Raw genomic sequence first — 72,089 nt, forward strand, 5'->3', positions numbered from 1 at the left:
GTAGCACACTCAAACAAATGTAGTAAAGATGTTTTAACAAACTTAGTAAAGTGCCCATATATTTGGCATGGAACGGTTGTGTGAGTTCCTTTGAATCGGTATTATCAAGCATAATTAATTAACATTCAAATCAGTGAATTTAATTGATGGGTAAAAGTACTAACATGTTGTTGTTGTTGTTGTTGTTGTTGTTGTTTTTCAAATGGCAAAATCAATGCAACTTGTCTACATGTAAATATCATTATCTTATACGAAATATATGTAGCCCTAACAACACAATGCCATGTTTTTGGCAATAAAAAACAACTGAAAGTCCCAGATAAACACTAGCAATTTTGATTACATGTATACCGGAACGTGCATTTCTTTTAAAAATAAAATAAAAAAAAGAAGATATTTTTATACCTGATTTTGAAACGAAAAATAAACCAAAATAAAATCGAAACGTTAATCATTCTGGTACATTGAGCTCGTTAACATCCCTATCCTTTTATAGGGTCAACATGATAGATATATTATTACACAACAGCACTATCTTATTTTCAGTCAAATGAAAACCGTTTCTAATTCTGGACGTTTTGACTTGATTCGAGATTTTCGTTCAGCAAAATCGTCCAAGCTGCAGTCGTCAATAAAAACAAAAAGAATCTGATGTGACCTTAATGATTTCCAATTAAATCGAGAAATCACTTACAAGGGTCACTATAAAAAATAATTAAACTGTCTTAAAATATTATTGAAACATGGCGGAAGCGAGGAGCGCCGTGTCTCAACCCAGGGTCGGTAGAATAGAAGAAGGTCGGAGCCCCAAAGTGGATTTTCTCTTGGGATTGCGAGGTTACGTTATACGAAGATATTTCAGGATTAGGTGAGTTGCATCCATGAATAAACGATCTGTTGTGTGTGTGCAAGAATTAGCTATAGCGACCCGTTTTGTTTTTTACTAGAGTCAGGAGGTAAAGGCAAGAATGCCTGGATCGGCCTGAAAGGAGTGTTATGTGAGTGGGTAAGAACCAGCCACCTGGTCAGCTAAGTTGGTAAGAGTGCCATGTTTATTGTGTCCCCTTTGACACATATATTGCCATGGTAGGGATTGCTTTGTCCAGTGTCATTGTCTGTGTTGTAGTCACACTTTGGTTTCCTTTTAATATCTTTTGCACAACTTGAGGTAGAGTCTTCAATTTTGGTATGCATATTGGTCATGGTCAGTAGATGACCTTAATTTATGCGTAAATTACAATGATGACTATGACTAGATAAATTACCTGGGTTCTCTGGACAGTAACTTTTAAACAACTTTGTGTAAGAGTCTTCATGTAATGTATGCACATAAGTCATAGTCACATCAGTAGATGACGCCTATTAACTTTGGGGTCAATAGGTCAAATGCTGAGGTCATGGTGGCTTTAACTAGAAAAATCGGATTCGCAGAATTCAAGTTAAACTTTAGAAGGAAAACCCTTGGCACAATGAGAGGATGTAAGTGGGGTTTTTTTGCTAAAAAATACCAAAATTGAAAAATATATATTAAATATTCGTATATATCAAATTCAAGTATCATTGCTCTACAGTTGTACACTACTGCAATTCATTAAACTGTTTTGCTTCGAAATGAAAGAAGAAGGGCATTAAAAGTGGATACAGCCAGCTGTATGCATATATATATATATTGGGATCAATGTATCATATGGTTTTTTTATTACAGTCATTGAAATTAGACTTTTAGATGAACACTAAGCCCGAATTCTTATACTATTTCTTGGCATCAAAGTTTTAACAAGCCTTGCTATATAAAATTCAGAATTTAAGCAAGCCCTGAAGACATTTTACCAATGCAGGGCTAGCTGGCTTGTGTTAATTTCGACCATTGGTATTAAGGACCTTTGAAACCCAGTTTTGTAAGAACTCTGCACAAAATTTACAAGTACAGTGCTCTTTTTTTCAACTAAAGATGAGTGTTGGTTGCTTAATTCTGTTCTTTTTAAAAGGCCCAGTTTTTATACAAGTCATGTTGTTTTTCAAATCAGCATTTATTAATTATATTATACTAAAAACTTACCAGTCAGTATAAAACACAGATAAAACAGGTATTCAGATGTGTCCCTTTTAAGGACAGTTTTGTATGATGTTAGAGTGACATTTAGGTCGATTGATAACATATGACAAAGGAAGTATAGATTCTCATGGTAATCATTTTTTTACCAATACCGTAATTACACTTTTGCTTTTTTTTGGCGAAAACAAATAGAGAGTCCAAAAAATGATAATAATTACATCAAAAAATTGAATCCTGCAAAAACTATGTGGACAATTCAGTTTTTCCTTTTAAGACAGCCGAGTTTATTAAAAAAAAAATCCTATGCAATGGGAATGTATATAATATCACAATAATGTAAGTTGATATTGGCCGAGTTCCATCCATACAACAAGTTTAGGAATGGGGATTTTCAATTTCTGACCTTATTTAACTCATCTGTTTTTGATATATTTGATATAAGTTATGTTTCCATGCTGAAAGTAGAACTGTATATTTTTCCATGAAAAAACTGAACAAGTTATCAAATGTACAAAGCAAGCGGTGTACCACTTATTTGTATTTTATTTGGTTTATAAAAGCATTATCGCTTGGTTGTCTTAATGTAATCTTATCAAACATCTTGAGACATTTGAAATTGATTGTTTCCTCTTTCTTATAACTTTCATTTATTTTCATCCTGATTATTTTATAGATTTTTCATTTCTGTAAACCTATTGATAAATTTAAATCAAACTGAATTTGATTCAGCAATAATTTATTCCAATGATTTAATGTAGTCTTTTACTTTTCTTGAGGTTGTCAGCAAAAATGTGTTATGCACATGTGGAGGAAAAAATGACATGTTCTGTTTTTGCTGGGTTATATTTTGGCCTCAAACAGAGTAAATCATAGCTTTTTGTGTGTGTGTGTGTGTTTTCTTTCAAAAGAGTCTCTCATTCAATTTTACACATCGTTTTAAGTTCATTTTAAAATCATATGACTTCAGGTTTGTCAAATTTCATTTTTGTTTTATAAAACATGAATACCTCTACAGGTTTGAACTATTAAGACTTGATGGGACAATAACATTGTATAGCATTTGGGCTTGTTCAATCAAATCTTTATTTCAAAAACTGGAAGCAGTCATTGCAATTAGACTTTTGAATGAACAAGCCCAAATTAATATACTAGCTTGGTATAAAAATTTTGAACAAGCCCTGCTATACAAAATTCAGAATTTGACATTTTCACCAGTGCCAGGCTTGCGGGCTTGTGTTAATTTCGAACACTGTGGAAATGCATTCAGTTTATAGACATTGATAACTGAATTCTTTATTTCTTTTCTCACCATTTTTATATTCATGTGTAAAATAATGGAAAGCGGTGTTTTGTAAAAATGTAATGTACTTTAAAATTCATGTGACTGTACTGATCACATGTCTAGTTGAAATCCAGGTCTTGTTAAGTTCTTTATCATTTAAATTATTTAAGCTACTATTTAAACCTGTTACTGAATTGATAATTTTGTTGTAATAGTGGGTTATTATTTACTTAAGTATCAGTTCATTCACACAAAATCTTTAAGGCCAGACAGTGCACATTTTAAGAGCTTGTCATCTCAACATAAATTTATCATACTGATACTGTATCTCTCTTGCATCATACACTCCACTAAATGATTTATTCTGATATTTCTCACAGTAAAACCCCTCTATTGAGACCACCTATGGGACTTTGAGAAATTGGTCTCAATAGCGGGATGGTCTCATTACTGAGTTCGTGCCGATTTTGGTTAGTTAATTGGCAAGTGGTGGAATTCATTAGATTTCTACATGAACATGTACAGATATAATAGGGCTGCGTTTTGATCCGGGGGGGTAATATTCGACTCAAGTGGATTTTTGCAGATTCAGATTGAGATGTGCAAGCCGAGTGAAATCAAAATCTGCAAAAATCCACTAATACGACATTCCGGATCAAAACACAGTACTAATAACCCTTTTATTATATATATTGCTGGTTAGATCACTTAAAAGCCACATGTTTTCATTTTAACGACGCATTATTTTGTTTTATGACATCATTTTAACATCCCGCAACGATTTTTGTTATGACGTGACGTCACAAGATTGGAATACAGCCGTATTGCACTGGAGTGGAATACGGACTACCGTATTTTGTGATATGTATTGCGTGTGGATTTATGATGGGTATATAATAGAACTGGGTATTGGTAATATGGGGCTATGGTGAATACTATTCAACAGAGAAAATAAATAAAAAGTTTTGTCATTTATTAATTTACATCATATATTTTTCAAAGTATAACGTGTATTAAAACAACACAGTTTCAATGTCCTGTAATTATGTTTTCACAGTAAGTCACCCCAAGAATCCAATCAAAAACCCATCACACTTCTGTGTTTTTCACACTAATCTTGAACTTTATTGCAGTCATCGAAATTACACTTTTGGATCAACAAGCCCAAATTATTATACTATTGCTTGGCATCAAATTTTTTAACAAGCCCTGCTATATAAAGTTTGGAATTTGAGCAAGCCCGAACGACATTTAACCAGTGCAGGGCTTGCGGGCTTGTGCTAATTTCGACCTCTGCTATTGTAAAGCGGCTACTTGTTACAAGTCGTAAAGTGGTCGGTGATTATCCTTAAATGAGGACATTTGCAAACTTCTTTGTATTGCATGTCAATCAAGGTGTGAACACAAACATGTGTAGTACCTATCAACAAACTGCCTGCGGTCGCATAAACAGATCAGTTTAACATGTGATTAATTAAAAGGGACTGGATTAAGTAGTCGTATTACCAAATAACGGGGTGTCCTTTTTTCGTGGTTTACGACGATTGAATTATAAAGGAAAAAGATCGGGTCTGATAAAAATCGATCTTATTAGTGGGTTGGTCGTGAAAACGGAGTGGTCGCATATAGGGTTTTTACTGTACCAATTACTTCCATGACAGTGGCTTGCTACCTTATTTTCGTCACAATCCTTAACTTAAAACATTTAAGGAAACATTTATTTGCAACCATGGATCTGCTAGGCAACCTCTTACTTCCTTAGCAGCCACCTTTTGTCATTGCAACCTTGACAACCAATGACTTCATTGGCAGTAGCTTATTTCCAAGAACTGAGCTGAGCAAATCAGGGCCAGACGGGCCGGGCCTTCTTGTTTCACAATTTTATTATATTAAAACATCAACCAATGTTCATTCTTGTACTCTAATGACAATTTTAATTTTTGATATCCATCCTAGCAACCTTCACTAAAGTTTTTTTCCAGAATTCAAAATAATGTTTTACTTCAATAGTTTAACAATGGTATAGGTAACCCTAAATTAATTTTGTTAGGGTGTTCTAATAAACTTTTGAAGGAAGTCTTGTCGCTGGTCTGTTTGATATGGTCAAATTTGGGTTGATTATAGCATTTTGATTAGTAGTTTGATTTACCAAAGCGTTAATTTGGTATAAGCTGAGGATAGTCCTGTTGGCCAGGACATAAGCATAAACACTAATTGATTATAACATTTGTACTATAATTTACGTCCACTTATTCAGAAAAGCAAAATTAGACCGTTGAAACTATGGAATTTGGAAGTCCCAGTCATGGTATCAATTATATGTTGAATTCAAACAAAGAGCCCAAAGGCATTTTAATTATTATTTATAATTAATTATTATGTGTTTGTATCATGATATTTATGATTTCAATCTTTTCAGTTATTTCATCAAGAATTTTTTTTTGCCTTTGAGGTTTTTCGAACCTTGAAGTTCCATTGGCCTAATTGTCCTTTACAATGGTCAGAGATTCAGGCCAATTACTTTTACCATAATTTACTTCCCATTTTGTAGGAATTCTATCAAGAATGGTATGTGGCCAACAAAACTATGGAATCTGGAAGTCTTTGTCGCTGTATTGTCTGTTGTAATGGTCGGAGATTGGGCGCCATTGAAACCAGTGACAGAGAGGCTGCGGTTTCTTGAAAGGGCAATGTTTATTCCAAGTGGTAAGTATTTGTTTTGTATTGATGTTGGAAGGATTTGGAGGGATAGACATTGTCTTGAGAGTTGTCTTGTCTGTTGTATAGGGCGATGTTTATTCTAATTGGTAAGTGTAGGTTTGTAATGTTGTTAGAGGGGAAGGGATAGGCATTGTTCAGATAATGAGTATTTCCTTCATAATGGTCAGAGATAGGGGCACATTGAAACTGGTCATAGAAAGGCTGAGATTTCTTGAGAGAGCATTGTTTATTCTCCTGTAAGTAGATATTTAGTTGAAGATTCATATATTCCCCGCTTACAATAGTGTATATGTAATGTCTAAATTGTTATTTATAGAAATATAACATCATATTCTATTTATAGACTGGCCGGTGATGCTGAGAAGTCTTATAACATCGGTGGTGGCAGGGTTTATATTCTTCATCATATTCCTACATCTGAGACGGTATATGCTTCGGATGCTGCTGGCATACAGGGGCTGGATGTGTAAGTGATACTTTTTATAGATATGACATAATAACAATATATGTATAATCTGATGTTTGTCTTATGTCAGCATTTGGTGAAGAAAGTATACTTGTTGGAGAAAACAATTAGGTTTTATCTTAGCCTTTGTGTCTGTGGTGGCATTGTCTTCATAATGTTCAAACTATTTTTTGCCTGGTCAATATATCTTAGTAAAACTTGGTACACATGTCCACAATGAGAATGCACAAATGTTAAGCTAGACAATAGAAAACTAACTGAGAACAAAGGAAGTTTCACTGAGACCAATAAAAGTGACTGAGGCCAATATAAGTGAAACTGAGGACAGTGGAAGTTTCACTGAGACCAAAGTAAGTGAAACTGAGGACAGTGGAAGTTTCATCGAGACCAAAATAAGTGAAACTGAGGACAGTGGAAGTTTCACCGAGACCAATATAAGTGAAACTGAGGACAGTGGAAGTTTCACCGAGACCAAAATAAGTGAAACTGAGGACTGTGGAAGTTCCACCGAGACCAATATAAGTGAAACTGAGGACAGTGGAAGTTTCACCGAGACCAATATAAGTGAAACTGAGGACAGTGGAAGTTTCACCGAGACCAATATAAGTGAAACTGAGGACAGTGGAAGTTCCACCGAGACCAATATAAGTGAAACTGAGGACAGTGGAAGTTTCACCGAGACCAATATAAGTGAAACTGAGGACAGTGGAAGTTTCACCGAGACCAATATAAGTGAAACTGAGGACAGTGGAAGTTTCACCGAGACCAATATAAGTGAAACTGAGGACAGTGGAAGTTTCACCGAGACCAATATAAGTGAAACTGAGGACAGTGGAAGTTTCACCGAGACCAATATAAGTGAAACTGAGGACAGTGGAAGTTTCACCGAGACCAATGTAAGTGAAACTGAGGACAGTGGAAGTTCCACCGAGACCAATGTAAGTGAAACTGAGGACAGTGGAAGTTCCACCGAGACCAATGTAAGTGAAACTGAGGACAGTGGAAGTTTCACCGAGACCAATATAAGTGAAACTGAGGACAGTGGAAGTTTCACCGAGACCAATATAAGTGAAACTGAGGACAGTGGAAGTTTCACCGAGACCAATATAAGTGAAACTGAGGACAGTGGAAGTTTCACTGTGACCAATATAAGTGAAACTTAGAACACTGGAATTTAAACTGAAAATAATGAAAGTTTAACTAAAAACAATGTAAAGTGTATGCAACTGCTTTCTTAGACTCTGGCTTACATGTATGTATTCTATCAATAAACATGTACATAGAATATCAGGGGTTTTCTTAGGACTTTTTAACTGGAGGCCCTGTGACTTTCTGGGTTTACAAATTTGCCTTATGGCTTAATCTCCATTAATGTTGTTTTGGGGTCACTGAGATACATAGTAAGTTCAACATGGGACTCCCCAGCTTGGAAATATGACTTCTTTTGTTAAAATTGTCACAAGCCCACAAGCCCTGCACTGGTAAAATGCTTTCGGGCCTGCTTAATTTATAGTTTTTATATATCAGGGGTTGTTGAGAATTTTGATGCCAAGCACTAATGTTTGAATTTGGGATTACAGTGACCTAGCATTAACCATATTCTATCAATACACATCATGTACCAAATTTGTTCCTGTAGTGTTGCTTAATGTTTTCAGATGAAATGCAGCGAAGTCAGTCTGTAGCAACTCTAATATGGGGAGTGCTGGTGAAGATTGTCAGTGGCAGTCATCCCTCGCTATACGGATGTCAACAAAGCCTTCCCAGGTTTGTACAAACACGGAAAACAAAGTTCACTGGTGGTTTTTTTACCTTAAAAGGTCATTCAGGCCTAATTCACAATTTTAAAAAGACGTATCCGAAGATTATTTTTCTTCATACATCATTTATAGCTTGTGTGTCATTCAAATAAAACATAGTATTTTGATAGCCTTGGTGTAGTCAGTGTCGTTCAAAACCTTGAATCTTGGTCATGATTCGAAAAATGTTCAAGATATTCAAATGAACCTTTAAAAGTGCTGCCTGTGACAATATGCATATGTATCGCAGAACCGTTACTCTGGCTTTAAAAGTGGTGTAGTAATGCCTCTTTTTCGAATAAAAGGAATACAAAAACTTAAATCTTGGCCATTACTCAAAAAACATTCTAATGAAACTTGGTACAATTGTTGCCTGTGACATAATGCACATGTATAGCAATGTCTATGACTCTGGCTTTATAATGGTTCAGTTATAAAATACCCATTTTAATAACAAGAACAGATGAGTCTTTGGCAGTTGATCTGGGACACTCTTGTTTTCTCCTATTGTTTTGTTATAAATACCTATATATATAGATGTGTTTTAGCACAGTGTTTGCCATAAAGGCTATTCCATTTAAACATATAACCTCCGGGGGAAGGCACTTTAAAAATATACCACCCACCTACAGAAGCTAATTTACTCTTTCTGGGTCCAAATTAGCGAAAAAAGACACCCACCCATATATATTTAAATAATTGCCTTCCCCACGTGGGTTATATGTTTTACTGGAATAGCCCTAAGCAATGCTATAAGCCATTAACCCCCTTTTAATGTTTAAAAGTCTGACTTTTGTACAGTTTAATGTGTCCTTATTTTCACAATTTAAAGGGTACTGGGCCTGGCCTCTTTACAAAACATTGAGAGAAAAAACATGAAATTATTTAGGAGTGTAACATCATTTAATTTCCATAGCAACGTCAAACTGGGGTCACATGTGAAAAGTCAACAGATGACAAATAGGTCTTTTTAGGTGTGAGTACACGGGATAAAAATGAACTTTTCGCAAACTCATCTGTTTTTCGAAGATCTGTTTTTCGAAGATTTATTTATTGTCATTTCCTTGGTTTCATTGAGCCATGCAAAAACTTGAACCTTTTGTCATAACTCCGCAACCATTTAAGATATTCACAAGATTTTTCCCATAAAACTATAAGTAACTGTGTACAAGTATCAATGCCAAATCTTTGGTTGAAATAATTGTTAACAAAATGCCAGTTGAGGGCTCAGTGCACGATTCGTCAACTTGATATAGAAATACATGTATAAGGAGGTTGGTGTCGATCTTGCAATTAGCCCCTTGCACTGTCAAACTGACAAACACACAGGTTCGGCACCCATTGTTGATTGAGAGGCAGACCACAGCAGAATTGTGATGATTACACATAATTATTCACGTGCCTATTTCCAATTCCTATGGGTAATTTTACTTAAGAAAAGAATCAACTCAAATATTTCCCTCGAACCATAAAAATTTGTCTTCTTTTCTAGGCTTCCAGTTCCGCCATTAAAAAAAACACTGAAAGACCTCATCCAATCTCTGAAACCAGTTTACGGCGAGGATTCTCAGATTATACAAGATCTCAAGAAGGAGTCGAAGGAATTCCAGCGAACTTTGGGGCCAAAACTTCAACGTATATTATACCTCAAGTCATGGTGGTCGCAGAACTATGTTACTGATTTCTGGTAAGAAAATGATTATTTTGGTATTGATTTCACCTAAAATATTTAATGTTAAGAATAATAAATATGTACTAACGTCTTTTTTTATGATGCAAACATTGTATGGCTCTGTGGTATTGTACGTCCTGAAGTGATTTTGTAGCGTTATAATTGTACGCCTTGGTTTCATTCAATAAAGTTTAATGGCAACTGTTAAAGTGTACTGGCACATTGAATTGTAAACATACACATATATGTTTAACATACATGAAATGCTTTATGAGCAGATATTAATCCAATATAAGTGACACTCTTATTCAAAATCAATACATACACATGTGAAACAAACATAAATTTTGAGTGATACACCCTCAACTACTTACTAAATAATGCATTTATGGAAAATATTAATTACAATAACAATATTATAACAGTGTATTTATTAGCTGAAAACGCAAAAATATTAAATGATTGGTGAATGCTAAAAGATTTACTTTGGTCTAATGAGGTAGAAATACCCTATTTTCTGCACATTTCTTTTAAATTAACTCGGTATCCTTCATAAGAACCATTGCTTTCGACATTTGTTCATCCTATTTGGTATATTAAAACAATAGTATTAAATGTGTAAAATCTTATTTGTGAGTAGGAGTGCATCTTTAAAAATGAATTGATTCCCTTTTCATTATCAAACACATCGCCCGTCAAGGGTAATTATTGCATAGGAGTTGAAGTGATGTATATACAATCAATTTATCAGGGTACAGCAGCCAATAGTATAAACTGGTTAATTTTTTAGTTTGGTCCAAGTTAACCCAAATATTCACTGATTGATAAAAATTATCCAAAAATTTATATTTACTTATCATATAATTTAAATGTGAAGACAAGACAAAAGATGCAAATGGCTGCAGCAAGACAAGTAACATTAATTCTTGAGCAATATTGTGTTTTGTAAATTCTACTACAATCAATGACAATGTTTCCAGGACAAGTATTTGTGTTTTTTTAAAGCAGAAATATTACCCCTTGATGAGCGAAACTCATTCACCAGTTAACCATGACTAGCATTATTAAGACATGTATTTCTAGCACACCAGATAGGCATTTCCGGTGAATTCAGCCGTGCTGGAAAACTCCATCTGGCATCCCCCATGCCAGATCAGTCACGCGCTGTGGCGTAATTATATCAATTTCTTTTATAATACACTTTATGTAATCATAATTATGATATCTAAATAGATTAGTTCCATTAACATTAACTTTACCAAACTATGCTTTAAAAAACAAAACAAAATAACCCTTAAAAGAAGTGATGTCGAAGGAACTTATTGACGTATGCAGTGAATACAAATTACTGCACGTCATGACGTCAGTAAACATCATCGCACGCGCTTTTTGGTGATATGTAATAAATTGCGCTTTTTTATGTATTTTCTTCACAAAAAATGTAATTTAATGTATACATGCTAGAAAAAATATCTATCATGTGTGTCCGTTCCGGACAGAAAAATCCGACCCTCTTTACCTGGCAACGCACATGCCCTCGGGTCGGATTTTTCTATCCGGAACGGGAACACATGACAGAAATTAATCTGGTTTCTATGTCGTATGTCTGCTGACGGTGCTGAAATGCTGTGTTATTGGTATCACACCTCCATTGTCACCAAAAACTTGTGAATTATGTCTTCAAACTTGGTATGCACATTTTCCTTCGGCAGTAGACAAACCCTAAAGGTCCAAGTTCAAGGCCGTGGCTACTTTTATTATGCCCCCCTTCGAAGAAGAGGGGTATATTGCTTTGCACAGGCATGTCGGTATGTTGGTCGGTCGGTCGGTCGGTCGGTCGGTCGGTCGGTCCGTCGGTCCGTCGGTAGACCAAAGCTTGTCCGAGTGATAACTGAACAATTCCTGGACGTATGGTCATCAAACTTCACATGAAGGTTGGGCCTGACCAGTAGATGACCCCTATTGATTTTGGGGGTCATCGGGTCAAAGGTCAAGGTCACAGTGACCTTTAATGGTAAAATAATTTTAAAGCTTGTCCGAGTGATAACTCAACAATGCCTGCACCCATGGCCCTCAAACTTGACATGGAGGTTGGGCCTGACCAGTAGATGACCCCTATTGTTTTTGGGGGTCATCAGGCCAAAGGTCAAGGTCACAGTGACCTTGAATGGTAAAAGGTTGTCCGAGTGATAACGTGACAATGCCTGCACCCATGGCCCTCAAACTTGACTTGGAGGTTGGGCCTGACCAGTAGCTGACCCCTATTGTTTTTTGGGCTCAATGGGTCAAAGGTCAAGGTCACAGTGACCTTGAATGGTAAAAGGTTGTTCGAGTGATAACTCAACAATGCCTGCACCCATGGCCCTCAAACTTGACTTGGAGGTTGGGCCTGACCAGTAGATGATCCCTATTATTTTGGGGGGTCATTGGGCCAAAGGTCAAGGTCACAGTGACCTTGAATGGTAAAAGGTTGTCCAATTGATAACTCAACAATGCCTGCACCCATGGCCCTCAAACTTGACTTGGAGAATTGGCCTGACCAGGAGATGACCCCTATGGTTTTTGGGGGTCATCTGGCCAAAGGTCAAGGTCACAGTGACCAGGAATGATAAAAGGTTGTCCCAGTGATAACTTGACAATGCCTGCACCCATGGCCCTCAAACTTGACTTGGAGGTTGGGCCTGGCCAGAAGATGGTCCCTATTGATTTAAGGGTTCATTGGGCCAAAGGTCAAGGTCACAGTGACCTGGAATGGTAAAAGGTTATCCGAGTGATAACTTGACAATGGCTGCACCCATGGCCCTCAAACTTGATATGGAGCTTGAGCCTGGCCAGGAGATTGTCCCTATTAATTTTAGGGGTCATTGGGCCAAAGGTCAAGGTCACAGTGACCTTGAATGATAAAAGGTTGTCCAAGTGATAACTCAACAATGCCTGCACCCATGGCCCTCAAACTTGACATGGAGGTTGGGCCTGACCAGTAGATGACCCCTATTGATTTTAGGGGTTAAAGGTCAAGGTCACAGTGACCTTGAAAGCAAACTCGACAATTCTTGGACCTATGGTCATCAAACTTGACAAGGAGGTTGGGCCTGACCAGTAGAAGACCCCTATTGATTTTAGGGGTCAAAGGTCAAGGTCACAGTGACCTTGAAAGCAAACTCGACAATTCTTGGACCTATGGTCATCAAACTTGACATGAAGGTTGGGCCTGCCCAGTAGATGACCCTTATCGACTTTGGGGGTCATCAGGCCAAGGTCAATGTCACAGTAACCTTTAACGCAAAAAAGTTAACAAATCTTCCCCCACTGATATCTCAACAATGCCTGAACCTATGATCATTAAACTTGACATGGATGTTAAGCCTGACCAGTAGATCACCCTTATTGATTTTAGGATTCATAGAGCCAAAGGTCAAGGTCACAGTGATCTGGAATGGTAAAAGGTTGTCCGAGTGATAACTCAACAATGCCTGAACCCATGGCCTTCAAACTTGACTTGGAGTTGCATCTGACTTGTAGATGAAGATGACCCCTTATGATTTAAGGGGTCATCGGGTCAAAGGTCAAGGTCACAGTGACCTTGAACGAAAAAAACTTGTCTTGTGATAACTTGACAATGCCTGAACCCATGGCACTCAAACTTGACATTTAGGTTTCTGGTGACCAGCTGATGACTCTGGATTTTGAGTTCATAGAGTCAAAGGTCATGACGGTCATAACACACTTTATCCTCACACTTTAATGGTCATAATCTTAAAACAGCAACAAATCAGCTGTCATTTCGGTCCATGCATATTTCATTCAATTGTCCATATAATCCTGACAACATGGCGCTCAGGGGGGGGGGGGGGGGGCATAATGTTTGACAAACATCTCTTGTTAGAGAAATGATATGGACTCCTGACAGGAGTCATATCTGATACACGGAATACTAATTAGGGGAGAAATATGTAAACTTTACCATATTTGGGAGACTTTCTCTGTCTACTTAATATGTGTGCTTTATAATTCTAAATGGTAATTCGACATTTATTTCTGGTTTTTCAGGGAGAAGTATGTATACTTGATGGGGAGAAGTCCTCTACCTATCAACAGCAACTACTACATCCTGGATCAGAGCTTTGGGAAGCCAACAACCTCTCAAGTTGCAAGGTAAACTTTCACATTGGAAATGTGTGTTGATGAGAAAGCCCATGTATCTCAATGTTGATGTTTCTTTCTTTGAATTATCTTTAAAATAATTCCATTATAATGATGGCTCCTTTGAAGAGCGTATATTGCTCCATCTTGCTGCTAGCTAGTTTGTTTAAGGGAGCGGCTTTAATAAAGATTGGTTGAACTTATCGTAGATTACACTAAAGATAATAATTATTGTAAGGAAATGCAAGGTTAAGGAAACAAAAAAACAGATGTAATTCCCCAGAAGAATGAATTTTGAAGGATGTCATTGAATTTGAGTATTGAAAGACGTGGAATATTTTGATATGCCATAACTGTATATTTCAGAGGTTTTTGATATGCCATAACTGTATATTTCAGAGGTTTTTGATATGCCATAACTGTATATTTCAGAGGTTTTTGATATACCATAACTGTATATTTCAGAGGTTTTTGATATGCCATAACTGTATATTTCAGAGTGGCAAACTCCATATATCAAGTGATGATGGTTCGACAGAACATTGAACATGAAAAGCTGGAGCCACTTCTAATCCGTGACACCATTCCAATATGTATGGGCCAGTATGAGAAATTGTTCTCCACGACACGAGTACCCGGAGAAGAAATTGACCAACTAGATCATTACAGCTCATCTGAATCCAAGGTAAGCCTTAAATAAAACCCCTACCCATTCAACCCAACCCCCTTCCCCCTTAATTTGAATCACGATTCCAGAATATATGGTCCATTAAGTTGGGGCTGTTTTTCACAACAAGAGTACCAGGAGAAGAAATTTACCAACTAGGTCATTGTAGCTCATCTGAATCAAAGGTAAGCCTTACTGGATCTCTTTGCCCCCCGCCCCCCCCCCCCCCCCCCCCCCCCCCCCCCACCTCTTTGCCCCCTCCTTTACTCTTTCAAATATGCATGGTTCGGTATGAGAGGCTGTTTTTCCAACAAGATTACTGGGAGAAGAAATTGGCCAACAAGATCATAATAGCTCATCTGAATCGAAGGTCCCCCCCCCCATCTCTCCTCCCACCAACTCCCCCTCCACCAATGTCACCCCTTTTGAGCACACATATATCCGATATGTACGGCGCAAGTATGAGAGGCTGTTTCACAACAAGTGTACTGGAAGTTGAAATGGATTAACTAGGACATTAAAACTCATCTGAATCTATGAATCTATGGTAAGCCCCCCAGTCCCCTCCCCCCCCTGCCCACCGCCCCCAATGGCCGCCACCCCCTTCCCCCATTTTATTTGAAGCACAATTTAAATATGTATTGAACAGTATGAGAAGTTGTTTGTTACAACAATAGTACCAGGAGAAGAAGAAATGGCCAACTTGCAGATTATAGCTTGTTACATTGAAGATTTGCCTTAAATAATCTCTCCCCTGATCACCAAGACCCCCTTCCCCTTTTAATTTGAAGCACAAATCCACAACAAGGTTACCAAGGGAAGACATCGACCAAACACATACATTATAGCTTTTTAAGTCTTAAAGCCCACAAAGCCTGTGCCAACACAGTTCTCAGATAAAAGGATAGCAGTTATTAGCTTGATACAAGTGTCAACAACATCGTCTGGTATAATAATGTTGGGAGGAGTTGGCCAACTTTGATGCAAACAAAGTCCAAGGTAGAACTTAAGTGCATTCATCTCTAATACTCGTAATATTATGAGAGACTTCTTCATGACAGACATTGTATTTCATTTCAGCATATAATCGTCAACAGGAAGGGCATTTTGTACAAACTTGATGTGTTCGATAAAAACAGGAAACTGGTGACACCTGCGAACCTCCAGAAACAGATTCACTGGATTATGGCCGATGCAGACAAACATCTGGGTGAGTGAACAACACTTTATGGGTGAGGATTATGGGAGAAGATGTTAGTCCGGATGTGAAATTATGTCTCCATCCATAAATGGGGAAACATATTTTTTATGCTCAAGTAATCTGTCTGTCTGTCACAAATTGTGTCTGCTCCATGATTCTTGAACTGCTTGAAGGATTTTGAAATTACTCGCAACAAAAATTCACTGTGTTGAGACAAGGTGCAGAGCGCATGTTACAGCCTGCTTGGTTAAAGGTCAAGGTCACACTTAGGGGTCAAATGTCAGATGACTACATTTCGTGTCCGCTTCATATATCTTAAAAGGAATGTTTGGCATGACAATCCTCTGCTGTGCATCTTCTGCTAATTGCACTGATGTCACAGTAGGGGCTAATTTCCCGTGTACTTGTATATTGGTTCAGGGCCATTTAGGGGACATTTCTATAATAAAACCTCTAAAACTGCACAACAGGATACATATGTTTTAGTATATATTTATTTCACAGGTGAACTCGAACAAGAACAATGTACATTTATTAAAGGAAATAGACTAGATTAAAAAAAACAAGAGCTGTTGTAAGACAGCCCGCTAAACTACCCTGCTTTGACTTAGAAGTGAATACAATATTGATGTATGTGCCTGTCAAAAGCAATAAAAATCAAATTAAAAAGAAAACAGTGACCATTACTCTTGGGGGCCCAAAACACAATCTCATGAAAGGTCTCTATAAACTTATTATATATACCAAGTTTGCTCGCAATATGTCAACCCTTACTTAAGGTATTCAATACCATTTTTCTATTAATAATAACTTTGACCTTGATCTTGATCCTATGGGCCTCAAACGCAATCTCATGAAAGGTCTCTATAACCTCTTCCTATATACCAAGTTTGGTCACTAGATGTCAAACCTAGCTAAAATTATTCAATACATAAGGTGACTTTGCCGCTGCCCTCCCACCAGCCTGCCCAAACGATGACACAAGTAATTCTTATAACTTGAATATATTTATATATATATATATATGTGCTTGTCAAAAGAAATCAAAAGAAAATTTAAAAAAAAAAGTAAATCAAGGGCCATAACTGGTATTTAGGATTTAAATGGAGTTATGTAACCTAATTGTAAGATGGTAGTCATTTATTGCTAGAAGTATTAAGTCAATTGAATGAAGGGTAGAGATAATTTTTTATTAAAATCCAAACTTGCCCTTAAACTTTAACGTAAGTTCTTAAGTCAATCAGGGGCCATATCTCGTATTAAGGATAATATGGAGTTATGTAACCTCATTATGTGATGGTCCTGAACAACTGTGTGAAGTATTAAGTCAATTGAATGAATGGTATAGAAGTTATTATAATATCCCAACATGCCCTTAAACTTTAACCAAAGTTCCAATGTCCATCAGGGACCATAATTTGTATAAGGATAATATGGAGTTATCTAACCTTATTATGTGATGACCCTGAACAACTGTGTGAAGTATTTGAATGAAGGGTATTGGACTTATAAGTGAAAATCCCAACTTGCCCTAAAACTTTAACCGGACATCGACGCCGACACTGGGGCTAGTAGTAAAGCCCCCTTTATTCTTCGAATAGTCGAGCTAATGAATTAAAATGTTTTACTAATACAGGCCCAGCAGTAATTTGGTGCTTTTTGGTGGTTTTCTCTTTTTTTGTGTGTGACTTGTATAAAATACTGGCTCGCTACATATATACAAATGCAATTTATATCTTGACACAGACGAATACTCAGAAGAGGCCAGAAGTCTCCCAGCACTTACAGGGTTAGATCGCACTAAATGGGCGCGCATTCGAGGGGAGCATTTCAGCCAGGGCCTTAACAAGGAGACCCTTGAGGTTGTGGAAAAGGCCGTCTTTCATGTGAGTAGGGCTTCTATTTATAATGATTATATTTTGACTATTGATTGCTGAAAGAGCTTATAAGCTTAATAATAGTTTAGGGATGGGTGTCATTGTGAAAAATATATTATAATATACAAGATATTTCCATTTCATATCACAATACTTATCCGGATATATAGCATTTGAAAATAATACAAAGAACTTTTGTAAAATTTAATAAATGTATTCTTATTTTCATCATATTTCTCTTTTTGCCATCTTTTTTCATGTTTGACAACAAAAAAATGAATTATTAAAATGTAAATTATTTGTCTCATTTTGATAGAAGGAAAATAAAAGAAAAAAATATTATCATAAACTACATATTAGGTCACACCTATTTATTTTGATGTCAAAGGTCATAGTCCTGGTGGCCTTATACACAAAAAGCTTGTCCAATTGTTAACTAGAGTATGCTTCGATCTTCGGTCCTTGAACTTTGTACGGAGTTTGATTACAACCAACAGTTGACCCCTATTGATTTTGAGGCCAGTAGGTCTAAGGTCTTAGTCATGGTGACCTTGGACACAAAAAACATATGTATGCTTAGGCCTATGGTCCTCAAACTTATTGGGTAGGTTGTATTTGAAGTCAGTAGGTCAAAATTCAAGGCCACAGTGACCTTGATCACAAAAATTAACTTTTCTCTAACTTGTATGGATGTTGGTCATAACCTGAAATTACCCCACAGACATTAGATGTCAAATGAATTATTGGCTGCCAGTAGGGAAGCAAAGATGTCTTAAAAACGTCTCTTGTGCCCTAATAATGGTTATCCGTCCAACAAGGCCCAATAGAGGTCATGTGTCAAATGACTGGGACAGGAAAATATGTCAGTAGTAAAAGTATTTATTGAATGATAAGTAACAAGGGCTTCTTTCATAGTTACAAATACTCGTAATTCATTTTTATCAAATGAAGTCAATCATTTATGAAACTTGATGGAAATCATACCTTCTTTTCAGGTCTACCTGGGTACTGAAATCAATGAAGATTTCTCCAGTCGTGCCATGTACCTTTTCGTTGCCGATGGGAAATCTATCTGGTTCGATAAGTCACTGACGCTGGTTTCACAGCCGGATGGACGTCTGGGTGTGAACTGTGAACACTCGATTGGAGACGCGCCTGTGATGGCTCACGTGATAGAGTTTAACTTCACACAAGAGTAAGTATTTATATTTGGTATACTCTAAATGAAGTACAAATGAGTTTACATATCATATTATATATTCATATCACTATATGTTAACTTTATGTAATGCTGTCAATTAATGCATTTTGCAGTTTTTATTTCAGTCTACAATAAACTTTTAAGATAAATATGTTCAGCAGATTTCACTGCAGGTTATATGCTACGGTAGAATTTATCAGGAGAAAAATAGTGATAAAATTTGAGTAAGTGCTCTTATTGCTAATTTTACTTCACAGGGAAAAATGATACTGAAAAAATTTATACGAAGCCCAAAATTTGGTAAACTTAAGTTACGAGTATTTCATTTTGTTCATAACTTATCAACTGTTCAACTTATTAACAGTTTTAAGTTTGGGAGATTTTTCATAACATAGTTTGAAAAAAATAAAATAATGTCTTATCATAGCTTAGGTGATAATATAAGTCAGAGATGGGAATATCATAATATACTGAGGGCTTTGGCTAATGTGTTATAGAAGCGTGCTGCATCCTTTGTTCTTTTTTAATAGCCCCCTTCTGCCCTTTGTGTTTATTTTTGCTTTACTAAACTGTTCAGTGGGAGCAGCCCTGGCAGCCACTTAATTGTTTATTAAATCAAAAATAAATCCCAACTTCTTCAGTTTGGGAATATCTCTAAGCTAGTCGTTATAGTGCATGTGTGAACTGTTAGATAACACAACAAATAAATTAATAAAAAAGAAGATAATTGATTATTTCAGTGTAAAATCATAATATACTTTTACAGTAAGCACCAAAAGCTATTTGCGTAGCCAGTCGTGAAATATTTACTTTTGGTGCTTACGAGGTGAAATATATCTAACATTGAAACAAACAATTTTTCTTTTCATCATATGCCTGTTAAGGATTTAAAATGACAGTTTATTGTAATTTTTCAGAAAAACGCGCCAAATTGTATGCTGACATAATGTTATTTCAGAAATGACGTAGTTGAATTTGTGTCCCAGCCATGTGTGCGCCATAATTTGATTTGATTTGGAATTGAAAATGGGCTCAAATTTCAAAAACAGTGAAAAATATCATAATAGGGAAATATAATTTTTAATTCACTTACTAAATCACCAGAAAGCATATGGCATATTCAATTCGTGCATACATGCCATATTCCCCAGCAGGTGTAAAAAATCCTCTGAAAATTTACTTCATCCCAAGAGGGTGAAAACTCCTTTTTGTTTTTTATACTCAATACAGTTCACCAAAGAAAATGATTGAAAAATGAAAATCCCTTAGCCAAGGTCAAAATCTCCTGTTTTTTTTCTGTGCAAAATCCCTGAGGAGCCTTTCAGAAATATGGCATGTATGATTGATGACAAAATGTTAATCATGTGGTGAGTTTTGTAACAATCATTTTGCATGTATAAGTTGATTAACAACAAAATGTAAGTTTGGTGGCGAGTTATGTATCAATAAGTTTCTCAAAGTTTAAACTAACAGTTTATATATATATGAAAAAAAATACTGAATTTTACTGAAGATGGTATGCTAGGATAGATAATACACTGAGGGAGGATCATGAGAAGAATCAGGAAAAACACCCAATAATACTGTGTCTAGTACATAGGGGAAAAAAATAGACTGGAACAGTTTATTCTAAGTCCATTTATACTGATACGTAACAATTATTACCTATAGTATGTAGGTATTAATTTTAATCAGTTATTCTCAGGAACATATCTGCTTATTATCTTATGTAAAATTTGGTATTTGTATGGCATGGAGTGTGCTTAACCACAATATACAATGTCCCCATGGATGTATTGTTTTTTGTGTTTCTAAATATAATTTTTTGTTTATTCCATTTAGAGCCTGCGGTGGTATTCTCTGTCCACCAATCAGCATAGATGACAGTGACCTTGAACAGCTTCATGATTCTAAAAATAGCCTCACTTGTTCTTTATATAGACCAGAGAGACTTTTGTGGGAAATCCCCACCTCTCTAGCTAATTCTATCAATAGCGCACATACAACAGTATTACAGGTACTATTTACAGAAAGTTTGCAATAACTGATGGCTTTTTTCTTTACCTAGAATTTTTATTGTTCTGTGTCCTTCCATTTTAATTATGTCACAAAGGGAAAAGTGTTCACCTCACTAAGTAGATCTATCTGTTTTGTAGTTTATATCAGGTCATGTCAAACTTACTCAATATTTAGCATCATGATGCAGGTTCTATATTTAGCATTATAATGCAAGTTTCTATATTTAGCATCATGATGCAGGATCCATGTTCAGCATCATGATGCAAGTTTCTATATTTAGCATCAGGATGCAGGATCCATATTAGCTTCATGATGCAAATTTCTATATTTAGCATCATGATGCAAGTTTCTATATTTAGCATCATGGTGCATGTTTCTATATTTAGCATCATGATGTAAGTTTCTATATTTAGCATCATGAAGCAAGTTTCTATATTTAGCATCAGGATGCAGGTTCCATATTTAGCATCATGATGTAGGCTCTATTTTTAGCATCATGATGAGGTAGGTTGTTGTCTTTCAAAATCTAAATAACAACAACTACACACAGCTATTAGTGATAAATGAGTTGAGTAAAATAGTGTGTAAAGTTGATCTATGAACCTTTGAATGTTCACATAATTGACCGTATTACTAAGTAGTCATGGCAAAAATTCTCATAATTTGAAACCTGATTATTTAAAGACACATATTTATTGTTGGTGCCTGGAAGGAAGGTTTTGAGTTTTGAACCTGAAGCTGAATATTGAAGCACGTTGCTATATGACTAGCAATATGACTAGCAATATGTTTTAGCAATTTGTTGAAGGGTTTGGACTGCTGTGTGTCAGTGTGGGGTTGGTTTTTGGTATGAATGGGACACAATTAGGACCAATACAGCTTTTGGATCAAGGGAGCGGGAGTTCCCCTCTAAAATTGTTCTTGTAAAATTTTCATGCTGACATGGTTGTAAAAATAAGCCTAAATTGTGCCAGAATGCAAAATTTAAGACAAAAAATAACCAAAATTTGCCTACGTTTTGTTAGTACGCATTTGACAAAATTGAATATGCACTTATTTGAGTATGGAGTGATTTGTTTGGTTGATGATGAAAAGTTTTTATGAATATGAGCCAATCAAAACATTGTTTGCCAGTATGATTTGATTGGTTAAGAGTTATTTTTGGAAAATAATGACCTATCAACTCTACATTTTGGCTTTGACCGAACCAAAACTTCATACAGTTGTATACAATTTGTTGCAGTCAGTAGTATAATAACTATTTATCTGATGCATATTGTATAAAACTCCTTATTTCTCCTTATTTCTTTGGTTTGGTGAAAGTTAGTCAAAATGTTTATTGATTGGCCAATATTTATCCAATAATGGCTTTTGACCAATCAAATTGCTTTTTGTGCACAAACTAACCAAAATATAACATGCAGATAAGTTATCCAGTTTTATACAATTGCTCCCCAAAAGCCAAGATTTATGAAGTTCATAAATTGAGGGCTGAAGGTGACACATTAGTGTGTATGCCTGTATTTTGTTGTCCAGACAGTTTGCTGTCTAATGGGAAGAATCAAACAAAGTCTTAAATACTGCTTTCTATTTGGAAATGAAATTGCACTAGAATGTTCAGCTTGCTTTATGTTTCGATTTCTTTCAGCTTTGGCTTGAACATCAAAATTTTAAGATTATTTTTGCTTTTCAGCTGATATTCTTGCGCTATTTCTTATCTGCTGCTGTATTCAGTCCAATAATAATAATATGTAACCTTTATCACATGACTAATATCAGCCTCTTTCTCATTGCACCCACCAGATGTGTAAATTCAGCCTGCTTATTTGACGAAGAGGGTAAATGCCGGCCTCTGCCCTTCGATAATGCAGAATCTGAACTCTGTAAACCCTTAAGATTACAATGGAATGTTCCAAATGTGTTGGGAAAGTCCATTCATGGGGCAGTCAGCTCTTTGCGAGAGGTAGCTAGGTAGTTAGATGTGGTACACCGTCACCCCTGCTTTCCGTCACCCCTGCTTCTGAATGTGCTTTCAATATTATAATTTATTTTGCTTATATGCTTTCTCAGTCTTGTTTGTAACTGGGGCTTTGTTTCTAATATTTCACACAAAAGTGACACATGACCTTCCTGAACTGCTTTTAGGTTGCTTTTGTGTTGCTTTTGTGTTGCTTGGAATGCTTTATGCTTGCTTATAGAAATAGACTTATTGTTGTATTCAGTGAAATGTATAATTGGACAAAGTGTCATGTTGTGCTTTCATGGAAATGTCAGCATTGTGGGAAAAATTAGAGTGGTTTTCAATATTGGTCTAAGTGGAAACCGAGGATGATCTACTTACATGGTTTTATAGCATGTGAAACACCCACACGGAACATAGAGTCATTACTCCAGAAAACATTCAGTAGATGCAATCCCTCTGAAGCTAAATAAACTCAACACCCTATATTTGAAAATAGCAGTGTCAGTTTGATCTCTTCCGTTAAAGCAAGTTAAGTTGTTTTTAGGTGTCTGTTTTTCAACGATTTCAAAAGATTTGCTGTTTGCCATAGCCTTAGCGTCTTTCTTGTTTGTGTGCAAAACCTTTAAGCCTTTTTTATGCCACAACTCGAAAACCATTCAAAATGTTAGTATGAGATTCTATACACATGTTGCCAGAGGCTATCTGCTCATTTACAGCATGGCCAATATTTCTGACTCAGAGCTCTTGATTTCTCCGGCTGCAGGGAAGGAAATTTAGTCTGACAATTTGAGTAAAGGAAATGTGTAAATCCTGATGGAAACTACATAATTTAGGGAGAACTTATAGATTAGAATAATTAGCGTGGAAAACATTATTAATGGTGCCTGCTATTTAGAGTAACAAAATCCTGATATTGTGTGCCACATGTGACCGCCCTGTGTTACTTGTTTATTTTGGTTCATTCGTTTATTGTATGTTTTGTTTCAAAGCAAAGAACTTGTTTGTTCCCGTTGAAAGGTGTCAGTAATGTTATTTGCTTGACAATGTACATGGATCAAGCTTGAGTGATGTTTTTGATGTTTTATTCAAACTTTGGAAGTATTTCTAAACAAATCTTTCACGTTTTATTCTTTGAATAGAAACAAAATATTCTCATGAGCTTAAAATACTACTGTTTGCAATTGAATGATGCATTTCAAGTATTTAACTCAATAAATGATTGTGGCTTTAAGTACACCAAAATGTGACAAGTGTATTTTAAATGAAATAAAACATTTATAGCCTAATATCATAGGAAGGTTATTGCAGTCATCAATGATTTGGCATATATTGTAATGCATCACCATGAACTCACGACTGCAGAGGCGGTCTCAGTCACCCCACAATGCATCTGTACGGTTTGCATTGGTTTAACATCAACTGACCAATTGAATCGGAGCTTTAACTAAATATGCTCAGAACAGCACTGTTACAAATGAACATCTTTGAAGTGCTGAAAACATACTGTTTAAAAGTGCTTTACAAATTGACAATCCTTTTGTTGCAAATGACATTGTGAATGTGATTTTAATTAACTGATGAGTACGCTTTGCTAAGTTTATTTGCCAAAAACTAAAAAGAAAAGTTAGATGAAATCTCCAAAGTTTGTTTCGTTTATCTCTTTTTTTGGTGTTGTTTAGTGTTGTTAGGTATGATAATTGTACCATGTAAACGGTAGTTCATCATCGTTGTTTTGGCATTAAACTCATAGATTATTCTTGTTGTTGTAGTATGGATATGTAAAACCATGTGTTCTTAGAGTATGGATATGTAAAACTATGTGATGTGTTTTGGGTTGATTTATTTTATCGTAACGTTTTTTTTTGCTGCAAAGGATTATGTTATAAATTAGTTATGAGCCAATTGTTCTGAACTTTGTTCAAGTTAACAACCTTGATGACATCATTGTTTTTAACTTCTTTGGAAATTTAATAGACACACTTATGATCAGTAGTTCTTTTTACAAATATTGACACAACTATTTCAACAGTTCTTGTTTCATATCAATATACCATTGCATCATACAACAGTTCACCTTTAAAATTATTATAACAATGTCATTTAAACAACATTGATGACTTTAATGAAGTTCTTAACAATCGGTCCATTGACTTTATTATTTTACTAATAGAACTCCTTGCTTTCAAATTATGCATTGTGCAAACCATCTTCCTACCCTCTGCTTGCCCTCTTTTGACTTAAAATAATTTATTCATAATATGTGTCTGGTTAATATGATGAACCTTTATTTTCCTCTTAACATTTCATTAATTAGTAAATTAAATAAATATTTCACATTTACTTTTCAGAATTTAAATATGATATATGTTTATTAAGACTCTCTTGGTATTTTTATATTTGTAATATTTGTATTTTGATTGAAAACGTAAAAAAATGGACATTAATATTTTCTTAATCTGAGTAGCAATCATGGTTCTGATCAAAACTTCTTTTCTCCAGCTTCAACAATTTTTACTTCTGTTTGTATAAATTATGCTTTATTGTTCGCCAGGCAATTGAAGACCTCGACCATCGTGTGGAGGGGTACTTCAAGTATGGGAAGGGATTTGTGAAAACATGCAAGGTATGTAGTTTACAGTTATTATCTGTTTGCCAGAAAAATTAAATGCCTAATTTTACATATCCATTTTTCTGGACCATCCAGATGACCTTTATTAAATTTTGTCTGGTAAAAGGATATGAAAAATCTTTGATTCAGACCTTTATTAAATTTTGTCTGGTAAAAGGATATGTAAAATCTTTGATTTAATTCAGTCAATAGTCCCTGTCACCTTGACTTCCTTGGATTTTACATATCCTTTTTCCAGGTCAGCCCAAATGACTTCATCCAAATGGCTCTTCAATTAACTGACTATAAAAATGCAGAGAAGCACTGCTTGACATATAAGTCATCCATTACCAGTCTGTACCTCATTGGCATTTGAAATATCCACACCATCGATGACATAGACAATTGTATCAAAAGATTCTACATAATTAATCCATTTACCAGACTAAATTATGCTACACATATCCATTTCCATGTCAGATGCAATGTCTACATTCAAATGACTCAACAATTGCCTATTACCAAAATGCAGGATAACACTGCTTAACATATAAACCTGATTCATGACAAAGATTACTTGGCCTCTTAATTTAATTGACAAAGACTCTTTATTGTGTCAAAAAATATGTTTCTTTATTTTTATACCAGACAATTAAATTCTGATTTTTCATATATACATACTCCAGGTGAGTCCAGATGCCTACATTCAAATGCAGGACTATACACAAGAATGCAGAAAAACACTGCTTGACATATTAATCATCACTGACAGAGGGAATTTCCTCTCTTGATTGTATCAGAGTTTTACATATCCTTATACCGGACACAAGTTAATGAAAACATTTGATTTCACATTTCCACACTCCAAGGTCTATTGACCATCTTGAATCAAAGGTATTGCATATCCTTGTACCAGAAAAAAAATTAATGAAACACTTCTGATTTTACATATACATACTCCAGGTCAGTCCTGATGCCTACATCCAAATGGCTCTTCAATTGACATACTACAAGAATGCAGGAAAACACTGCCTGACATATGAGTCATCCATGACCAGACTGTACCTCATGGGGCGGACCGAGACAGTTCGGTCGCTGACAATGGAGGCCTCAAAATTTGTGAAGTAAGTTTCATTTCAAATTATGGCTGTGTTTTTAAGATGCACAGTATTTGGTAAATTTGTAAAAAGACGTTCTTTATTGGAATCTGATTATGTGCAAAAAAAAATCAGATGGAGGACAATTAAACACTGATACAAAATAAATGATAAAGTTTTATGTAAATTTCGAAAACATGTGATGTTTGAGGAAGGGCTGAGATGTTTTTTAGTCCTAAATTTAAAGATAAAGTTAAACTTTTTATATGCTTATTCCATGGCTTTGTTTAGAAGAAATGAATGGGTTTTTTATTGCCTTCTTTGCCATGTGTTGTTGTGGGTGTCATCAATAGCATCTGTGTCACTTTCATTATGATTCATTAACTTCTTACCAGTATATGCTTATTCCAAGGCCTTCTTTGACAACTCTGTTTCAACAGGAGATACTATTTGCCTGTTAGGTGAGGCATGAAAAAAACACGCATCATGTATAGAAACTGTATGATGGAATAGACATTGATTGTCAATTGTTTTCACTCTGATAGTATAAATCTTTAACTTTTCATATGCCTTTTCCAGGGCCTTTTTCAACAAGTCAGTTTCAAAGGAAGAGAAGTTTTGCCCCATGTGTGAAAACCATGCTTTCATGTACAAAGACTGCATGAATGGAAGTTTAGCCATAATCTAAGTAAAATTAATGACACAATTTTTCATATCCTTATTCCAGGGCCTTCTTTGACAAGTCAGTTTCAAGGGAAGAGAAGATAAGTCTGTTGCGCGCAGCGTGTGAAAAACATGCAGTCATGTACAAGGACTGCATGAATGGAAAAGGCATTGATCGTCACTTGTTCGCGCTCTATGTCGTCAGCAAAGGGTTGGATTATGTAAGTTATCGGCTCATTCCTGCTTACATGGATAACTCCTAAAGAGTATTGTTATAAGCTTGGTGTCCTTGTTGGTATTTAAAGCCCATCCGTTTTCACAAGGATAATGCTTATATCATTTTAGTTAGTTTCTGTGGTGAAGGCAAAGAGAGCATCGTTCAACATATGGAAAGTAACTGAAAATATGTCAAAGGTTTTTTTTTGCAATGAATTTTTACAATGACAATATTGATAAAGACATTTTTCTCACTATCTCTTTAATATTTATTACGTCAAAGCATGTTATTGACATCACAGCCACCCAAGCAACAGTTAATAATATTTTTTTGTCATTTTTAGGAAACTTAATAAAAAAGCAATAATTCATCTTGATGTGTTTGTAGGACTGTGAGTTCCTGAAGAAGTGTCTGAGTATTCCATGGACCCTGTCAACATCCCAGTCCCCCCAGCAACAGCTGAAAGACTCCCCAAGCTGTGACATGCCAGAATATAGGGACAAGGTAGGAGTAGTTTGTATGTGTATGTATGAGCTTAAAAATGCTGCGCCCCACTCACAGGTTAGTAGGTTTGGCCAATTTTTCAGCTAAAGAATTTGATGCCTGGAACATTCCCCACCCCATTCATTTGGCAAGCCAACCTGCTCTATGGATGGGATTTATACAAACTTAAAATCACACCAATAAAGAAGTGAAGTCTATTCCCTGGTGTCACGCATGTTTCAGGCATCAAACTATTGCAGATTGTCAAACTGGCCAAGGGTATTATCTGGATGGGGGTATCACCAGGACTCATTGACTGCAACAAGTCCCCTATATGCTTATAACAGTCACTATAGCCACAGTTGAAAGGTTCTTCCTATGTCCGCGAATATAGGGAAAAGACAGGATGTATTAGTTAGTAAGGCTTAAATTTTGCCCATGCTAGAATCAGGGGAAAGGTGCTTTGTGGTGGTTATTTGATGACAAGAGATTCAGAAGGCAGAAGATCATGTTTGTTGCAAACTTAACTTAGAATTATGATTGGTACATGAAAAATCCCAGGGAGAAATAAATGTTTGTTTTTAATGAATAATTACATGGCCAGAAACTCCCCAGATAAAAAAGCGCCAAAATATTGAGAAAAAAAATTCAATCTGTACCTTAATCAAATGCTATTTTGTTTGTTTTGATCATTAAATTTGAACGAGTTAAACACGATAATGCATTGAAATAGAAAAAATTAATTGCAGTCACCCTATATTGTGCCTCTTCAATGAAAGCCTTGAGATACTTAACCTCATAATGACTCCAAAAAAATAAAATTCTGCTCGTACAATGCAGTATTGTTCACTGAGATTATCTAGCTTATGCATGTCATTAAGTTTCTGTTGAAAGGAAGCATCATTAAGTTGTGGTTTTAATGTTTAATTGATAATGTTGTAATACCTGCACACACAAATTTTGAGAAATCGAGGCCAGATTTTAAATTAAATTTTTATGCCCCCGAAGGTGGGCATATTAAAATCGCACCGTCCGTCCGTCCGGCCGGCCGGCCGGCCGGCTCTATAACTTTCCTTTGTATGGACAGATTTTAAAATAACTTGCCACATGTGTTCCACATACCAAGACGACGTGTGGCGTGCAAGACCCGTGTCCCTACATCAAAGGTCAAGGTCACACTTAGTGTTTATTTACAATGGAGTGCTGCATATAAGGACATAGAGTATAGGTTGTCGTGTCTGGGCTGTAACTTTCTCTTGTATGGACAGATTTTAAAATAACTTGCCACATGTGTTTCACATACCAAGACGACGTGTCACGTGCAAGACCCGTGTCCCTACCTCAAAGGTCAAGGTCACCCTTAGTGTTTATTTACAATGGAGTGCTGCATATAAGGACATAGAGTATGGGTTGTCGTGTCCGGGCTGTAACTTTCTATTGTATGGACAGATTTTACAATAACTTGCCATATGTGTTCCACATACCAAGACGACGTGTCGCGTGCAAGACCCGTGTCCCTACATCAAAGGTCAAGGTCACACTTAGTGTTTATTTACAATGGAGTGCTGCATATAAGGACATAGAGTATAGGTTGTCGTGTCTGGGCTGTAACTTTCTCTTGTATGGACAGATTTTAAAATAACTTGCCACATGTGTTTCACATACCAAGACGACGTGTCACGTGCAAGACCCGTGTCCCTACCTCAAAGGTCAAGGTCACCCTTAGTGTTTATTTACAATGGAGTGCTGCATATAAGGACATAGAGTATGGGTTGTCTTGTCCGGGCTGTAACTTTCCCTTGTATGGACAGTTTTTAAAATAACTTGCCACATGTGTTCCACATACCAAGACGACGTGTCGCGTGCAAGACCCGTGTCCCTACCTCAAAGGTCAAGGTCACACTTAGTGTTTATTCACAATGGAGTGCTGCATATAAGGACATAGAGTATAGGTTTGTTATGTCCGGGTTGTAACTTTCTCTTGTATGGACAGATTTTAAAATAACTTGCCACATGTGTTCCACATACCAAGGCGACGTGTCGCGTGCAAGACCCGTGTCCCTGCCTCAAAGGTCAAGGTCACACATAGTGTTTATTCACAATGGAGTGCTGCATATAAGGACATAGAGTATAGGTTGTCGTGTCCGGGCTGTAACTTTCCCTTGTATGGACAGATTTTAAAATAACTTGCCACATGTGTTTCACATACCAAGACGACGTGTCACGTGCAAGACCCGTGTCCCTACCTCAAAGGTCAAGGTCACCCTTATTGTTTATTTACAATGGAGTGCTGCATATAAGGACATAGAGTTTAGTTTGTCGTGCCAGGGCTGTTACTTTCCCTTGTATGGACAGATTTTAAAATCACTTGCTACATGTGTTCCACATACCAAGACGACGTGTCGTGTGCAAGACCCATGTCCCTACCTCTAAGGTGAAAGATACACTAAGTGTTTATTCACAAGGGAATTCTGAATATAAGGACATAACAGTGTAGGTTGTCAAGTATGGGTGGTATTTTTTTATGTTCAGAGGCAATTTAAAATAACTTGCCAGATGTATTTGAAGCGTAAAGGCAGGATCAACTTTTCATGTACTGACCTTGTTCGTAGGTCAATGTCACATTCGGGGGCATTCGTCACATACTGTGACAGCTCTTGTTATTCATATGATTAAAACTATGTTTCAATGTTTGTTTCAGGTTAGCCCGGGAGGAGGCTTTGGCCCTGTCTCGGATGACGGATACGGCGTAGCGTACATGATTCCTGGCGATTTCAAGTTTTTCTTTCATGTTTCGTCCAAGAAATCGTCGAAGCAGACCGACTCGACGTTGTTCATGAAACAGCTGTTTGAAACCCTGGATGAGATGAAACAGTTATTTGAAGGAAACTGAACTGTTTGTAACCACAGTCAACGAAATAAGATTAATATCCACCATTGTAACTAGATATTGTTTTACCCCACCACACACATTCCATACACTCAGGATAATTGATAATTGATTGATTGTGATAATTGATATTTGATTGATAGAGGCTTAAATGGACTGAAACTAGTTTAAAATGTATATTTTGAGAATGTTTTGAGTTATAAGATTTAGATGGGTATGCATCACCAAGGTTTTAATTAGGTTATGTCTAATAGCACTATATAATAATGACCTGCATTTCGATTTGAAAAAACAGTACTTATATATGTCATATCCAGGAGAAATTATCCCCTGGAACTTTAAGTGCCCTGGCCCCATTCATAAAAAGGTGGGGGGGGGGGGAACTAACTGTTATTGCTCAGGTAGTGTATGACATGAGGTAAAAATAGATTCCTGTCACATGACTGGCCCATTTTCATGCCAAGCTAAACAGTCTACGATGACACTTGAAATTATTACAATTTTGTTTCTTCATATCTTTTCATATTGAGACAACCATGACAACTTCTTTACTGGTTCTAGATCACATTTGTTGAGAAAGAATTAAACGACAATCAATTAATTTCTAGAATTTCCTGCCCGACCCCTCATTTTTCTGCAGCCCCTTAGAATTTATTGACTCAAATAAAAACGTCAACTGGGGTTTGTATATGCGTATCGGTCCGGTATTGTCCAGGAACAGCGTTTATTCATACCTATTGTATTGATGTATCATTCATATCTAAAAAAGAAGCATTGTTAAGCTCATGTTTGTAAGAAAAATAAAAATTAAATTGTCACCCCCACACCCATTAAAAAAAGTGGATAAAAACTCTAGCAATTTATATTGGCAATTATTTATTGAAAATATGGTTAAAATATTGGCATTGCTCAACTAGTTTCAGTCCCTTTGAAGATATTATTTAACAAATATTCTTAGGTTGTATATTTGTGCAGGAAATCAACATAGCACAGATGTATGCATAGAGCTGATTCTGTGATCGGGAATTGAACTCTGTAACTACATAAAAAAGCATTGTAGGGACCCAGTGTTCACATGGACAATTGAATAATAGTTATTTCCTGATCATGACTTATAGGGGTGTTGTTCCAATTATAATTGATAGTGATTTTGTGATTATCAAGTATTATTTTATTTTTTTATTTTAATTTTTATGTATTTCTGTTTTAAATTTTTCATTTTGTAATCACTGCAATATAAAGAAAGAATTGGAAACCGACTGAAAAAAGGACAGAAAAGCAATTTTTCAAATTTAATAGATTATCTTTTATGTAGCTACATGTATATTATTATCAAGAAACTGAAAACTATTATTACAACATGGTATTTGCGATGTATTTAGCCAGTTTTATACTTTTTGCCCTTCAAATAACAATTGTAGAAAAAAATGAAGATTTGCAATTTTGGGTCTGGAGTTAATTTTGGGTCTGGAGTTAAAAACTCGGACTCAAGACATTGGTCAATATTCTCCCTAGGCATACTCTGGTGATTCAGGACTTTGTAGCTATTACTAGTGTTTTTTTTATTTATATTTTTAGCAATGTTACAATATGAACATTTTTACTCTATCATTTTAAAATCCCTATAAACAAACCTTAATATCACAAGGTAAAATATTTTTTTACAATGATTGATACTGTTTTTTTCATATGTTTAAGTTTTTACTATGTTTGATTTTTTTTGATTTGTAAAGAAAAGCATTCAAAGATTTTAAATGCTTTAAATTGCTATGCGGGATATTAGAATTATTTATCATGCTTAGTTTACATGCATGTACCATATTTGGGAAACATTACACACCACACAGGGTCATATGACATTATAATGACTGGCCAGTCAGCCTCCAGCAGTGTATATGGTCCGGATGAAGTGGTTACAAGTGTTATATTTCTTATATATATATATGTATACCAAACATTATAATTTACCATTCAATATTTTTAAAGCGCTTTGGATGTGTTTTATTGAACAAGAATGTCATCTGGCTGGCCATGTTTGTTTGACACAATTTTTTGCAGTTGTTAAAAATGCAAAGCTGCACTTAACAGTTATATTATGGTAGCAGTCCTTAAAATATTTTTGGACAGATTCTGACAGGCCAAATATAGATTATGGACCCCTGACATCATAGAACTGAAATTGTATTACAATACAGTGATATATGCACCAATCAACTTTATATATACATATATACGAATCAATTGACTTCATACATACAAAGAAGGGCACATTTATGTATGCTTAAATATTACATTTTATAGAGTAAGTAATTGATTGAAGAGAAAATGTATCAAAAATAATACTCATTATAACAATTGAATCTGACTACATTGTGATATTACCTCACCCAACAAAACAATGCATTTTATGTTGGATTTTATTATTCCATTATCTAAATAGTAAATATTGAAGTGAACAGCGCCCAGCAGAAATTGGTGTTGAAGTAAATATTTGAATTACCAGATAATGGCATCTTACTAAATGTGTTTGACACAAAAAAGAAACAGATTATTTTAAGTTTTCCATGCCCAGTGCTGGTTTTCATACAGTATCTTAAGTCACTTTCCTAATTTAAGAATCTCGTTGGTGATATGATATTCAAACTTAATAATTTCTGAAAAAAATAAATAAAAAAATTATACATTATTTTTATTGACCTTACTAAAAAAACATACTCTCATGTCAAAAACATTCAAACATTTTTTTTAAATTGATTATAAAAATTATAAAAAAAAATTGACTTAACTTAGGACATGACTCAAGATGCTTTATAAATACATCCCCTGACAAGACATATATCACCATGGATGCCGCAATGCTATTTTCAGTCATAATGAAACTTACTCCTGAGTTTAGACCTACTTTCTATTGGACCAATTTCTGCTTGACATGCTTCAAGTGTAATTGTATTTTAGTGCTGTACGGTTTTATATATTGGTGTTCATATCATCCAGAAATTATGGCGATCTTATGTTTTACGAACATTTATACTAGGGCATTTGATTAAGAGTTATTGAAAGGGTGTTACACCCTGTTCTTTTTTGGTAGCACCCTTCTGCTGTCATGGAAACTAACACGTGCATCTTTCTGTGTTCATAGAATTAAACGCTTAAGACTGTCATTCATTTCTTTTGTTTTGATTAAAACTTATGTAAATATAAATACATCCATTGTGTCGTGAATTTTTAATCGCACAATTGTTTGGCCAATTTCAACATAAAATGTGTAAAAAAACAACAGCCTCAGGGGTTGACTTTTCAAAAATTGATTAGATTGAAACATAAAACTTGGGATTATAATTAATTTTCTGTTCCTTTCCAATGATAAACGTTCCATCCCAAGTTTGAGACATTGGCCTTAACCAACACAATTAATCATGAAAAACTACCTTCACAAATTAAAGCTATCTACAGTATTTATTTTCATGATCATTTGTTATTCATAACCAATTTTACATGGACGGAATGGGTGTATGACATTACTTGCAACAATGCTTATTCTCTTAAGGAGCCTTTAGTTAAGTGTTTTAGTGTTTGTATATTTGTTTAGTAGAGTTTGTTCGGTACTTGACTGAATGTTAGTGCTTTGAACTCAGTTTTTGTACAATTGTTTTGTGAATGAATATTGTTTTTACTTTATTGTATGCTGTGAATTTCCATTGACTTAAGATAGCATTATCATATTTTGCATTTCAAAGTCTGTTTTTCAAGTTTACTAAATAGTTGTAGTTGTTTTAAAGTTTTGTAAACAAAGGGACCATAAGGCCACAAGAAAATACTTCATTTGGCCTCACCTGACCCACATTTAAAGGGAAAGGTTTTCTGGGTTTTTTTTACTTGCTTAACCTTTCATTGCGTGATATTAAAAAAAACGAGAAAAAATATGATCACCCCAGAGGCTATTAAAACTAGTGGGTCTTTGGGTCAGAGTTTTTCTGTTAAACGGTTCATTAAGGTCAAACAGACTATTGATCATTTATGGACTTAGTTGCAAGTAATTGATAGCCCATTTTATGTATCTGTCCCTATCTTCCAATCATTTTTGATAAAAAAAACTCATGATATGAATTCAATCAGTGTGTATGTGAAATGCATTGGTAAAATGCCCATTGCCATTGGCATATTCATTTCATTTTCACAAATGTTAAAAGTCAGGAGACAATTAATTTATTTCCCTAATGAATGTACCTGAATTAAATAATCTGTCATCACTCCACTGATGATACTGTTTTTGGTTTTTAAGGCCTCAGGTGACCAAAATCTTACTTAGTGTTGGCACAACTGTCTCTGTAATATATGTAGTCATTGTATGTGTAAATAATACACAATAGATTTATATAAGCCACTTTATAAAATCAAGTAACATTAAAACAAGACTTTGGCTTTCGATCTTGTTAATAATTAAATCTGAGATTTGGTCTGGTGTTCAATGGGTGCAAACACTAAGTTCGGGGTCGGTAATCATAAAACATAAGTCATTTCTTAACTCAAGTCAATTTCCTATATTTTTCATACTCAAATTAAAAGTATAATTGTTTTTAACATGAAAGTCTTTATTTTGAATCAAATCAATGATAATGGAGTATTTTAAATATTATCAAGTTATTATATCATTTCTTGAGATACTTGACTAAAGAAAATAACTTATGATGTTTTAATTATGAATACCATCCCAGGACTTTGTGTTGCTCAAGACACCATTTAGTCTGAAAACAGCATTCTAAGACTTAATGCCAGTTTGTGACAGAAACTTGTTTTGCTGTTCTACAATTCTTGTTTTTCTTTGTAAGAAATAGAATGTTAGATAAGGTAGCCAACTCGTCAGAGATAAGTAACGATCATTTCAGTATTATATATTGTGATCATTGTCAGCTAGTGTGTGCAAATAAAAATTCATAAGAGTATCTGATCTGTGTTTTATGTCAATCTGTTTAACAAACTTTTAAATTAAGGTTTATATTAAATTGTTCAACAACTGCAGTCAATAGATCTAAATTCAATAGATGTAATAGTTCATAGCACTCCCCGATATAATTTTGGGGAGCTCTTTGTCCATCTGCCACAAACTCCTCAACTAATGGAAGGGTTTCAAAATAGCTTGGCAGAAATATTTATCACATTAAAATTAGGGGTCCTAGGTATTTTTCAAATCCTTCCGAAACTCCAATATTTCAAAATAACTTTACGAAGTTGTTAACCACACCAAGCGAACATGTACAGCCAAGATTCAGAGCCATATTCCATCAAGGTTACACTTAAGGGTCAAGGTCACATAGCTTTTTTTGTGTCCTCTTCAAAACTTATCAACTGATGAAAGGATTTCAAAATAACTTGGCAAAACATCTGAAGGTGACGTGCAGAGCAAAGGTTCCAGCTTGACCTACCTTCAAGGTCAAGTTCACATTAGAGGTCAAGGGTCACATAGCAATTTCTGTGTATACTTCTTAAAGCCTCAACCATTGAAAGGAATTTAAACAAGCATTTTCAGTGAAAAGATATCCCCCGCCAACGATGGCTTGTTTGTGCTTGATGGCTTGTTTGTGCTTGAAGGTTCATATAACATTCAAGTTTCATTAAATTCTAGCAGCTAGTTACTGAGAAATGGCTGCAAACAACATTTTTTAATAAATCAAGGGCAATAATTCTACCAGCTAGTTGCATAGAAAATGCTGCAAACATGGATCTTTTAATAAATCAAGGGCAAATAACTCATATAGAAAATATACAATCCAAAATATAAATAAACAGGCATCATCGCAGTATGTTGGTTCATATTTATTTCAAGTTTCAAGAATTTCTACCAACTATTTACTGAGAAATGGCTGTGAATGTGCATTTTTCAAAAAATCAAGGGCAATAACTCCAAGGACAATTGACCAATCAAATTTTTTTTAGACGGGCATCATTCCAGTATAGTGGTTCATATTTATTTTAAGTTTCAAGAAATTCTACCAGCTAGTTACTGAGAAAACGCAGGTGACGGACGGACAACGCCATTTCAATATCCCCCTCCCTATTTCATAGGCGGTGAATAAAAAAACATGACACAAACCTCAACACATGAATCTGACATGCAGATTGCATTTTTAGCCATTTTAGACTTTAGAGGTCAAGTTCACACGTACATTGAACAGTCTTTGAAATTCACTTTTGCATATAACCAGATTTTGGATACCTTTTTAGAAAATTTACCTACCCAAAAAATATTTGTCGGCCAAAATGATGCATGTTATTTTTGTAGACTGTAAAACTCAAAAAGACAAATGTTTATGTATAGAATTGTTTTACTAGAAACACTTGACACATAATGTTATGTGGCTCAGGGGTCTTTTATTTAATATACATCCTGTTTTCAATTTCCAATTTATACTGCTGTTTTAGCTCTTAGTGCTCAGGTGGGCAATTGTGATCGATCAATGCTCGGGGTCTATTGTCCATCATCCAGCGTCAACATTTTAAAAAATTAATATATTATCTGAAACCCCTTGTTTGTTTTTCTTTGCTTGTCCATCACTTACCTTTTGTTAAATACACCAGGACAAGCCCCATCCCCATACTTCAATTTGGCAAACAATGCTCTGACACGATTTGTAGAAAGGAATCTAGAAACTAAATAAACACAAAGCTGGTACCCGATTTATAATTTTTGGTTCCTAAATTATCATTTTATGCCAACGTCACTTGGAACTCTTTACTATGAATGAAAAATGGTGAGTTCCTGAGAATTTTTACTTTTGTATAACTTTCTGATCAGGAACAAATGGTCATATTGACAAATATTGGGAATGCCAATATTGCCTACAAATGAACAAGAACGCTTTCAAAATTAGTGAGAAAAGAATAATGTTCGTTTATTTAAGGATTGATCACATTTTTTTTTATTGCATTTATACTGTATGAACGCAGAAGGTCACAGGAGTAAATTCCATGAAGAAAATAAAGGCAAGAAAAAATGTTATCATTGCTTATTATATTTTTATTTTAAATAATTATTCATTATGATTAAAAATTAGGAGTATCTTCTGTAATTGAGCATTTGTTCTAAAAGAATTATACATTAACTGACATAATTTGTTTGTACTTGCAATTTCCTTGCGTGTTATATAATAAGAACATGAAGTATTATCTATAAAAAGGACTAGGCGAATGTAAAAATTTAAAAATACACTACCTCTTTAATAGACAAACAGTTTGGGGTCCTTTTTTATACATTTTAATACATATATTTTTTAACATAAAATTGGAATTTTCAAATTAGGAATAAATTGTATATGTTTTAGCACTGGGAATGGGGCTGAATTCTTGATCAAAATTGATCAAAAAGAAAACACACTAGAATAGGATCAATCAAAGATTGAAACACATTTTATTCATCCATTCCCCATTTACAATGAGTCAGTGAACTAACAATAAACAGGTTTTGAACCTAGTTGTAAAAGTTTTCTAATAAAAACTTAGAATCAGCTATGAAATATTCATGAAGTGCTGTGTAAGATGACAACATATCAGTTGCAAATATTGAGTCCAGATATGGGAGTGAACAACAATATACAGTACTTGTATATATCTTCCAAATAGATTCATAAGCATATCTAACAATCAATCAGTATTCAAAACAAAAGTTTTTCTAAAATCAGAAGCTCACAAAATCTTTAAACGTATGATTTACAATTGTCTTTTAATACACCTGTAGTTCTTAACTTGGGAGTAGGGACTGTTGAACTTTTTGCAATTCACCATAAGTCAATGTGAGATGATATTCAGTTACAAATATACAATCTTTAGAAACATCATAAAAAGCAACATGAATTTTGACAATAAATTAAATTGGATAAATATTCAATTTATATGCACACAAATTGCAAAGAAAAAACAAATCTAAAATATAAAATGAGCCTATAAAAACTTGAGCCGATGACAGCAGAACTTGTAAATCTGAGAGTTGGCCTTGACACAGTTAGATTGTTGTTGACCTTGAACTTTGACCCAGTTATCCAGGGGGCCAGTTCATCTGTCTTCCTCCCATGACATGAAGATGTATGTGAAACACCGATTGGGAGCCATCTTCTCCGTTGTTAAGGACAACACGGTAACCGTTTTCAAGGCCTTGTTCCTTAGCAACCTTCTTTGCTACCAGCATCAAGTGACCAAGAAGCTGAAATGTTAAAAACGAGTACCGGGGTATTGACATTGCTGAATAGTAAAAAAAGTTAGCGAAAGAGCGGTGGAGCAAACACCAACTTTAGTAAAACAAGAGATATTACTCAACATATATTGAAGAGTTACATATATATAGTGGGCCTTGTTATACATGTGTGTATTGTCTATTGTGTACAAGTTTCCATATGAATATCTTGAATGTTTTCTGAGTTATGTATTGCACAACGACACCAAGACTATGACATGACCTTGACTTCTTTTATTCAGAAAAAAACAGAAGAGCCAATAATTAGAATTGTCATAAAAACTTGAAGCCAATTGTATAAAGGTGGTTAATTTCTTTGGTTTGATCAAAGTTGGCCAAGACGTTTTATAATTGGTAAATATCTATCCAATAATCACTATTAGTTATTATCTTCAAGGAAGCTTCAAGTGGGGATCGAACATGGATTACTCCCTAGGTGGGATTATTGTGTAGGGGGATGAAAATGGGTTATATTTTCATGTGCCTAATAAAAGCTTTCCTGACTGATATTATTATTATAGGGAATGATAAAATGTTAAAAGCTAGGATAACACCATGGCATGCTTCGTAGGACACCCTGATACACTTCTGGGCTTATATTATAATGCTTCGTTGTGAGCCGTCAGCCATTTGGCTAGGAAAATCTCGTAATCATGAATAATTAATAAGACAATTTTGTTTGTTCTGCAAGGAAACATTGCAAATGTGCACAGACACTGAAAAAATATTCTGGCGATAGCTGGATATGAAGTTGAATCGCCAGTTCATTACGAATTTTGAAAAGGCAGCCCACTTACTTGGAGACAACATTAGACACTAATTGTAGAGAATAAAAATTGAAACATGCAATTTCATTAGAAGAAGAGCTGTCTCCCCAGCCTAATGCATACTCGTTACAAAAAATGTTGTCAGTCAATTTTCCCCAAGTTATTTATAATGGAGTGTATTGGAAGAAAATACCGTGTTACATGGCATAAGGTTTTCATAAACTGTAGATGTGAAAGCCTGGACACAAAACTGACCCTTAAAAGCATAATTCATGTTAGATGAACAGTTTAGTGATTACACTGTTTCGAAACCAAAATACCTGTTCATCCTCGTCCTCCGCATTGTCAAGACTCATGATTGGTTTCCTTGGAATCACCAGAAAATGGACAGGTGCTGTGGGATTTATGTCTTTGAAGGCAACACACTGAAACGTTGAACAGTCAGTATACAGTGGTATAAGTGTGTACGCAACCGCAAGCCCTGCACTGGTTAATTGCTTCCCAGGCTTGCTAAAAAAATTATAAAGCAGGCTCTGTTAAAAAGTTCAATGCCATGCACTAGATTAAGTATATAAGCTTATTCATCCAACAGGATACCGGGTACTTTTGATGGCTGTAATCACACTGAGCCACTGAAATATATTTATGACATACAAGCACATGCTATTGATAATCTAGCTATTCGACTAAGTCACTTGTAGGCAAACCTACCATTTTTCGTTAACATTAATAGCAGCATAATTTTTTGATTTTCTACAACTTTTTTATATGTCCAATTGTGGACTAACTGTTAATAGCGTTTTATCCAGCTGAAAATAGTGTCGAAATTTCATCTTTTTTCACCAAAACTGACCTCAAATTATTTATTTTTAACTTTCAAGAAACTTGCAAATTCACATTTTTTTGTCCTTTTATCGCTATTTTCACAAATCTAAGGGCTCTGGCCCCATAACAAAAAAAAATATTACTGAGGATTTCCCAGTTGGCAGAAAGCTCTTTAAATTCATGCTTTGATACTGAAAGCCTAATTTTCAACCATTGGGCATAGAAAAGAGAATTCAATACATTGTAAGTGGGTATTCCTGCACTAAACTATAAGCTGCAACATACTTAATTTAACCTCTTACAAGTTTCAAAGAAAACACATTTTTGGAAAATGAAATTCAATATTTACAAAATATGAACTTTAAAATCTCTTAAATGGTATAACTAAAAGACGATATATATAAGAAAATTGAATCTTTAGCCATTTATCAACACAACAACTGGGAAAACTGGTCGTTTTATAGACTCCATAATAGAGGCATTTAATGTGTTTGCAAATATTTAATCAGACAGCTCTGATTTAAAACCATTAAACAAGGAGCCTTGTTGGTCACGGTCTGACCCTCTTTCTTTTTTCTCTAGGATAGGTAAATTTTTTATGTAATTCATTGTTGTTACACAACCAATTCTTTGGTTCTGACTTTATATATCATTTTATACAGGAAAAATTTCTCCTTCAGGCTTCTTAATTATTAATTAAATTACTCAGAGGTGAGTAGTGGTAGTAGTCTACTAGTCACAACAATACAATGAAAACTACAGGGACTTTATTACAAGTTTTTACTTTTCTATTTCCTTTATTTTATCTAATTCTATCAACACATATACTTATAATAGACTGTGGCAATAGATTAAACAAAACAAGATAACGTTTGTACATCCTAATTACTTCCAAAACTAAACGAAAGTAGGTACGACTGCGCTGTGTACGAAACATGCCACAAAAACAAGACTTCACTAGAAGTACTACAGACGTGACAGTTTTTACAACTAAGGCCGAAACATACCTGATCATCTTCGTAAATATACGGCGTTGGTATTTCACGCCTCAGGATTTTTCCGAAGATGGTATCGCCACCCGGTTTCGCTGCCTTCGCTTTCGCTACTTCGTCCGCCATATTGACATCTAATAAGCACAATAATCAATAATTGCTATATTTACTTTCGTATTTAATTCATTTTGTAAAATAAACATGTTAAAACATGGAATTCGATTAATAAACAACTATCAAAAAGTTAATTATGCTATAAATCATCTAAATTATATCCAAATTACCTGATATTCACGTTTCATTTATTTCATTCTACAGTGGTAGTTTCGGATTGTCACGTGATAACAAAATGTCGGACGCACTAACTTCCTGACAATCTATTGATGGATCGTTTTTCAATTGTTATTGTGTTTGGCAGTTTAAATGACATGTAAATTATTTGTTCATTTTGGTATTTATATTAAACAGGTGATATGAAGTCGTTAGAGGCCAAGGTTGTTGTTCTAGGATCTCAAGGTAGGGTATTTTTAGTGACGTCAAAAAAATATCTTTATCCAAAACGAAAATAACAGAACAATCAAACATTCTTTGATTTGAATCTAGTCCATTACATTCTGTAGAAATGGAAACAGCACATGAGTTAATAATAAATTTTAATAAATCAAGTTGTCTGTATATTGACAGAGTTCGAATTTAACTTTGAGGAGCACTTGCAAAATTTTGCGAGTGCATTTTGAGGCAACTCGCAAAATGACAAATCAACTTGCAATTTTATTATTTGCTTTATTCCCTTATAATATTGTCTAATTAAAGTAGAAATTAACACCTAAGACATATTATGAATATTAAAAAGTATCAATCTTGAGTGACTCGACTACTAGAACTTGTTGATGGCTTATTCTATTTGGGGGGTATGGAAAGACTCGTCTGATGCTGGCAGCTTTTTGATAAAGCTGTCCAATAATTTGACATTTTTCACTTTGTATATTTACCCTCGCCATTTAATACCCATGCGACAAGCACGCTACAGATTTCATTAAGTCTATAAGTATTAAAAACAATAAAATAATAAATCTAAAATAAAAAAGCAACAGTAAATGTAGCGTGGATACTTTGGACCATGAAATATATCAATCAACGAAGTCTATTCATTTTGACAGGATGATGGGGTTTACATATAGTGCGCAAAAGCGCTAAATTTAGCCAATGATTGAGCTAGGTGATTACGTCATTCGTATTTACTTTGTATTATGCACGCCTTGGAGCATCCCAGAAAGATTCGAGATAAAACTCGGCCTTTTCCGTGTTTGTTCTATTTTTGAAAACCTACTAGAGCGTGACTCTGTACTGTCTTCTTTAAACCGGTAGTGTAAACATGCCACTGATAGGCTGTTTACACTCGACTACATAGCATAGCAGAATTAAGTTCATGTTTATTCTACTTTCCTTTTAACATTTTGTGGTCTAGAAAAAACCACTCGCAGAATTTTGCGAGCTTGAATAAAAGTCACTCGCAATTTCCAAATGTCGCTCGCATTTTGCGAGTATGCGAGTCTAAATTCGAACCCTGATTGATATAGCATAATATTTATAGAATATCTGACTACCACATTTGAGAGCCCTTCTCAACAACCATAATCAAATGGATTGATGGACCTAGGTAATACTCTCTTGAAATTGCTTAGGAGTGGGTCATAAAGTGCTCAATAGCAAACATTTTATTAGTGCAGCACACCAGGGCTGGAATCTAAGTTAACAATGTACTTTTTCTTAGTATTTGATTAAACATGGGGTGCAAAATACATTCGGAACTCCTCGGCCATTTTTATTGAAAACAACCTCAGATGTATGCCGGTAAATCAGTTGAAGTAGTTTGTATTCTTTTTAATTATATCGTTAATTAAATTTAGTGTTTAAGAGTTGTATTTATTGATCTTAGAAGTTTAAATTGATAACCAGTGAAGTGTATTATTGCAAACATCATTAAGATTCCCAAGAGTTAAGACATAAAGTTTAACTGCTAAATAAAATTACTACGCGATCTACTTGCAGCAAAAAAAAATTAAATTTTAGATGTAAAAATATGTAGCCTCATATTATGTTATGGCGGTGTATTAGTTAATATCCCACACTGCTCATTATAATCTATTATTATATTTATAATTAAGCAAAAGTGTGGACAGAAATGTTTATGACTTGTAATAATCTAATCATCCATTTAGTTTTTGACCCAAATTTTACTTTACTAAATATTTAAAGATTTAAACATATAAGGTACATTGATAATTGATATATTGATACATTACTGTTTTCCATCATTGAAAAGACAACCATCATTGAAAAGACAACAGAAACTGAACATTTGAGATAAAATATATATTTTAAAAGCACTTCATGATGTAAAAATAGTTAAACTAAATAGATTGTAATAATTTAAAAAATACTGTCCATTTTTTGACAAATTTCACAAATTTAAACTCAGGTTGGGTTTTAGTAATAAATATTTGATTTTCAAGCCTTTCTTGAAACAGTTTTCTGTGAGTTTTGTGCTCAGAAATGTTATTAGATAAAAAATTAGATGTATACAAAATAATATAAAAAATCCTTTAAAAAAAGCATGAATCAGTGCTAGTATGTAGTTGAAGACCTACAAACTAAGTTAACCAGGTGGCTGGATCTTATTTACATTATCGTTAGACACATGTAGAGAGAGGGGTTGGAAGACGTGGCTCTTCCCAGTGGAAGTTGGATGCAGAGGCTTTCCATCACAGTCAGTGTGGAAAATGCTGAGAGCTGTTGGCATCAGGGGACGAGTCAGATAGTCCGCCGTCCACGCTCTTGGGAGAGCTGCAGAGAGGGCGTCAAGTTGGCTCTGGCTAGGACGCTGTGAACCGACTTGGAAGCCAACATAGACGAGGTAGTGACTGATCACCACTACCTGCCCCGCCATCTAGCGGGTGTACCGAGATAAGGGGCGAAGCACCCAGTGACAGATGGGCACTCGGCTGAGGACGTCTATGTTAAGCAGTACAGCTGTATCTTCACAACATTTACAAACACTAGTCACTGTGGAATGAATTACAGGATTGATGTCATTACCGTCTCCATGGCCTAGTGGTTAAGGCCGAGTCATACCGAAAGATGTTAAAAGTTGGTACAAGTAGCTCCCTTGCCTTGAGCTCGGCATTTAAAGGGTAGTGCTTGGAAAAGAGGGGTACTCAGTACTGGTTCAACCCAGGAAAGTTGTATCCCGTGTATTGGTGCTTTACACCGAGCATCAATGTTAAAGAACCAAGAGGTCTCTTCCCAAAGAGCTAGGGTATTGCACCCGGATCTTTTGTATCTCACTCTGTTTCTTCAAGCCTTTCAATGTCTGGATTTGACTGCGAATTGCTGTCATTTTTATCTCATTTCACTTATGGCATTTAAACACAATTTAAGTCATGATGGCGTCACGGCGGGGTCAAGCCATAATGCAGCCAATGGGTGCGGGCAGACCCTTATAAACTCAAATAAACAAAATTGATGTCATTATTGGGGTATGAAGGCAGTTGGGCTGGTGAAAGTGTGTGGAGTCAGAAACTTTAACCAAACCAACTGCGTTCATATCCCCATTAATGACATAAATCCGCAATTTATTCCTTATTTTTACCCCAGTAGTTCATTATTTCCTTTAAGAATTGTTTCTTTTGAGAATGTTTGTTTACAAATCATATTTCAGGTGTTGGGAAGACCAGTGTTGTCATCCGCTATGTCGGCGGAATGTTCAGTAAGGCTGTCAGTCCAACCATTGGAGCTTCTTTCTTCACATACAAACTGTAAATAGGCTTTATATTTCACACAAAATAAGTTTAGAAATGTCAAATTGATTCAAAGATCACTGGCAAGAATACAAATAAAGTTTGTGAAAAATTCAGACATTTTGAAACAGATAAGAAATATGTGTATTGCCGTGTCATCTGTCAGGAGCACCTAACAACCTCATGTTGTATAGGGGTCATCTACTGACCATGTACATACCATTTTTGAAGACTCTTAAACAAGTCGTTGATAGGGTATTGATCATAATAAAAGTTTGAGATGACGAAGATGAATATGACACCAGACAAAGTAAAATACTGTATCTGCCATGTTTACAGGTGACACAATAAAAAACTATTAAAGTCTTAATTATGTTTAAACATTAAAGTTAATTGCTTTATTTTTATTTTTTGATGTAGTACAGTACTGAAATGACTCTAACCTTTTCTTTACAGTACAGTGGATGACTACCGTGTAAAACTCCAGGTCTGGGACACAGCTGGACAAGAGAGATTTAGATCTATGGTAAGTTGTACATTACTTGAAAGTTTCTGACAGATAATGGATGAAAAGAAATAATCACAATAAGTTTATAGGTTAAGGAAGAAACGGGCACAGTGTATCAGACTGTTAAGAACTTGAACATTATGAATTTCACCAAAAATGTTAGGAATTGTGTTTAATTGAAGTAATTTTAGGTCTAAACCACCAAATATGTAAAGTTGACATGTATTTATAATCTGATTATAGGTTCTAATCAAATTTTTAAGACTAATAGTTAGTCTTAAGCATTTAATTCTATCAAGGCAGAAGAGAGCCCATGGGGATCTCCATGAGAGCAGAAGAGACCCCATGGGGATCTCCATGAGAGCAGAAGAGACCTCATGCTGGTCTTCCAGAAGGGTGTTACCAAAGAAAGACAGGGTGAAGCACCCTTCCATATCTCTTTAGTTAAAACCCTTTCCATATGTTTGATAATCTAGGTGCTCCAGTTTGCAAGTTAAGTGAACTACCAATCAGTCTAATTGACACACATACTTTCTTACCTGTGCAAGCCTGTGCCACGAATATTGAAACACAAATTAAAATTTCTTTATTCATACTCACAGTTTAAATTGAACTAGTTAAAAACATGCGTTTTCTATATATACATGTAGAAATAAAGAATACGAAACAAATAAAAAATATTAATAGATGAATGGTAACTTTATTTGAGAGTATGATTTAAACAAAAGGGGGTATTTATTCTTTAGTAGAACTTATAAATTATGATGCGTGTACCAGTGTACTTGTGAATTATATTTTTAGTCCCAAATAACAAAGTAATGGTTAAAGATTATTTGTATATACTGACAAAAGAAATAGTTTGACGTAACACAGTCTCATAACCATTTATTTAGTGGAATAACATTCTTAAAACGTTTAAGTCTTTAGTGGTCTACATTATATTGTGTCAGCCACTGTTTATACCTACCACTTCACCTGATTACAATTAATAATAACTGACTTCTGTTTTACAGAAATAAATGTATTAAAAAAAAACTAATGATATATTGCCTTAAATTCTCATTGAAATAAATATGATGTTGATGGAACTTTGATACAAGTTGGTAAGTTTGACAAAATGTAGGAAAAAAATAGAGATAAGAAGTGTTGATTTATTTAATTTTTAACAGGTTTTTGATATGACAGTAAAAAAGTACAAGAGTATTTGTGTTAATTCAGGCACCAATGTACTACAGGAAGGCGAATGCAGCCATGTTGATCTATGATATCACATCTTCCGACACTTTTTATGATATTAAGGACTGGGTCAGTGGTAAGTAGGGGAGAAGAGAAGAACCTCGAGTTATTGTCGTAACCATTGGGTCGGCAGCCTCATCATAGTGCAAAAATTATAGTTCATATATATAACTGCAGTCACATTCATTACAATTCCTACTGGTCATCTAGGTAAAATGCAATGAGGATTTAAATCTTCGGGGGAAGAAAAAACAATGTGGAGTTATTGTCACAACCTTGGGTTTAGCGACATTGTCATTATGCAAAAACTATAGTTTTTGACTGACTTCTAAAAACATTTATATTCAAATGAAACTTGGTATAACACATGTTGTCAGAGACAATTTGCATATGTGCATTAAGGCCTGTAAGGCCTGGTTTCAATAATTGTTGAGAAATGTCCCTTTTTCAACTGAGAAACAACAAACAAGTGTTGGCTTTTTCTCCATGGCACCATTGTTACCTATCCTATTATTTAAGTTTTAAATATCAAAAAAGCATGATTAAATTCACAAGATGTGTGACATTTAATACATTTGGGAGGAAAAGTTACACACACTTGTACTGGCAAACTATTTTTTCTTTCATTTGTAAATCAAATGAAAAATGCATTTTATATATTATATATTTGAATTTACAAAATTCAGCAATTTCCAACCTGCATTAAGCGGCAACATGTCTTGAGCAGCCAATTTAACCATTTCCCAATGGTGGCCATTTTATACAGGTTTGACTGTAAGTTACAATGTAGTATTTTCTCATTCATTAATAATCCAAGCTCTATTATTTTTTTCCATTATTTCCAGTATAATACAATGTGCATGTTGAATCAATCATTAAGGGGTCATCTTGTCAACAAACTGTTGAATGCTCAATTTTTAAGTGGTTTTTTTCTGGTCATATTCAATTATATTTTGAAACAAATAGTATGACTTGAAATGTTAGATTAAGGTTTACTTGAATTCACAATTTAAAACCATACTTAGATTTCTGGCATCCGCTTTCTATTAAGCTTATTTTGACGCATGCTCATTGACAAGATGGTCCCCTGGATTTCAAAACAAGGTAATGTCTTCTATTTGCAGAATTAAAAAGAAATGTAGATACTCCAATCAGTAAGTTACATTTTCCTTTTTGGCATGTATTATTTTAAACTTTATGATCAAGTAGGAATAAATGTTAACTTGTGCTTAAGTCAGTGTCATTGGCACCATACTGTGCAAAAGTGTAGTCTTGTATTTCAAGGGTAAATCTGTGTACTCAGAGAAAAGCCACTTGTTAAAGCTGGCAACATACCAAACTCTCATACAGTCAGGCCGGGAATTGAACCTGGGATGCGCCGGTGGGAAGAGAGTGTACTAACCACTGTACCAACCAGACAATGGGCCTGTATCGAGTCTCGATGAGGCAATCCCTTGTCATAGGGTAGTAATTAGTAGTAACCAAAAGTGAATTAATGTGTTTTGTTTTTATATGATTTTTGCTTGATCATTATAAATGGTAGATTCGCTCATTTCAATATATTTGATAAACCTAGCCGAAAAATTAACTTGTATTGATTCACTACAATATAAAGCTGTGTTCACAGTAAGTTTGTAATATTAGATAAAGGGCCAATTGTTCAGATCTTGTTTAAGTTATTAACGTTGTTAACTGTATCATTGTTAAAAATCAAATCTTTTGTAACCTGTAGCTTTTAAAGCAACACGGTAGAATGTCCGCCTGCAGAGCGAGAGGTCGTGGGTTCGAACCCCGACAGGTGCACATAGCAATTTGTGCAGTCTGTTACACTTTAATACTCTAAAATTTTCATTGACACACATGCACATGTGATATATGATACTTTACCCAAATTTTAAGAAAACTGAATTGGCTATGCTTGTTTTACTGAAATATATCTGCACATTATAAATTAATTCCCCTTATAAAAGTTAACGTCTATGCCGTTCACAACGTTGTTAACTTTAAAAGGTTTCAAACAATTCGCCCTATAATTACCGTATTATATCATGTATATATAGGATGCACTTTTTTACCCCCAATTATCGTCTTAAAAATTGCCTGCGTCCTTTCTATGCTATTAGAATTTCATCTGGGTTTTTTTTCCAAGTCCATAGTATTTGTATTATAAACTTACTGTGAAGACAGCTTTTTACTGAACTACCATCGTTCCAGTTTTGTGCCTTGTGGGAAACAAATGTGATCTTGTGGACAGTCGACAGGTGAACGTCACTGATGCTCAGGAATACGCAGACTCCATTGGGGCGCTGTTCTTTGAAACTTCCGCTCTCAAAAATACAGGTACAAATATTTAGTCATGAGCTTAATGATTTTCCTTGGCTTAAGAATGAAAAGATTCACCTCCCAGATTTTATCTTCAAAAGCTTAACTAACAAAGACATTTATTAATTTTTAGTTAAAACCTTATGACAATAGTTATAACAACTTATGGTAAGTCTTGCTCGTTGGCAGTATCACATGAGAATGTGGCCTTGTGTTGTTGGCGAAATTGAGAACCCAGAAAAAACAAAATTATTGGGCTCGGTGACCCCAACCAAACTCGCATGGGCTCAATGGATTTGTTCATTTAGTTGATGTATAAAAAAATAGCTTAAGGATGCCTTGTGACCCCCATATTATTTTGGTATCATTTGTAAGGGTTTTATGAGAAGATAAAGGCTTATGTAAAACAAAATATCAAAATTATTACTTACAAACTTTTTTGGTACTGAAAGATTGTCAAATATATCACTCCACGCCCGATTTCAGTTCAAAGTTAAGAATAAAACTATGAACTGTGATTACTGTTTGCAGGTAAAATGGTGAGAATGTATTGAAAACAATGCATAGAATCTCACTTACCTAAAAATAACCTAAAATGATTATAATTGAATACTATCGGTTATGATTTTCAAATGTTTTGTTTAAAGCCTCAAATTATTCTGTATTTCTGTATAAAATTAAACATTTGTTACTTATGACTTTAATCATAATAATTATTAGTTGAAAGTATTGATCATCATAAGTGATAATACCCTGTTACTTTTCTTACAGGGATTGAAGAAGCATTCTTGGAGGCTTCAAAGAGATTGATCAAACTTTATGAAACCACGCCTACTTCTGGATTACACACGTTGGATCAATTAAACAGTTCCGGGAATAATGACGATAAAATCCACATTGACCCCCCATCAAAACACACAGGACCCCCTCCACCACCGGCGTCAAAGTGTAGCTGTTGATAATTTGTGTGGTTATTTAAAAAGTGTGTGATGTAAAATGATCATCTCCCCTTCAGTAGGGAAATATGGCTGTTGTTGTGCTCACATATATGTAGTTAATGTTTATGTATAAATATTATTAGGTTATAGATGTTTTTATGCATTTTTCGTTTGTTTTGCACGTTATATTTTTTTTGTTTGAGGTGGTATCCACCCAAGAACCCTGTATCTGCTTCTATTTCAATGTACAGTTATTGAGTTCCAGCACAAGGGTGACATCATGAACATTGTATTATGATTTCTTTGATTTGAATATAGCCACAACTCAATAAACCATTTGAGATATTGAAATGAAACTTGGTACACGGAATGCCAGAAACAAAACATACTTGTATAACAAGGTCCATAACTCTTATTTTAATATGTATCAAGTTGTGCACCTTTTTCATGATTGTTGATTGATTGACAGAGGATTGTTTGTGATTGCACCACAGTGTTATAATAATTTGCAGGGTTGGTGTTTAAGTTTATTCATAGTCGGGCAAGGTCATTGGGCCAGTGCATCATATGCAGGGCTTCTTATCAGCTGATTTATAGCCATTAGTCAGCTATGTTCCCAATGTTAAACAATGGTATTTTCACAATTTGAATTCAAAACTTTCCATGAAATCTTTGGAAAATTAATTGGTCAAATTTGGCCCCAAAATTACTTTCATCGTGTATTTTTTTCAAAATGATTGACAAGTTTATCAGCAGCTTTAATGTAAGTAGGTAATATGTTCCAATTTGAGAAGTTTAAAACAATCATTTACAATATAACATCTGGTGAGCTGCACAAAAAGCTCGAAAATGCCCTTGTATGTAACACCATTTTGAAAAGCAAACAACCATTGTCATTATTTTATCATACAACTGATATACAGCATCAGGGCGGGTATTCATATAAGATCTTACAGCTTTTGCACTCCCACAGATATACCATTTTAACAACTTTTATATTTTTTTGTCTTATAAAGAGCAAATTTTTGCATAAATATCTGCAAACCAATGATATAGGATTGCTTACAAAAAATCAGATCGTAGATTTTCATATTTTTGTTTAAATATTAATGTTTTATGGCTTAAACCGTTACTTATGGTTTAAGAAAAATTCACAAAACATCCATTTTTGAACTTAAATATAAAAATCTGCGATCAAATTTTTTGCCAGTAGTCTAAAATAACTGGTTTCCATGGAATTTCGCAAAAATTGGCTCGTTCCAAGACAAAAAAATAAAAAAAAGTTGCCAAAACATTCAATCTGTTAGAGTGCAGCGTTAAGTCATTCCTTTACTTAAGTCAATTTCCTAAATTCACATTGTCTATATTAAAAGAAAAGTAAGTGTCTTTAACATGAAACTATGTATTTTAAATAAAATGATAATAAAGTATTTCATATATAAGGAAGGAATTACAACATATGATTAGTAAGATACTTAACTTAGGAAAATGACTGAAGATGTTTTATGAATACTGTCCCCATACTTAAACGCTTGACTTATATACATTCTGGCTCATGTAGTAATCTGCTCAATATTACATTTTCTCATTCACGCTACTTCTTGAACCCCCTTTAATTTTGTTAATAAAGTCAAGTCAATATTTGTATAGTGTGGGATGTCATGTAACATATAAACATAAGCTACCAGTATATATAGCTTTTAACTGGTTTCATTTCACAAATAACAACAGGATTCAACTGAAATAAGTAAGCATGTGTAATTAGACATAAAATGTAATCTTTCAAAGTCACCACATATATATTACTTAATGTAGTAAAGAATGCCTTGAACTGATCATAAGTTAATCGTTTGTAAAACTTTGAGATTTTTTCTCTCGTTTTTTCTAATCTTATAGCCAATTAAATGCTTGTTGGTTTAAATAGTATTTATTTTGCAACACATATTACTATATATATATATATATACATACAACATTACATTTACAAGGAAAGGATTGAAAGGATTGAGGAGAAAGCCAAAGGCTTATAAGGAACCCCTTTCCTCCATCCACCTTGCTTGTTACCGATAGAATAGTTGATTTTCATTTTTAGGGAAAAAACATGTTTCAAAGAACAATATTTTTTTAATGATCTATGTTAAAATCATAACCTCAATACATGCATTCCATATTTCTTGCATTACTTTTAAATTAATTATTAGTATCTTGTAGTTTTGTTAAAACTCACCTGCTAAAAACCTATTTGTTTTAATTTCTAGAATTAGGGTTCATATTTACCCCTAATCATATAAATGTTTGCTTTTTTGATGTGCTTTACTAAATAATGCTCAGTGTTCTATATTTGATATATCATCATCGTGATGACGGACTTCAGGACTTATATATATGTATACACTTTACACTTTACACTATAAGGGGGAAACAACAGTATATTTTTGTATAATAATGGCAATTTTGTCTGACAAAATCTAGATGCAGGGAAGATATCATAAATGTCTGATTATAAGACACACTTTTTTTTCCTCAGATTTTGACCTAAAAAAATCCCTGGGTCTTACAAACAGTAATAAGCTTTTGACATTTTTTTCTGAAGTTGGCTGAATGGAATCACCGAGACATGTCTAAGGATAAGGATAAGAGGATATTTGTTTATTTCAGTGTAAGATCGTATTTTATTTCAAGAGTGTCATAGAAAAACATACTTTCACGAGTGACGAAGTGTTTCATAAGTGATGTGTTCTGTTTTGATCAAGGGGAAGTAACTACAATGGATTTTAAAGTAGTTCTGAAAGTTGATATTTTCACTTCTTATTTTGCAGTTAAAATATCAAATTGATATTTTCACTGTTGTTATTTCACTGATAAAACCCCATATTTCATTGAAAAGCATGAAAGAAACTATCAATATTGAATACTGGCCGAGACCGAAAAGCCTAATCCTGAAACTTGGGTCCAAGTATGACGGATTCAGGCCCCAGGCAGGGTGAACTAGCTTAAAATCCTGTTGAAAGTGTTTGAAAGCCATTTACATTAACCATTTATCCAAGATACTTCTTACTTTTTCTATTGCAAATGTCCAGCAAAAACAAAACTATATAGCAATCTGCACCTACCGTAATAATTCTCTATCCTGATATGAGGATTACCGTAATCCTGAACTTTATCACCCTGGGTAGCTGGTGCATTTATTATGATGGCGATATTTTATTGCTTAATATTCAGTGTGTACTGCATTGCCTTTTATATAGAGGATAATTGTTTGTTTAAGTTTAAGATATGCAATATATTTTCTGAGTGAACACCAAAAGGAATATGTACTCTTATTGTTCATAAGGTGATATACACACTTGTGCAATCATACACTGAAATATTTTTTCTGTTTCCTGTATGCTTTTAAATTAATAAAAAAAAAAAAATTAATTGATATTAAATAGAAAAAAATGAACGAAATTTCAACCAAATGATATCACACCAAGAATGATGTCATGGCATTTTAACCCAGCGTTGTATCCATTTGTTACCATTTTTACCATTGGAACAGGTAAAATCTGAGAAAACTGTGAAAATATATTTTTATCAACTCACTGTTTCAAACAGTTATATCGAGATATAATTCATCATTATATTTCAATAAACTACATAAAAGCACAAAATAAAATCTTCTACCTGCTGCTTACCATTTACATCTGCTATTAACTAATAGCAAAATAAAATCAATAAACTTAGATGATGAAATTTCAAGCAAGATTTCAATTTCTTTTTTCATGTGACGCCAGCCCCAAAGTGTATAGAATGAATAATTTAATGCAGAGAGGTTATCAATTATAGTCAAAACAGAATTTTATATTTATTTACTGTTTTTGGGGGTTTTTTTAATAAAAATTCCATTAATTATTGGTAAGCACCAAGGGTTGAAAAGATTCACTTGTGAGCTATGAAGCGGTCAAGTTCTAGCCCCCAAACTTCACATCCGTATGTTAGAATAGGTACTGAAGAAGCATCGGGAAACATTGAATTGGAGATTTAGAGGCAAGTTAAGGTTTTTGATTTTAAGAAATAGTGCATTCATGGCTTTGTTTGTCAGACTAATTAAATATTGTGTGGCCTTGGCTTGTGATATATCAGAGATGAACTGTGCTAACATATCAGCATTCTTGGGGAAAATCCTATTATTGACCTACGTAAATCTATAGCATCAAATTTTATTGTTCTTTGTTACAGTAATGTGTTGTGCGTTTGTGAAATACTCGAGTCAAGTAAAATATATTGTAGATATGTTTATATTTGTCGTTCAAAGTGCCAGAATTGATTTTTATGTTTATTTGTTAGTTAATGTTAAACCAGATTTTTGGTGTAAAGATCAGCCATGGAGCTACTATTTCAGACTTTTTGTTGAAGTAATAAGGCAGTGTTTTTCTTATTTATTATGTGATTTTGAAAATAAAGCCTTTTATATTTGCCAAGAAAGAAGTATTTTGTTTTTATTTCCTATTATTACGGTTTCTGTCAGAGGAAAGGGTCAGGCAGGACGATGGCTTTATACCACGCCTCAAGTGTTGTTGTTTTTTTTAAATTTATACATTTAATGTTAAAAAAAACACATGTTTTTTTTTTTCAAAAACACTTATATATCTAAATGTTACAGCATTACGCCTTCATTTGTAGTTAAAAACACAAAAGTATTATGAATCACAAGTGAAAATAGCCTTTTAGATATTGGGTATTTTTTTATTTAAGTAAATGTGCAAAAGTTAAAGCCTTAAAGCTTTTAATGAGATGGTATGCATGTTCTAGTCATGTTGTTTCTAGGTCAAGGTCACACTGTTTATAAGCTACAAAGTTGAGTAGCTCATCTTTCTTCAGGTTGATGCCACTCCTGAAGGTTTTAACTCAGCAAGCCACTTTTCACATCTCCATAATTTTGTATCAGGATGAAAACACAATTGATGTTCCCACATCAAAGCAATGTACCGATTATTGACGTCGGTAAGTTTTCATGTTTGTTACCTATAGTCCAGTGGCGGTTTCAGGACTTTTTAAATGAGGATGGGCACAAATAATTATAAACATATAAAACTATTTTGAATATATCATTTTAATCATATAATGACATGGTATTCACATTTGTCGTCGCTGTCAATGATGTTTGGCAGATCAATTGAATTAAAAAGATAGCATTACCTGATATAAGATAAACCTTTCAAAAAAAATCATGCCGGTTTGGGCAATCGAAAAGAGGTCGACGGATTTAAAAGCAAAGTCGTTTACCACTCGGTCACCAGAGACACACATTTATGACGTAGAATAAATCGTACTGTATAAACCTACAACTTAACTTAAGTATATTGATTGCACTTAACGATATTGTACTTCTGATATCATTTTCATTTATGTTAACTGAAGTAAGAACAACTTGACAACGAATTCCAAAAAGGGTTTCAAATAAATTAATCTGTATTAATTTACAAAGGCTCTAGCATGATTCCGACGTTAATAAAAGCCGAATTGGAAAGTTTCAAGGCGGCATAGTTTTGAATTTAAACCTATTAAATGTACCGTCATGGACACACATATCTTGTTGACACCAAATGACATTATTTAAAGCTGCACTCTCACATATATACCATTTTGACAACTTTTTGATTTTTTTGTCTTGGAAAGAGCAAATTTTCGCATCAATATCTGCAAACCAATGATATAAGATTGCAGACAAAATATCGGATCGTATATTCTCATATTTCCGTTCGAAAATTAATCTTTTAAGGCTTAAACTAAAGGTTTAAGGAAAATGCATAAAACTTCATTTTTTAACTTAAATATAAAAATCTAAGATCTATTTTTTTGTCAGCAGTCTTATATAACTGGTTTCCATGGATGATCGCAAAAATTGGCTCGTTCCAAGACAAAAAATAAAAAAAAGTTGTCAAAACGTTCAATCTGTGAGAGTGCAGCTTTAAAGCAATGACGAACATATAATGTGCACATGTTAACAGTTTAAAACAACTTATATTTCTGGTATAGGATATATTCTGAAAACAGTAAACTTACCCGTATAACTGCAGCCAAATTTGTTTACTTTTGATCAGCTGTCTGTATAAAATTGGGCGCCGATTTATCATTATCGAATGTTCGGGCCCCGATGCCATTTTCATCAGACTTTTACGTGTCGTATACTATATAATACTTTGAAATTGGCATACCATAAATAACCGAACACGAGAAGGTTCAATTGTATATTTGCTGAACTATTTATATGAACTTTAAAATAAATTGTGACAAAACAACTTATTTGTACAGTTAAATCAATAAAGATGTGCCCCAAACACATTACTTGCCGGCCAGCTGGGGGCCCCCGGTAGAACCGCCACTGTAGTTAGTATATTGAGTCAAATTTCAACGGCCATGTTTTAGGGTCCATTTTCGTTGACATGTTGGTATTAATTTTCTTACAGTAGTTTGTTGCATTACTTAGAGGGAAGTGTTCAATCGAGTATGCGCCTCTGACATATATGGTAAAATTGGCGAACTGATGTGTTTTGCCTCCTAGAGAAGCTCAGATAATGACAATTCAAGTCAAATGAAGACACGATATTTCAAATAGTATGCAGAAATGGTAGAACAAGATAATTATTCAAAACAATGATAAAATAGGCGAAGAAATAATAGTGGCCAAAGTAGGCTTACTGTTTCATTACTATTTATAAACCATAGTACACACCCATATGTCGTATTTCTGATGAAAAGAATTGTTGCAGGTAGTCGGTTGTCTAGTTAATCATATACAAACGCCGACGGTCACGTGATTGGCAGCCCCGGACCCGGTAAGACGCTCAAATGGGTTTCAAAGTAATTTTCCATAAGCTGTTGTACTGTTCGACGTACGAGGACAGAAGATCGTCAGTGTCCTCAAGTCGTCAGTTTTTTTCGGTCTCATTTTCTCTCGCGTGAATTCTTTAAAGTTGTTTGACCCGCCATTATTTGAAAGTGTTTTAAGTCACGCCGGTTTTTTTTTTTTTTTAAATGTCTTCGTAATCATATGATTTAAAAACACAGAAAGAGACACTCATATTTTAAGTGACGCTAGAAGTTTCTGTTGTTTAAATGTGCTTGGACAACAAGTAAGGACCGTTTTCGGTGCCATCGTCGGTGTGAAAGGGCGAATGTCATGTGCACGCAACTCTTAACCCGTAACTCTTATTGACAATGTAACATTTGTCTTACAAAATTGCCTCCCTTTGACTCATAAAGAAAACGATCGAAGATGTAATAATGAGTTGACGAGATTGGGTACAGGGTGACGACTTAACGTTACATTAAAATTCTTAATTATTGTACGTGGATTGTCATGTATTTGCAATAATATAAGCACCAATAACGATTTGTAAATGTTTTTAACTCAGTAACGATATATTTTTACTATAATTAAATATAACCTGATAATATTATTTTCTGTAGTTAATTGGCATTTACTGGTATATTACAAAGGTAAATTACGGACATGGAAAATCGACCGTCTTAATTACAAACTGATATCTGCTTAAAACGCGGTAAGGTCAGGCAGAGTGAGCATCTGAGCTGCGAGTGCAAAACAGGTAACCCGTCCCAAAAATGGCATTGTCGGATAGAATTAACGGTAAAGTTCCTCTTCAAGCAAAACTAGGCGTGAAAACAGCCCTCACTGATGGAGAAGAATCTGCACTTAAATTCGCTACGGAATGCTACACACTACAGCTACGGGCATGCACTGAAGTTGATCCAAGTTCAATAGATCTTGCTACGGAACCACAGGAAAGCGGTGTTTCAAAGTGGAAGTAAGTTGCACAACTTATGATTCGTATGCAGTCGTCATATGTCCAATGTCTAGACGTTTCAATGAGCGACCAGGTTCTGTTGGAAGTGGGTTTTTCTGTTGGTGACGACGGAATACTCGCACTTGGAGCAACAGATGTGGTTACCAGCACTTCACCGGATATTGAAATGAACCTTGAAAATACTACGTGTCCACCTAAACTCGCGATAGCGGCTATTGAGTGCACATTAACCACTCGGGGAAAAAAAAGAAAATTTAATCAATGTTACACGTTAATTGAACGTTGATTTGAACGAAATAACATACAAGACTTGGCGCCTACTTAAACAGAAAATGCTTGCATCTTCTCTTGATATTCACCAAAGTCCTCAATCCATAATAACTTCTGTCGCTCCTAGCCAACCAGGTTCAGCGTCCCTCGTCAGCCCGCCACTAACGGCTGCTATACACCCGCCACCAATGTCTGTTATCAGTCCGCCACCAGCACTCGCCACCAACGTCTGCTATACACCCGCCACTAACGGCTGCTATACACCCGCCGCCAACGGCTGCTATACACCCGCCACCAACGGCTGCTATACACCCGCCACCAACGGCTGCTATACACCCGCCACCAACGGCTGCTATACACCCGCCACCAACGGCTGCTATACACCCGCCACCAACGTCTGTTATCAGTCCGCCGCCAGCACTACCACCAGCGTCGACCCCCGTGATAAATCATCCCCTGGTCAAGGCAGGGTTGATCAACAAGACCTTGTAAATGTGCTTATTGTACTTACGCCATCACAAAAATCAATGAAATGAGTAGACTTGGAAAATCAAATATTCTGGGGTACAGCAGGAACTCGAAGAGAAGGAAAACAATTGACATGACGACTTGAGGATATATTGACGAGCTTAAGTGCTCACTCATAACGATTATAATTTCCATGAGCCGAATGGTCGTCAGGTCAACCCCTGCTGTATATATGACACGACTGCTTATTGAATAGGTGGTGCACACTAAACAAAATTCCTAACCGGCCTAAGTAATCTTCTAATATTACCTTCCCTGTGAAATACGCATAATTACAAATTAGTTTCACGAAAAGACCATTACATCGTACACATGCTGTGAAAACTTGGTTTCCATATTTCGCGTTGTCAAAAAGATACAGTGTCTCAAATGACAACACCCTCAATAATAAAAGTAACAAAATCTAACATAGCGTGTAAAGGAAGAAAAATAAAAATGCCACCCTTAGTCACTTTAAAATGATATTACATCATATGTGAGACTGAAACACACTCATCAACGGCTAAATTAGTTCAAATGAATGTTCAACTTTAACATTACAATCTTTGTGAAACAAAGCCTGAGTCAAAAGATTGCTAAAAATACAAAAACAATGAAAATCTTGATTCCCTATGGAATTTGCATAGTTATTTCTTTTCCTTGTGACTTTGGGATTTAGGAGTAACCGTATATGAACTGTGTTTTCTCTGCCGTTTATGCTTCGATTTAGCTGATTTTTTTTCAAAGAATATTGCCACGAGATGGCGGATATCGAATACTGAACTGTATGTATATTGATTATACTTAATGCTCTTTTCAAGAAGGTTGCTTTACTAAGTGGCCGGTTTTGAATTTTGTTTAGTGTATACTTAAATGCAGTTAAGATGGCAATTTATCGATAAACAGTCAAGGTACTGTATAGGTGGCTCAATGATATCAAATGCAACTCATAAACGCATTACGACCAAATCTTCAGAAACTCAAATATTTTAAGAGCTCCTCAAATAATTAGAGCTCTCTTCAATTCAATTAAAGAGGGCTCCCATCCAATTTTTAGATAGCATCAACGAACTGTAGACCTCTCCAAATCATTTGGAGAGCCCAGCAATACAATTGGAGATACGACGATAATGAAGCCTATAATCTTATTCAAACCTATGTATTAATATCATATTATGATCTTGAATCTTTTTAGGTATTTTCTTTGTCAGTATTTATTGCAATGATGGTACATTTCAGCTTGGTCATTTCTCAAAGAAGTTCTAGGTCTTAAATGTTCTTACGCCATTGGGCACTAAACTAAAACTAGTTACGTCACGCCTTCATGGTATACTTACATTCGGAACTCCTCGGCTAGTATCAAAATATGGCCTATCTCGAAGCTTGCATGAGATGGCCGAGTTGTTACGATTGGGTATACTTAGTATTGCATAGGGCAATTCTGCCTTAGTTACCAAAAAATGGTTGATAGCTCTTAATCCCGAAAGTCTGGTTCATTAGTTTATTATTTTCTTTACATTATAACATGTATACCCATCTCTATTCACGTGTATGCAATGTGTGGAAGGGATAACAAGAATATTTACAAAATTGAAGTACTTATTGTAGCAAATGAAATTTTACGGTCAATGTGGTAAAAACTAAGACAATGTTTTTTTTAGAAAAGGTGGGCGTATAGGTTGACATGATATGCACTTTTGATTAAATTAAATAATAATTATAAACAAGTTTTTGTTTGATTTAGGTTAATGTGACCATTGATGATCAGAACATTGATTACTGCTTATTTGAATGTTCCTCATGCACTGCACTAGTCATTCGTTATGTTAAACACGAGCTATGATGCTAACAAGCCCGAGTTGAATTTCCACTGGGTTTCAAACTGTATAAAACAAAACAAAACATACACTACAATATCACGACCACTAAACGCCAGCTCCACCACTTATCGGTGGTGCAAATAAATGAGATGTCGACACATCCGTAGTGCAGCTGTGCATTGTGCTTACTTCTATAGACGTGAGTATGATCTATATTTAATTTGATAATTTTATTTAATAATAAACGGGCATATTTATAAACTCGGAGAATGCGGTACCGTGCAAGATCACTTTTACTGCAGGTTGGTTACGTTTCAATTTTGTGCGAACTGTGGAGTCAGGAGCTTTTCTCCCGAATCGGACATTGTTCAAGTTCATATTTTGAGATCGGCTAGCATTTCAAGTACACTTCGTTGCTTACCCACACCGTAAGTTAACATTTTGGTGCATGCAAATATAACTGTTTGTACAGTACTTACGCTCGAACACAAACAAGCTTGTAAGCACATCTTAAGAAGGAAATGTGCACATGTTTTTGATGGCGCTGTTGCTCATATGATGGCGCTTGTCGAGTAGTGGTGGCGTTGTCGAGTAGTGGTGGCGTTGTCGAGTATGTTTTTCGCCCGAAGTAACATAGTGTTCTTCAATCACTTGTACCACGAATATTAATCTGTGAGAATAGTGTTCATTGGACCTGTATATCCTAGTGAAAGCCATGCATCGATAATACCCAAACTTATAAATATGGAAGATTGCCATGGTCTATATAAGATGGTATAACCGTACATGCTTTGATTCCCCGTCATGTGTTAATTAAAAGATATAAGGCATGTTACAATGAGAAGGCACTCCCGAAGTGCGTGTGCTTGCGTGCGTGTGTGCTTGCTTGCGTGCGTGCGTGCGTGTGTTCCGTTTTTTTACTGGTATTGTCCATCTAATTGTGATCCTTCTACCATTTAACATGATTATAGAATTATTTAAGGGGACTGGTTTTGACCCTGTACTTTCTGTTTCATTATTTTAATATATATATGTAGCGTCATTACATATTGTCTTTTAACAATGTACATCAGTCAAATAACGCCTTTACTTGTAGTAGGATTTTCAAGGCGTTTGCGATAGCATTATTGTCACCCATTTATCAAAGCAACCTCAGTAGTCCAAACTGTTCATTAATGTTCCCTAAGTTAACGTTTGTTATATTTTCAGAACATAGGTTTTCTTTTCAAGCATTAACACGATTAAGCGCATTGTTGTCTAAATAAAGAGGTTTATTTTTGTGAATGGGAAGGGAGATTTTTCATTTAAATGCATTCTATACATTTTGGCATGTTCAATGTGTTTCCGCAGATATCTATAGAGGACACAGAGTCAAGGCTTTCAAAGCGGCACTGAAGTACATTAGGATCCTGTATAAATACGGATACAACAAATAATAACTCCCCATTTGGAACTCCTCGGCCATTTTTTTCGAATAAAATGGCCGAGGAGTTCCGAATGAATAACTCCCGTGATTATGACCTAGACTTTCGCTTTTCGTCGTTAGGTTATTTTGGGCTAGCACGGTAGAAATTCAAAATATAAAGAAGAAATTATAATATATGTAAACAAATTAATAACAATAAGACGTCGTAGAATGGGGAAAGGTAAATGAAATTACAAAACTATGTCTCATTCACTGTATTAGTACATAGTTATCATACAGTATTACTAGATGTATTATTTATAGTTATCCTTCCTATCTGATATATTTGTTTGTTGTATATAATTTATGTAAATTTTTGTTCAATATGTTTCTTTGTATAATGTTCAGTTTATAATGTGTCATGTCTCTTCATATCGGAGGAAATAAAGAATCTCTCTCTCTCTTTCTCTCTCTCTCTCTCTCTCTCTCTCTCTCTCTCTCTCTCTGTTTTATCAAAATCATGTTACACAGTTTAATTCGACGACTTCAAACACAAGGTATATTATACATTGATCCCATTTTTTCAATTTCAAAGATAAATTATATTCAACAATCCAAGAAACCGAAGTGTTCAAGCCTCGAGGTCCTTGACATATACTGTTAATGTTGACTTTGCTCGGTGTTTTGCGATTTACAGCATCATTCACACACATTACATTTTGAAAGTTAAAACTTATATAATTTGAATTAAAACAAAAGATATAAAGATATGTTCCTCTCATTAACAGGACTGTGTCCCTGTAGTTTGACTTTCCATGGTTTTATTATAAAAGTGTGGGCAATAAAAAGATGTGAATTTCAAAGTGCATACTTAGCATTTGCTATCATTGCTATATATACATACCAAGCCATCTTCCCCTTTATATTGGTAGTCTTGTTCGTAATAATAAATAAAAATATGAACATTTTTAGTACGCCAATTATCTATTAAAGCTGCACTCTCACAGTTTGAACGTTTTGACAACTTTTTTTATTTTTTGTCTTGGAACGAGCCATTTTTGGGGGAAAATCCATAGAAACCAGTTATAAAAGACTGCTGCCAAAAAATAAATCGCTGAAGTTCAAAAAATAATGTTTTATGCATTTTTCTTAAACCTTTAGTAACGATTTAAGCCATAAAACAATAATTCTCGAACGGAAATTTGAAAATCTGCGATCCGATCTTTTGTGAACAATCTTGTATCATTTGTTTGCAGTTATTTAAGCAAAATATTTGTGAGAGTGCAGCTTTAACCAAAACTTCAGTCTATTTTGTTTACAGTGCCAAGGTCATACGATATTTATGATCAGCATGTTTCCATAACCGTATCTATTTTCCGAAAATCAATCAGAAGTAGACGAAAGAAAATTACGCAATTTTATATCTCTGGCCTTGACTAGATACGGACACATTTTCGAAAAATAAAAAATAGGTATTAGTTATCTTTCATATTTTTTAAAATACGGAATATATTGCAAGCGAGCCGAAAGCGAGCACAGCAATATGTTCCGTATTTTTAAAAAATATGAAAGATAACTTGCTTACAGTTTGCAGTTTGTCACGTCCGCACACCCGGCAAAACGTTGACTGACAAACGCCGACTCCACCCAAAAATTGATTGACAAGCCAGGGAAATAATCTAGTGGCGCGGCACCGGTTCTTTGATGTCACGTGATGTCTGGTGCGGTACATGCAGACCTAAGAATTAAATTGTCGCAGTCTCGTGTTGGCTCCGCCTACTTTCTAGAAAAGTCACGTAGGCCAAATATCACTGTATTTTCTCTGTATCGGAGTTCATAACAGGGACGAATTGCAGAATATATGGGAAATATTTTTTCAAATTTAAAACGAAATGCAGCAATCTCATTGGCTTTCAAAGTAGGACAAACTGTAAAGCGCAATAAAATCCCGATACTGCGCAGCAAGACCGTTCATTCGCTAGTTGAAGTGTGGAAGCGAACAACAATTTTCAAGAAAACAAAAGGTAATTATTTTTCATTAATTTACTTATTAATATATTGATTTTGCCATATAATAGAACTTGACTTATATATACCACTATTTAATAAATTATTCCTAGTTAAAAACAACGATTTCGGCGTTTAACAAACTGCATTATTTATTATTTTAAATGCATGTATGTGCTTCAAGTATTCAATTTTAAAACTCATGGATGTATTTTTCCATCCATATTTGAGGTTAGTGTAAACTTATTTTCTGAAAATATAACAATTTCCGAGATCAGACGCTATGATTAAAGTGATAAGGTTTTGAAAGAGATTTACGAATCGATTATCTGTTCAGTAAATTAACAAAATCACATTTGACGAATTCATTCATGATTAATGTTTCAAAATTGCTAGATTTTAAGTAACTTTCAACAATTAAAATGAAAAAAAATCCATTCTGCAGGCCAAAACAAGTCATATGGAAACAGGTTTCACACCGCGAAAACAAAACATAATCTCATAGCATTTCTCAGTCGAGTTTGCCATGAGACAGCTCTACGAACAGCGACACATCAAGGCTATTAACATAATAATGCGTACACGTGTCTAAAAAGTGTTGTCAACATCTTTACTTTAAATCTGATATAATCGTCAAGTTGTATATAACCTTGAGTTACTTTTGGTGTAGGCTCATAATTTTTATATAAACAGTATGTATGAAATTTCGACGAAGGACGAGCAAAGCGTAATTAGGTTCCAATTTTTAGACCAGCTAGCACTAGAGGGTCCATGGGGCGTACCCACCCACCCCTATCCCTAAAATCATCCAAGTTTACTTTTAATTTTAGTATAGGAGAAAAAAGTTGAGTTAAAAATGCGCGCAAAATGCACCATTTCATATTAAAAAATTCTGAGGGGAACACCCTTACCCCCCCCCCCCCCGGCGGAATAATCTTACCTACATTAAAACTTGTTCATGTAGCGAGATGTCTAGCCAACAGAGTGGAGGTGGTAAATACGGCGGCACGGGGGACAAGGCGGACCTGAGTAACCATGGCAGCCAGTGTAACCCGAACAACCCTGAGTACAAGTGGGTCTTTCTTTATATAAATAACCTATTACATAGCTGACCTTTATTGATTGACCTTTAATCAAGCTGACCTTTATTGATTGACCATTAATCAAGCTGACCTTTATTGATTGACCATTAATCAATGTTTTTGACTAGTTGTTGATATTTATGTTCAATTTTTGGTCAAATGCTAAATAACAAGGGTTCCAGCGTACATTGCTAATAATTCGTGTGTTTATAAAGGCAGGCGACATAATTTTGAAATCAACAGAAATGTTATGACGTCACGCATGGTGTTGTTTCATGACATAAGTCATCATTCATTAATATTATTATCTATTACTACAATCGTTATTTGTGCAGGGGTCATCAGTCCGGGTACACAGGGACAAGCACAAAGCCGGACCTCGATAACCATGGCAATCAGTTGAACCCGAATAACAGCAGGTTCCAGTCAAAAAAGTGACGTCATTTTACGAGGAAAGATGAGACGTCATACAAGGCTTCCATCATATGACTTTGTAACCATGTATGGAATTTAATAAAAGAACAGTTGTGTTTTTCCGTTTGTTCAATAACTAAGTTTCTGGATAATAATGATTATGTAAGCAATTGTACGTATAACTTATGTTACCATAGTTTAGACAGACGGTGAGTGTACAAGAAATATCATCTGTGTTTTAATAAGTACAGCGTGATTATTATTGATATGAACCAGTCTCAACATATAGTTTACGGCATTCGGAACTCCTCGGCCATTTTTTCAAAAACAACCTCGGATGTATGCCGGTATATCTGTTGAAGTAGTCCGTATTTTTTTTAATAAAAGCATTAATTAAATGTACTGTTTAAGAGTTGTATTCATTGCTCTCAGTTTAAATTGATTGCCAGTGAAGTGTATTATTGCAAACATAATTACGATTCCCAAGAGTTAAGTCATAAATTTTAACTACTAAATAAGATTACTACGCGATCTATTTGCAGCGGACTTAAACGTACCACTTTTTAAGTATGTAAACCGTCCCTATACATCCGAGGTTGTTTTTGAAAAAATGGCCGAGGAGTTCCGAATGAGTTTACGGACCTTATTCTGAAACCAGGTCTGTTAAGGTGTCTCAACATATAGTTTACGGACCTTATTCTGAAACCAGGTCTGTTAAGGTGTCTCAACATATAGTTTACGGACCTTATTGTGAAACCAGGTCTGTTAAGGTGTCTCAACATATAGTTTACGGACATTATTGTGAAACCAGGTCTGTTAAGGTGTCTCAACATATAATTTACGGACATTATTCTGAAACCAGGTCTGTTAAGGTGTCTCAACATATAATTTACGGACATTATTCTGAAACCAGGTCTGTTAAGGTGTCTCAACATATAGTTTACGGACATTATTCTGTAACCAGGTCTGTTAAGGTGTCTCAACATATAGTTTACGGACATTATTCTGAAACCAGGTCTGTTAAGGTGTCTCAACATATAGTTTACGGACAAGGTGTCTCAACAAATAGTTTACGGACATTATTCTGTAACCAGGTCTGTTAAGGTGTCTCAACAAATAGTTTACGGACATTATTCTGAAACCAGGTCTGTTAAGGTGTCTCAACATATAGTTTACGGACATTATTGTGAAACCAGGTCTGTTAAGGTGTCTCAACATATAGTTTACGGACATTATTCTGAAACCAGGTCTGTTAAGGTGTCTCAACATATAGTTTACGGACATTATTCTGAAACCAGGTCTGTTAAGGTGTCTCAACAAATAGTTTACGGACATTATTGTGAAACCAGGTCTGTTAAGGTGTCTCAACATATAGTTTACGGACATTATTCTGAAACCAGGTCTGTTAAGGTGTCTCAACATATAGTTTACGGACATTATTCTGAAACCAGGTCTGTTAAGGTGTCTCAACATATAGTTTACGGACATTATTCTGTAACCAGGTCGGTTAAGGTGTCTCAACATATAATTTACGGACATTATTCTGTAACCAGGTCTGTTAAGGTGTCTGTTAATGTTACCATAGTTTAGACAGACGGTGATTGTACAAGACATATCATCTGTATTCTAATAAGTACAGAGTGATCCTGTTAGGTTATTGTTATCAGGGGCGTACCTGAAGCATTTTGAAATGTACGCCCGTACACTTAAGAGCGGTGAAAAAAGTAAAGGTATTTCTATATTCTGGTCCCAATGTGATTTGTGGGGTTGGAGCTGGACCGATATCCCTTGACGTGGGACTTTTTACTGGCCATTTCGCGGAAACCTTAATTCATTTATACGCCTGGGCGTACTGGAGTATGCCTAGGTACGCCCCTGGTTATGAACCAGTCAATTGTAACCACGCCCACCCTCCAGGTCCGAGGAATAGCGGGGACTTTGACTTTCAGTCCAACCAAGTCCGGGTAAAATCCCCGTCCTTCGGAGACAAAATTCTGATAAAATCCCCGCCAAATGCCCCCGCACCACAGGGACTAGGTAAGGCCCATTCTCCGCTATATATGGCACGAAGACAAAGCCAACGCATTCACCCGGCACTGCGGGGCCACCAGGAAGTTAAAAACACGGCCCATTTCACCGGCTATCCCCGGTATAACCCCGGACCTGGGAGGCGTGGTAACCTTTTGACTGGTGCATTAGCAGGTTACTGTCAATGATAAAATGAATACAAGTTTAAGTAACGAAAGGAACACTCTGAGTTATTATTTAAGGTGCCCCAACAGAGTATCCGGGACTTATACTTAAGCCTGGCATGTAAGGTTTATCAACATAAATATCTACAGTCTTCGGGCATTATTCTGAAACCAGGTCTGCTAAGGTGTCTCAACATATAGTTTACGGACATTATTCTGAAACCAGGTAGGTTAAGGTGTCTCAACATATAGTTTACGGACATTATTCTGAAACCAGGTAGGTTAAGGTGTCTCAACATATAGTTTACGGACATTATTCTGAAACCAGGTCTGTTAAGGTGTCTCAACATATAGTTTACGGACATTATTCTGAAACCAGGTAGGTTAATGTGTCTCAACATACAGTTTACGGACATTATTCTGAAACCAGGTAAGTTAATGTGTCTCAACATATAGTTTACGGACATTATTCTGAAACCAGGTCTGTTAAGGTGTCTCAACATATAGTTTACGGACATTATTCTGAAACCAGGTCTGTTAAGGTGTCTCAACATATAGTTTACGGACATTATTCTGAAACCAGGTAGGTTAAGGTGTCTCAACATATAGTTTACGGACATTATTCTGAAACCAGGTCTGTTAAGGTGTCTCAACATATAGTTTACGGACATTATTCTGAAACCAGGTAGGTTAAGGTGTCTCAACATATAGTTTACGGACATTATTCTGAAACCAGGTCGGTTGATGTGTCCGAAAATATAGTTTATGGACCTTATTGTGAAACCAGGTCTGTTATGGTGTCTCAACATATAATTTACGGACATTATTTTGAAACCAGGTAGGTTAAGGTGTCTCAACATATAATTTACGGACATTATTCTGAAACCAGGTCTGTTAAGGTGTCTCAACATATAGTTTACGGACATTATTCTGAAACCAGGTCTGTTAAGGTGTCTCAACATATAGTTTACGGACATTATTCTGAAACCAGGTAGGTTAAGGTGTCTCAACATATAGTTTACGGACATTATTCTGAAACCAGGTCTGTTAAGGTGTCTCAACATATAGTTTACGGACATTATTCTGAAACCAGGTCTGTTAAGGTGTCTCAACATATAGTTTACGGACATTATTCTGAAACCAGGTAGGTTGAGGTGTCACAACATATAGTTTACGGACCTTATTGTAAAACCAGGTCTGTTAAGGTGTCTCAACATATAGTTTACGGACATTATTCTGAAACCAGGTCTGTTAAGGTGTCTCAACATATAGTTTACGGACATTTTTGTGAAACCAGGTCGGTTGATGTGTCCGAAAATATATAGTTTACGGACCTTATTATTGTGAAACCAGGTAGGTTAAGGTGTCTCAACATATAGTTTACGGACCTTATTGTGCAACCAGGTCTGTTAAGGTGTCTCAACAAATAGTTTACGGACATTATTCTGTAACCAAGTATTTTAAGGTGTCTCAATATATAATTTACGGACATTATTCTGTAACCAAATATGTTAAGATGTCTCGATATATAATTTTCGGACATTATTCTGAAACCAGGTCGGTTAAGGTGTCTCAACATATAATTTTCGGACATTATTCTGAAACCAGGTCTGTTAAGGTGTCTCAACATATAATTTTCGGACATTATTCTGAAACCAGGTCTGTTAAGGTGTCTCAACATATAATTTTCGGACATTATTCTGAAACCAGGTCTGTTAAGGTGTCTCAACATATAATTTTCGGACATTATTCTGAAACCAGGTCTGTTAAGGTGTCTCAACAGTAATAATATCGTGCACGAAATTAAGTGATTTAAGACATTCAGTGATGTAATTATAATTATTGCTGCCAAGGGCCTTGGCAAAGTCTGCAAAGAATAAGAGGCCAGGTTTATTGTTTTCTTCTAAATATTCTATAACATCAAATATCTGTCTAACCTTTTCCCCAATATACCTTCCTTTGGCGAAACCAGATTGAGCACTGCTTATTATGCAAGGTACTAGTTTTTTTAATTCGGTTGTTTATAGCTTTTGTTGTAATTTTATAATCTACGTTCAAGAAGGTAATTGGTCTCCAATTTGTTAATTCCTCTTGATTTTCTTTTGGTTTTGGGATATGTGTTATTATTCCTTGTTTTTGAACGGGGGTCCTTCATAGTAGGCACATCAGATCGTTACTACAAATGATTACACGGTGATTCGGTCGAAATAATCCGCCCATTGAATGATTGAATATACATGACATCTTTAAACTTCAACAAATCTGAATTGATATATAGTAATGTACACTTGAACTAGTACATTTTGCATATCCCTGAAAATGCAGCTGAAAAAAAATCACAAAATGAAGACAACATATTTATACGCAACCGCTCGAAAACGGCGAAAAACTAAATGTATTGTTACAGGTGTGAGTCGGTATAAGAAGTAGTTACCATAATTGATAAATCGATTTCAAACTATTCTAAAATTTCCTTAAAAATGAAATGATATGTAAACACTATTTCACTGATCAATATACAAACGAACGAAGTGAATGCTTTTTGGAAACCGTATATCGATAAAGTATATTAGGCGTAAAAAAAAAATTGTGTGTTTCCGGTTACCCGGCCGTGTCTGTTCCGCGCCCGCCGACCGTAATTTTTTTATCCTACCCAAATATTCCTCAATGTCGTCAGACGCTTTAAACGTGTATTTTATTCATCCCGGAAAAATCGATAGAGCGTCTGAGCGCACTGAGTAGGAGTAAGCAGGCGACAGATAATGGCGTCTGCTATTCTGTCACTCAACATAAAGAAATGTCCCCATTACGAGGGCATTCGATGCTTAAGAAGTGTAAACCAAAGCCACCAAATAGGGCAGATTTGGCGAGAGTAACCCAGGGTTACCATTTTCGCCATAGACTTGCATGCATTTCTCTCTTTAAAAGTTCATATTTCCATAAATTCTCACACAAATCTCTCGAAATATGTTTCACATCAAACAGAAATAAATGTTTAATTCAGCAGTATCCTCACTTCCAACATGGTTAAAAGTTCCGGTAGTTTTATACCAGACAAACTTGTACAGGTTTATTTTGAGCTTGTTTAATATGGTAGGCCACGGATCGTTTGTTTAAGAAAGTTTGACCATTTTAAAACTGCTGAAACTTCTTAAAAGATCAATGTTACTCGAAAATAAAACTTGTCAGTATGTCATTATTAAATTATGTCTGGCTTGTGTGAATAATATTTTTTGGTAATTATGTAAGAGTACAAATTAGGATTAACTTTTTATCAGAGAGTGAAATGCATGCAAGTCTATGGGGGAAATGTTTACCCTGCGTTTCTTTTTCCCGGCAGTATGTATGTATGTATGTATGTATGTATGCATCCTTTATAGATAAAGAATCCAAGAACATGGGATTTCTTGGAACATGGGATGGGGTGCTAGAGGGCGTGAGTAGTGTTGCATCTTTAACTACTACTCATGAACAGACTCAATAAAACCGAGTCTGCAATTTTCTCTATATGAGTTGGCTTTCTTGGCTTTCTTGCTCTTGAAGGATCACCCTTTTACCTAATTGAAACCAGTTCAACCAGTATAACGTGCCATCAGGCCCTGGGGTTACAAAACCTTGTCAACTTGTGCTTAATATATTGAGAACATTATTTGTATTTTTTTTGCAACTAAATATAAACTTTTGGTTTCAAAAAATATTTCATTGCTATAAAGAGAATATTTATTTAATAGTATTGGAAAATAAATTGATTATTTTTATGTGTTACCGATATTTAATGCAAACTTCTGTCAACTCCGGTTGTAACGATATCTGATATAATGGATATTGTGATATACTGCTTGTACCAATACTGATCTGTTGATTCTCTTTTAAACAGCCTTTACAGCATGCTATGGGTGTCATAGTAATAGCTTTTGAAAAGTTTACATTTAGATGAGACACCG

At 35.1% G+C, this 72,089-nt stretch overlaps 3 protein-coding genes and 1 long non-coding RNA gene across 5 annotated transcripts; 3 read left to right on the top strand and 1 right to left on the bottom strand.

Annotated features, from left to right (window-relative positions):
• Positions 1–610: 610 nt before the first annotated feature.
• LOC128240320 (carnitine O-palmitoyltransferase 1, liver isoform-like) lies at positions 611–35,968 on the top strand. 2 transcript variants are annotated; one of them, XM_052956915.1, is made up of 16 exons: positions 611–868; positions 5,890–6,044; positions 6,403–6,525; positions 8,184–8,292; positions 9,817–10,011; positions 14,047–14,151; positions 14,638–14,824; positions 15,887–16,016; positions 17,754–17,893; positions 18,880–19,079; positions 20,928–21,102; positions 25,619–25,690; positions 26,639–26,799; positions 27,500–27,656; positions 28,040–28,156; positions 30,837–35,968. In XM_052956915.1, the coding sequence occupies exons 1-16, from the start codon at positions 744–746 to the stop codon at positions 31,026–31,028; spliced, it is 2,343 nt and encodes a 780-aa protein (XP_052812875.1). In that variant the 5' UTR covers positions 611–743; the 3' UTR covers positions 31,029–35,968. The 2 variants fall into 2 exon arrangements, with proteins under 2 accessions (XP_052812875.1, XP_052812876.1); XM_052956916.1 differs by lacking the exon at positions 20,928–21,102 and adding an exon at positions 22,908–23,067.
• A 2,432-nt stretch (positions 35,969–38,400) lies between these two features.
• Positions 38,401–41,966, bottom strand: LOC128240008 (adenosine 5'-monophosphoramidase HINT1-like). Its single transcript, XM_052956482.1, has 3 exons — positions 41,849–41,966; positions 40,337–40,441; positions 38,401–39,219 (listed from the first exon to the last, which is right to left on the bottom strand). The coding sequence occupies exons 1-3, from the start codon at positions 41,957–41,959 to the stop codon at positions 39,055–39,057; spliced, it is 381 nt and encodes a 126-aa protein (XP_052812442.1). The 5' UTR covers positions 41,960–41,966; the 3' UTR covers positions 38,401–39,054.
• Positions 41,967–42,175: 209 nt separating this feature from the next.
• On the top strand, positions 42,176–55,101 carry LOC128240760 (ras-related protein Rab-22A-like). Its single transcript, XM_052957590.1, has 7 exons — positions 42,176–42,349; positions 45,555–45,651; positions 46,090–46,159; positions 47,360–47,453; positions 48,502–48,531; positions 49,592–49,717; positions 50,471–55,101. The coding sequence occupies exons 1-7, from the start codon at positions 42,307–42,309 to the stop codon at positions 50,656–50,658; spliced, it is 648 nt and encodes a 215-aa protein (XP_052813550.1). The 5' UTR covers positions 42,176–42,306; the 3' UTR covers positions 50,659–55,101.
• A 9,191-nt stretch (positions 55,102–64,292) lies between these two features.
• Positions 64,293–66,071, top strand: LOC128241740 (uncharacterized). The gene is made up of 3 exons (XR_008262463.1): positions 64,293–64,474; positions 65,422–65,529; positions 65,875–66,071. It is a non-coding gene; the product is annotated as an uncharacterized LOC128241740 (long non-coding RNA).
• Positions 66,072–72,089: the final 6,018 nt, after the last annotated feature.

This window comes from Mya arenaria, chromosome 7 (genome assembly GCF_026914265.1).
Source record: "Mya arenaria isolate MELC-2E11 chromosome 7, ASM2691426v1".
NCBI lineage: Eukaryota > Metazoa > Mollusca > Bivalvia > Myida > Myidae > Mya > Mya arenaria.

Excerpts from the sequence above, each read along its gene's own strand:
- LOC128240320 (XM_052956915.1), top strand. The coding sequence starts at position 744 with ATGGCGGAAGCGAGGAGCGCCGTGTCTCAACCCAGGGTCGGTAGAATA. Across the intron at positions 6,045-6,402 it reads GGCAATGTTTATTCCAAGTG|ACTGGCCGGTGATGCTGAGA; the intron begins GTAAGTATTTGT and ends TTCTATTTATAG. Across the intron at positions 19,080-20,927 it reads GAGTTTAACTTCACACAAGA|AGCCTGCGGTGGTATTCTCT; the intron begins GTAAGTATTTAT and ends TATTCCATTTAG.
- LOC128240008 (XM_052956482.1), bottom strand. The coding sequence starts at position 41,959 with ATGGCGGACGAAGTAGCGAAAGCGAAGGCAGCGAAACCGGGTGGCGAT. Across the intron at positions 40,442-41,848 it reads ATATTTACGAAGATGATCAG|TGTGTTGCCTTCAAAGACAT; the intron begins GTATGTTTCGGC and ends TCAACGTTTCAG. Across the intron at positions 39,220-40,336 it reads CGGAGGACGAGGATGAACAG|CTTCTTGGTCACTTGATGCT; the intron begins GTATTTTGGTTT and ends TTAACATTTCAG.
- LOC128240760 (XM_052957590.1), top strand. The coding sequence starts at position 42,307 with ATGAAGTCGTTAGAGGCCAAGGTTGTTGTTCTAGGATCTCAAG. Across the intron at positions 42,350-45,554 it reads TGTTGTTCTAGGATCTCAAG|GTGTTGGGAAGACCAGTGTT; the intron begins GTAGGGTATTTT and ends ATCATATTTCAG. Across the intron at positions 49,718-50,470 it reads TTCCGCTCTCAAAAATACAG|GGATTGAAGAAGCATTCTTG; the intron begins GTACAAATATTT and ends CTTTTCTTACAG.